The sequence below is a fragment of the Hyaena hyaena genome, unplaced genomic scaffold, assembly GCF_003009895.1.
Source record: "Hyaena hyaena isolate Hyena2069 unplaced genomic scaffold, ASM300989v1 scaffold_130, whole genome shotgun sequence".
NCBI lineage: Eukaryota > Metazoa > Chordata > Mammalia > Carnivora > Hyaenidae > Hyaena > Hyaena hyaena.
In genome coordinates, this window is record NW_024080762.1 from 117,517 (window position 1) to 189,010 (window position 71,494).

The 71,494-nt window shown below is 46.9% G+C and overlaps 1 protein-coding gene and 1 pseudogene across 3 annotated transcripts; one reads left to right on the forward strand and one right to left on the reverse strand.

The window, feature by feature from the left end:
• Nucleotides 1-6,074: 6,074 nt before the first annotated feature.
• On the reverse strand, nucleotides 6,075-33,281 carry CD276 (CD276 molecule). Of its 3 annotated transcripts, none has more exons than XM_039237879.1 (11): nucleotides 33,096-33,281; nucleotides 19,175-19,388; nucleotides 18,793-18,934; nucleotides 15,864-16,202; nucleotides 15,338-15,658; nucleotides 14,395-14,733; nucleotides 13,887-14,189; nucleotides 10,750-10,884; nucleotides 10,069-10,110; nucleotides 8,573-8,608; nucleotides 6,075-6,481 (listed from the first exon to the last, which is right to left on the reverse strand). In XM_039237879.1, exons 3-11 carry the CDS (start codon nucleotides 18,875-18,877, stop codon nucleotides 6,459-6,461), a joined length of 1,623 nt encoding a protein of 540 aa, XP_039093810.1. In that variant the 5' UTR covers nucleotides 18,878-18,934; nucleotides 19,175-19,388; nucleotides 33,096-33,281; the 3' UTR covers nucleotides 6,075-6,458. The 3 variants fall into 3 exon arrangements, with proteins under 3 accessions (XP_039093810.1, XP_039093811.1, XP_039093813.1); XM_039237880.1 differs by lacking the exon at nucleotides 33,096-33,281 and adding an exon at nucleotides 31,292-31,326; XM_039237882.1 differs by lacking the exon at nucleotides 19,175-19,388.
• Nucleotides 33,282-55,067: 21,786 nt separating this feature from the next.
• Nucleotides 55,068-55,832, forward strand: LOC120235485 (annotated as a pseudogene).
• Nucleotides 55,833-71,494: the final 15,662 nt, after the last annotated feature.

The following is a 71,494-nucleotide window of genomic DNA, read 5'->3' on the forward strand; positions in this document are numbered from 1 at the left end:
CCCCTGGGCCCCACGACACAGGGCCCCCTTTCTTCATGCACATAGGATCACAGATTCCCTCAAGCTTCTTTGCACCTGTATTTTCTGTGCTTCCTTTAGTGAGAAAACAAACGCCCTGCAGTCTGATACAGAGACCACTGAGAACGGTTGTGTCAGGTGCTTGGTCTCAAAGGTCTCTGCTCAGGATTGTCCACCTGAGCCCTATTTTGCATTACCTTGTGAGCTAGGCTAGAGCCTCTGGGTCACGCCCATCCAATATTTATCAATGATCTCAACCAGTTCCACCAAAACTTCTAAGGATGGAGCCAAGGCAGCAGTATTATTGAAAAATCTCCGAAGTGACTGTAATGTGCAGCCAGGGTTAAGAACTACCAGACTGATGGAATCCGGAGTTGTATCATGGTTGTATCAGTTGATCCGGAGTGCTCAGGATCAAGGAGGTGAGAGAATGGTCTATTATGAGCCGAAACATTATCAGGCCAGGGCATGGATCTCAAAGGACAGTGATGAAACATGGCCAGGGGAGAGCTATGGGGGTGGAGAAATCATACCGGCTAAGGGAGGTGAGGGGAGCAGAGGGTTTTGCTGTTCGGACACTGGGGAAAGGCTGGGAACAAAGGTCAGAGTCTCTGGGGGCTGGGATGGATCTACCCCACGAGATCCTGTGTTTCCTGTGTCCTAACCTGCACCACCTCATTAGTGGTGAAATAGTCACCATAACTACCTGGAGCAAGGGAAGCCAAATGGCAGGTGACAGAACTTCCTCAACACAAGTGCAAAAGATTTAACTCGCCCTGAGACATCCGCATCCAGTGAGGTGTTGATAAATGTCCCTCCATCCATTATGGTCGGGTTTTCTGGGTACAGGATGTAGGAGGCAGCCCCGCCCTAACACACACTCAGACCTCCACGCTACTCCCACTCCATTTAGCAGACACTCCAGAACTGGAGTCCCAGAGCCATGAAGACAGCTAGGTCCTGGGGAACGGAAGCAGTGGGCTGCCACAAGGCAGATGCTGAAGGGGAAGGCGGTTGGTCCAGAGTGGGCTGGGAAGGAAGAGACGACCACAGGCTCCCACGTACTCCTGAGTAGGGCTCCATCGCTGAGGTCCCTTTAAGCCCACCTGGGAATTCCCATCACCCTGCCTGCCCTATGTAGAATCCATTCTGCTGCAGGCCTAAGTGTTCTTTGCTTGCTCATTCTTGCTGCCAGAGGGACCAGTTTAAACAGGCTGTCAAAACAATCGGCAACTATACCAACATTTAAAATATACAGGCCTAGGACCCTGAGATCTCACCTCTGGGGGCTCCATATTACAGAACGTCAAGCACAAACTTGTAGTATTTGTATCCAAACAATAGGAACTGGCACAATATATTTTAGAACAGCAGTACGATGAGATACTATGTAGCCATTCAGAGAGAATGAGGGAGGTCTTTGCAAGAAGCTAGACACAAAATAGTGTGTACTGTAGGATTCCATTTACATGAGGTTCAAGGATAAGCAAAATCAACCCATGGTGAAAGCAGCCAGAATAATAGCTGCAGTTGGGGCCACTGAGTGGGAAAAGGCACGAGGGAACTTTCTAGATTCTGAAAGTGTTTTATATCTGGATCTGGGTAAATGTGTAAAATTCCAGGAAGCCATACATTGAGGACCAGCATCGTTTAAACACTAGATGCATGTTACACCTCAATATAAAAAGTAAAGAGAAAGAAGAACTAGAGTGGGGGGGGGGATGGTAATGAAAACAGAAAACACATTGTAGGACAATACAGATGGTGGTTTTCTAGAGGTGTTAGCCTAGGGAAAAGACTAGAAGGATAGCAAACGCTTAATAATGCTTCCCTCTAAACAGTGTGGAGGTTCCTCAAAAAAATTAACAGTAGAACACCCCTATGACCCAGCAATAGCACTGCTAGGAATTTACCCAAGGGATACAGGAGTGCTGATGCAAAGGAGCACATGTACCCCAATGTTCATAGCAGCACTCTCAACAATAGCCAAAACATGGAAAGAGCCTAAGTGTCCATCAACTGATGAATGGATCAAGATGTGGTTTATGTATATGATGGAATACTACATGGCAATGAGAAAGGATGAAATCTGGCCATGTGTAGCAACCTGGACGGAACTCGAGGGTGTTATGCTAAGTGAAATAAGTCAGGCAGAGGACAGATACCATATGTTTTCACTCATAAGTGGATCAGGAGAAACTTAAGAGAGGACCATAGGGGAGGGGAAGGGGGAAAACAGTTAAGGAGAAGGGTGAAGGCAAACCATAAGAGACTCTTAAATACTGAGAACAAACTGAGGGTTGATGGGGGTGGGGGAGAGGAGGAAACGGGGAATGGGCATGGAAGAGGGCACTTGTTGGGATGAGCACTGGGTGTTATATGGAAATCAACTTGACAATAAACTATAAATAAAAAATAAAAATAAAAAATAAATAATGCTTCCTTCTGAGTGGGGGGACTGGAGGTGAAGACAACCACTCTACACATTTCTGTTGTTAAATAAGGAAATTCAACCAAGTGCATCTGAAGATCTAACTGGCTTTCCTAGAGGATTCAGGCCATCTAATCAGTAGAGGGAAGCTCCCAGAAGCTTGTACAACATGGGAAGTTTTTACAGGAGGGTGGGGCAAGGAAGTTTTGGAGAAAAGGATGGTTCCAGGCAAGGCTGCTCTCTCTGGGCAGGGTAGGGCAGCGGGAAAAGTGAGGGGTCTTAGCATACAGATGACCTCATCTTCCTTTGGGGGACGGAGAGGGCCCACGTGGTAGATTCATTGACTACTAAGTCAACTACTAAGATGCAGAAAATCCCTACTAAGACTGTATTTCTGGGGGAGGTCCAAAGTGCAATTAGATTGTGTATTAAGTCCTGGTTTAAGGATTTGGCCTAAAAGTGATGCCATTTGGGGCCTGGGGAGTTTTGTTTTTGTTTGCTTGCTTATTTAACACAACACTATCCTCATTTATAACGTTTAATCGGCTGCCCTGCCTCATGATGTGGCACATTACTTCACGCTTTCCTTGGCTCCTGCTTCCCTAGGATCCCCCTGCCCTTGGAGGCCTGGGTTTCCACTACTTGGGGCAAATTTTGGCCTCATGTTTCCATTTAAGACTTGGGCTTTGCAGGAGGACCTTGGGACACTGCCCAGTTCAGAAGCTGCCAGGGTCTCTGCTCATTGGCCAACGTACTCAGCAACGGCCTCCTGGGACAGGCCAGGTCAGGTGCTCCCCCTGTACAGACCCTGGAAGGCATGATTCCTGCCTGTGAGCAGAAGCAGAGTGCTGTGAAAGAGGAAACAATCAGGTAGAGAAAGGCAGGATGACTCAGGGCCCCCCCAGCCATGCTACTTTCACCACCCACCAGGTCTCCTCCCTCTGAGTGATCAGAGCCACTAATTGGTCTTCATAGCCCCGCTTACAGATGCTCCTGGAGGTGTGTTCCGGTCACACCTCCAGCCAGGCAAGTGAACCCTTGCTCCGTCCCCTCTTTAATATGGATGTGACACCTGCAGGCTACAGCTTGTCGCACTGTGAGAATTATTTCTCCATTAAAATGCAGAAGTTGGAGCTTTGCCCAGGAAGGCAGCTAAAAATACTGCTCTCTGGGGGCACTTATCACAGGGGACTTAGTGGCCACCTTCCCCACCCCGCAGCCTCCAGGAACGCCCCACACCTGCAGGGTCCCTCCTGCAAGCACTTGATCCAGTGTCTGAGGGTTACCCTGCCCCTGTCAGAAACCAGCAGCATTGGTTACCATGCCTATTTCACAGATGAGCAAACTGAGGTCCCTGTGCCGCATCTACAAAACCACCCAGGGAGTGAGCGCCTCCAGCCCCAGCCCCAGGGAAGGAAAATAATCCCTCACATGCAACCAGCACTTTATAGCGGGCAGTGTCTTCTCACCCATTGTCTTGTCCAACTCTCAGATCCCGTGAAACAAGAGCTAGAATCGCCCCCACTTTGCAGGTGGAGTTTAGCCTAGTGAGGTGAGCAACACGCTCAAGGGTGCAGGAGGGAGTAAGGGGCAAAGGCAGAGCCCTGGTACAAGTCTTTGGGTTCTAAAACATTCCCCAAGAACCAGCAGTGGGACTTCAAGCAAGGAGACCTGTCTCACTGCTAGGGCCTTGGACTTCATCATAGGCGCTCTGGTTGGTAAAGAATGCCGAGTGCATTTCAGGGGAGGAGTCAGCACCCTGCTTCCTAGGTAAGGAAACTAAGGTTCAGAGGTATGAAGGTCTTTGTCACAAGTCAGTAGGGGGCCTGCGGCCAAAAGTTAAGTGTCCTGACCTCCAGCCCAGGCTCCTCCAGCCGCCCCAGGGGCCGTGGGGCTCTGGGAATGACTGGCTGGCCAGGGGCTAAGACCCTGTCACCCAGGGGCAGATGGGCACAGTATGCCTGGTAGGCTCCCACATCCCTGAACCTGGTTGCTGCCTCTCTTCTCAGTCTTTGGAGGTGGAAGATGGTGAAATCCTCAGGCCTATTTTTTCATGTAAGAAACGTAAGGTCTGGAGAAGCTAAATTCCCTGCTCAGGGTCACAGGGGAAAATGAGGTCCTGGACCTGGATCTCTGATTCAAGTCTGGTGCCCATTCCACGGGGCCAGCCAACGACAGCATGCAGAGCTCCTTCCCTGGCATCAGCTTCTTACTGGGTCTCAGCTTCCACATCTGTAAAATGGGCACACCAGAGGTGGCCCTAAACAAGCCCAAGAGCTGAGTCTTTGGAGATAAAGAAATTAGGTGGTGCTTCCAGAAGTGGGAGGAGCCCCATACACTGACGGAGATCTTCGTTTTCTGGACCACAAACTTCTTTACCAAGAAGGAAACCAAGGGCAGGGAGGGGCTGCGCAGTGGCAGAGATCCAGAGATTTAAGGAGAGCAAAAGGGAGGAGGTGCAGGCATCCCCACTCTGGCCTCAAATGTCCAGGAGGGAATCCTTCCTACCGAGTTCTGCTGCACAACCTGCTTCCACACCCTTCTCGGAGAAAACGCTTTCTACAAAGCCATTTATTTTTCCCAAAATACGCCCCCAGTTAACAAAATTCCTCAGAGTCCCACATTTAAATTAGACGTGCCACCTCTTCCATTCCTGGGGAAGGAAGAAATGTCACCGGGAGGACATCAGAAGTTTTCCGGAGGCTGGAGGCCAACGAAAGACAAGCCAAGAGAATGTCTTCCCAGCCCCAGAATAGCACCGTGGTGGGGTGGGGGTGGGGGGTGAGGGGCTCTGTCCCTGCAGCCCCCTTGCCTCGTCCCCAGGCTTCACTTATGCTTCTGCTCTGCGGGGTCCAGAGCGCCACGGGCCGCCGGCCAACCTGCCCATGCCTGGAAAGACTTTGGAACCCATCATTTCTACCCCTCTCTCCAGGTTTCTGCCCACACCCCTTGCTCTGGGTGAGGATTAGGGAGGGAGTGGGAGTGAGGTATACAGAGAGCTGTGGGCACAGAAAGGGGTACAGTAGAGAGCAAGGCAGGAGCCCCCTTACGTAGCAGGCAGTTGCAGATTTCCTGACAGCTCCCCAGCTGAAGGGCAAGCTCCTTAGAGGAGGGGCCTGTCCTCTCACGCTGGGTCCCAGGTCCCTAACACAGTGCTGACACCCCACGGATGCTCAATGACCATGGCTAGAATGGATGAACCAAAGGAAAGGAAGGGAAAGCAGAGGGACAGCTGACCCCCAGGGGGCCCACGCAGACACCCAGAGACCCAGTGTGACCAGCACATGTTTCCCATGGGGAGGGGGCTCACGGGGCACAGCCCAGGGCACCAGGGAAGAGACTGGGCTAAGGGAGGTCGGTACGTGTCCCAGCACGTGACCCAGCACATGCACCTGTGTGCCTCCAAAGGCCTGGGGGAAGGGCCCTGCCTTCACTCTGAGAGGGAGGGGAAAGGCCAACGCTGGGGCCAGAGGAGGAGCAGGCAGGAGGAGAGACGTCTCTGGACCCGAGGTGATGCTGAGGGTGCAGTGCCCCTGTCTGAGCAGATGGGCTTACAGGTGGGCAGAAGAAAAGGCTGAGAAATGATAACTAGCATATCGGGGCCACTGGAGAAACAAGGCCGGGGTGACTGTGTATCCTGTCTTTGGAGAAATAAGGCAGAGGATCCGTCTGAATATTGAGTCCTTTGGGGCATAAAGGCAGCCAGATGGTCCGTGCAGCATAGCCGTTGGAGAGATAAGGTGGTGGGGTGGTCTTTGTATCGTGTCCGTAAGAAATGACAGTACGATGATTTACGTATCATGTCATGGGAGAAATAAGGCAGCAGGATGACTTGGGAATCACGTCCATCGGAGAAGTAAGGCTGCGGGGTGGTCTCTCTGTCCTTTGGAGAACGAGCAGGACCTGCCAGAGTGGAGGCACCTGTCGGAGGCAGGGCTCACACTGAGGCTCCAGTGGGGCCAGAGGTGGGAGCCCCCAGGTGGAGGCGGCAGCTCCTTGGTGCTCGCGGTCAGGCTATTTCTTGTCCATCATCTACATTTCACGATGGAAAGAAAACACAGGGGAAAAGGCATTAAGTGCAGGATCTACTCTTGGGCATGCACGAGAGCCCCAGGCACATGGTCACACACTTCCAGGGGCAGGGTGTGTCTGCGAGTGGCCGCCACAGTCTGACCAGCGGCTCCCTGCGCTAAGCGCTGCCCTGGAGGCCCAGACAGATGCCAACACAGGAGCTGAGCCTCCGACAGACCTTGGTGTACCTGAGGGAGGCTGCCTAATCCTCACCAGTCCACCCGCTCCACACCCCTCCCATCCACTGTCCCCTCTCCCTGGCACCCTTGTCATCTACAACCTCCCCACTTCTATCCTCCGCCATCGTACCCTCTCCTCCACTAGAAAGAAGTCCTTCCCACCTCCCCCTCTGTGTAGAATTCCCCAAGGGCAGCGCTGTGTGGAACCTCCCTCCCTCCGGCTCTGGTCTCTACGTGGGGGGCACCCAGTGGACTCACACCCTTGGCTTTGCCCCACCCCTGACCTGAATGGAGAGCTTAGAAGGAGGACCAGGGCATGTGTGCCCCTACTGCTCCCTCTGCCATCCTTTGGGCTCTGTGTGTCCCAGGGAAGTAGCGTTCCCTTCTGGGTACTGCCTCTGTGCTCACCCAGCATGACCAGAGACTGGGGGGCCAGGCTGCCACGCTGTACCCCACACCCGGGCCACACTGCAGCTGTCTTCTGGAACAAAGCTGACATTTTCATCTCCATCTGCTCAATCCTTCTATGCCTCATTTGGTTCAGAACAACAGGGAGGCAGATAACTTATCTCCATCCTTCCATACCTCAACATAGGTCTCCATTACTGCCATGGAACATTCTACAGCATTTAAAAGACCTGCTTTGCAGAGCACTTCTGCATTTGTCACCTTACCTAATCCTCACAACCATCTTGTAAGTGGGGGCACATTCTACAGATGAGGATACTTACAGGAAGGTCAAAGGCAGAGACTAGACCCAAGGTTTCCCCTCCCAACCCAGGGGCCTCTTTCTTCTGCACAGGGCTGCCTTCCTAAACACCTCTTACTGCCTTTCGTAAAAGTCTGAGTCTACGGCCCTTGTGTGTCATGTATTTTGTGCAGGTTTCTGAGGGCCCCATTGCCCCCCTGCCTCTGGAAGTTTTCGGAAGACAGGGCCTATGTCCTTCCCTTCTCCTCTAAATGCAGAGGTGAGCCTCCAAGAGCTCAGTGAAAGTTTATTTCCTGACAGGGATGCCAAGGAAGCCGTAAAGAGGCTTAAGTTTCCTTAACCACTGGCAACCAACTTTGATTTTTAGGCGGAAGCCATTCACGTCTAACGGCAATACTGCATCAAGGAACGTTTTCTTCAAATGACACACACAACAGATACACGTGTGTCTCCAGACAAACACACTCAGATGTCGCTGTTGGTTACTCTCCATAAGGATGAATCTCAACCTTCTCACCAACCCCTTCTTAAAGTAACCGCTGATGTTGTCTAATATGAATAACTATGATTGTTAACATTTATTAACCACCTACCATGTAGCGGGAACATGGCTGCCGAGCTGAAAACCGTATTTCCTAGCCTCTCTTGTGCTAGGTAGGCGTCATGTGACTAGGTCTGATCGATGGATGTAAATAGGAGGTATTTCTAGTCAAGCCCTAGGAAGAAAATGTTCCTCCCTTTCCTCTTTCCCCTTCTGGGCGGGGGGGGGGGGGGGGGGGGGGGGGGGGGGGGCCTGCACAGAAGCTGGAGTAGCTGCCCAGGACCAGGGTAGAAGCTCTGAGCAGAAGGGAGCAGACACCAATAAATGGAACCTAGCTCCAGGACATCAGTGGCCTTAAGATCACCTATGCTTAGACTGTTACAGGAGAGAGACATAAATTCGCGTCGTTGTGAAGCCTCTGTCGTATCTGCATCGTATTAGAGCAGCTGAGACCTTGGTTCCTCTCCACCAGTGGGGAGTCAGGCTGCTCTCCCAGGGAGGGAGTCTCAGGTCACCAGTGAACAGGTGATCACCACCCCTCACCACCAGGGACCCTCCCCAGCCTCCTGCACACAGACGCGCGAACACACAGACCCATGATCTCAAGCACCACGTGTCTTTACCTTCTTTGCTTTCAGAGTGTTTCAGAGGCCGCAGGGCTGCAACAAAGGAAGGAGCACATGGTGATGGGGGGACCACAGGAAGGGGCGGGGGAAGGGGTCTGACAGAGGGAGCCGGGGAAGAAAGGAGGCCTGGATGGATTGGAAGAGGCTGGGAGGATGAGGGCAATGGCCCAGCACCAGGGAAGGGGCCTGAGGCTGCTGTCCCAAGTCCTGGCTCCGCTCTGTAGCCGGTCACTCCTGTCTCTGGGCCTCTGTTTTCTCCATCTATACAATGGGAACAGCTACCCGGCCCTCCTGTGAGCTAGAGACGGGGAAGGAGTTTGCTCTGCAAATAAGGGCCAAGTAAGGGGCTACAGGAGGAGGCTGCAGACATCCCCAGGTGGGCCTGGGGTCATGCAAATCTGACACTGGACAAATCTCTAGGCCACCCTCTTCTCCCCACCCCCTCCTTCTGTCAACTACCTCTGCCTCTGAGCAAGAAAAACGAGGCCTGATCCCAGGGCTGTCTCCACACCAAAGGCTGAGAATTAATTGGCATAATTTACGGCAGTCCCCAGGTGTCAGTCTCCTGCTCTTCCTTCCGTGGGGGTGGGGAGGGGACCAGTGTCAACTGGCACCCTCCCAAATGGGAACCTACCCCTCCCAGCCCAGGAGCCCCATAGGAGAGCACAGTGAGGCCTCGGGGGGCCACGAAACACTAGTGCCTCCGCACCTGCCCCAAGCTGGGCTCCAGGTTTGTGTCCCCAAAGCCCCATACCCTTTGTAAACCACCTGTGTATCTAATCACTTGAAAGAGCTTCAGAACAGCCCTCTGGTGCCATTGAGGCAGGGGCAGGATAACACTTTACAGGTGGGAAACTGAAGCCCAGAGCACCAAAGCACTTTGCCCGAAGTCACACAGCCTGTAACCAGAATGGGACGGTCTTCAACTGTTTGGCCACTAACATGACTCCAAGAGACCGTCGCAGGCACCAGGTGTGGTACTAGGCCCTTTATAAGGCCCTTTATTAACTCATCTCACTTAATTTAGCCCACAGGACCTATGAAGGGAGGCAGTTACTAGGAGGAAGCCAAGACTCAAAGATGAAGACATAGAGGCCCAGAAAAGCAAAGCAACTGGCTCAAGGCCACTGAGCCTACGAGCTGGAGCTGGAGCTTCAACCCAGGATGCCCTGTCTCCTGAGTCCTCACTCTGCAACTAGGAGGCCACCAGACCCCACGGTGCAGGCACAGGGCTACTGAGCATGGAGCTGGCCCTGGGAGAAAGGTAAGGTAGGCAGGAAAGATGAAGCCGCCCCCGAGAGGGAGTCCAGGGAAACCCAGATCGAGGCCTAATGCTAAGCAAATACCAGACTCACCCGGCTAGGGGGCCACGGTCCACGGGACACACTTCACTCAAACCTCAAGCGAATGTGGCTCCTCCAGATCCTAGCGTCCTCACCCCGTTCCTGTGTCCTTCCCGCAGCCAATGAGGCCAGCTCTGAGCTCAGACTCACCCGTTTTGGATCCTTCTCCATCCCCGTCCTGGTCCTCAGCACCTGGAAGACAAGGACTCGGTGAACAAAAAAACAAAAAACCCACTGCGATTACTGCACCTCCCCATGTGAGAGTGTGGGAGGGAGGGAGGTGGGCTGAGTCGGCCTGACCTGTGATCCGGATGGTGGACACAGGACGGAAGCCTGAGGCCAGCACAGAGCAGAGCCCACCACTCACCAAGCCAAGCACCTTCTTCTCACCCCTCCACCCGACCCCATTACTCACCCATCCACTCACTCACCAAGCCCGTCCACCACCAGCCTCCAACACAAGCACCACCCGTCTGTCCCTTCTCCTCCACATAGGCACCCTCCCTCCCAACGCCTGGCCAGCTCCCACCTCTCACCATCGACATTCAAGTCTGCCCCGGAAGCCTTTGCGTACCCACATACCACCTGCTGGCATCGACCCCACCTCCCCCCTCTGCTCACCAGTGTGGATTCCCGCACTGATAGGCAGGCTCGCATCTGTTGCCACACACAAGACATATCCAGCCTCAAGGTCACATGCACACAGTCAGACCCCATGGGCACACTCATGCTCATTCTGTCACTAGGAAGCGCCCCACATGTTGATGTCATAGACAAATCCACACACCCCAAGACAAGTGTGTGCGCGTGTGCACACCTTCTCTTGCTCACCTGCGTTCTCCTCCTCACAGCTCTGTTTGATCTTTCTCCAGCACACGAAGGCCAGGGCCACCAGCAGAGCGACAAGACAGACAGACAGCCCCACGGTCACCCACAGGGCCTCGGGAGGGAATGTCATGGGCTGCCCTGGGAGGGGTGGGGGGGAGAACGGGAAGAGACTGTCACGTCCAGCACCCATGGCCTGGAGGACAGCACACCATGGGCCACAAGGTATGAACAGGGAGCCCCCACCCTTGCTGGGCTCCAATGCTATGAAGAGAGCTCCCTTCAGTCCCCACACCCCTTCCCCCCACACTGGGACACATCCAAACCCTGACACGGCCATGGCTGGCGTCCACATGCCTCAACCTGGCAAGGTCAAAGAGTCTGAAGTTGATGATGCTCTAGAACCTTCACCTAGTGGCTCTCCACTGACATTTGAATAATGCTTCAGCCTTCTGGAGGGCCTCCATCACATGGCTGCCGCTTACCTTCCCCCAGCCTCTCTTTCCAACTCCACTCCAGGAACATAGCCATGCTGGTGTCCTGATCATTCTCTGCACACACAACTGGTTCCTTCCAGCCTCCACACCATTGCTGTCAGGTTCCCCTACCTTAAAAAGCGCTCCCAAACTCTCACGTAGTTTAAGATTCCCCTCCACAGGAGGCCCTCCCTGACTGTTCCAACCCCACCCGGCGATATCCACCATCCTACGGATCCGGCGTCGGCAAATCGTGGTCTGCGAGCCAGATATGGCCTGTGGTCTGTTTTTGTACAGGCTGCGGGCTAATAATAGTTTTCATATTTGCTAAGGGTTACCGAAAAAGAAACAGGAGGAGCAGAAGGGGAAGGAGAAACAGCCGCAGCAACAGAGATTGCACGTGGCCCACAAAAGCCGGAAATATTTACTATCCAGCCCTTTATCGAAAGTGGGGGGGGAGCCCCAGCGCGTAGATGGGGGTGGGAACTGAGGGCGCCTCAGCGAGGGTTCTGGGTTTACCCAAGAGGAGGAGACTTGCCAGGGGAATGTTGCCGGGACGCAGCAGAGGGAAGGGCCGGAGGCGCCCGCACCTGGATCAGCCCCAGAGGCTGTTTGAGCACGCTCACCATTGGCCCCGGGCCCTGGGCCCATGCTGTGTCCTGGACAGAAGCCCTGGGGACATCAAATCTAACAAAAGACAGAGCTGCTTTCCTCTGCTCTCTGGAGACCGTGAGGGCCCAGGGCATCAGCCGTCCAGGGGGGCCAGCTGGTTCTGCGGAAACCACTGTCGTTGCAGAGAGCTGTGCCAGGAGGCCCTTCAGCGCAGAGGCCCTGGCAGGGACACAGGCATGTGCAGCAGATGTTCCCTGCAGCCAGCACGGCTGGCAGAGCTGCCGCTCAGGACACTGCCCAGGGGAGGAGGAGAGGGCAGCAGCGGCCGTGAGGGGCCAGGAAGGCTAGTCCACGAAGCCCGTGAAGGAAACTTCCCCTCGGCATCCTCGGTGGGGCTCCTGCAGCAAAGGAGGGTGCCGAGCCACAGAAATACTGAGGAGGAGGGAGGACCTCTCTCCACGTTCACCCCCTGACTGGTGCCAGTGCCTGGAACACAGGTCAGACTTGCCCTCGTTCAAACAGTAAAGCACGGGGCTCAGACCTGGGTGTTGAGGCTCCGTTTCCAGTGCTTGCTCCGTAAAGGCCCCTCCACGCACAGCGCACTCAATGTCACTAACCTCCAGCAGGTGTGGGAGACCGGGCTGGAGGACTGACAGTCCGAATCCCAGAATGTTTCACAAGGCACAGAGCTGCCTGTAGTGAAATACAGGCCAAGGGCTCCAAAGTAGGCCAGACCCGCTCTTACAAAACCAGGAGGCTGGGTGGTGGGGAGGACAGAAAATTAGGCTGAGAGGCTAAAGGTTGGATCCTAGTGGTGGCTCATCTGCTCGCCACAAGGTGCTGGGACCAAGGGCCACAGCCCCCATGGGTGACTTGAGACGGGCCACACACCCTCTAAACATAAATGCAAACTATAGTGTTTATCAAAAAGGTGCAGGACCCTCAAGGTAGAGCCACTGCACCAGTCTGTAGACTTGGAAAGTTCTCTCTCTCCTCGCTGGGCTTTGGAATAAAAGCACTTTCAAGGTTACCTGCTAAAGTTTAACATAAAGGTGTTTTTTTCCCCTCCTAGGTGGGGTAAGCATTCTCCCTACAATTCCATTTACACCCATAGACCCTTTCTGCACAGTGTAGCAAATATCCAGTTCAGCCCAGTGTGCAAATTATCACGAAGTTCACCGATCCTTCAAGACCCTTTCAACTCCCGCCTGTCCCTGGAGACCTCTCCCGACCGCTCCCGCCCATTCTGACCCCTGCCTCCTTTCTCAGAAAGCTTCACTTATTTCTTATCCTTTCCGGAAACACCCGGCAGGTGGAAGTCATGGGCAGGGAAAAGAGGACAATAGGCAGACAGAACCTGCTGTCCCGACACCAGAGTACGGGGGGAGGCCCCCTCTTCACACCCCGAGACACAAGGAGCACCCACTGATGTGGGCACTGCAGGAAGGGAGGGTGTTGGGGCTCAGACCCCAAACAGACCCCGACGGATTGAGGGAATCGGCAAGTGGGCGGCATCAATCTGGTGTTTGACCACGCGGGGGCAGCAGAGATCCCCCCACGCGCAACTGCTGCCTGGGTAGAGAGCTCACGTCCACAAGAGCGGACGCCGGTGGGGTGAGGAGAGACCGGCTGTCTCTCGGGCCTCAGATTAGGCGCCCTTGGACACCGCAACACTTGCCATTGCGCTGCGGGGTTCCCGTAGAAAAGCACGGCCTCACCACGCCTTGTGTCTGCTCAGGACTCCCGCTCACACGTCCAGGTTCCAGGCCGCTACGGCCTCCCCCCGTATACGAAGCCCAAGTACCACCTAAGGCGCTCTTAGGACGGCGAATATTACACCTGGCTCTTATCAGCTCCTTAAAGCAAGTCCCTTAAGGACGTCTTGGTGAAGAGTCTGAGACATCTTGGTGAAATGTCTGAGAACGTTTTCTCAAAAGGCGTCTGACCACCCAAACCTACCTAAAACAGCAGCTCTCAGTCTAGAAAAAAAGGCAGCGGCTCCCTCCGTCCCCCGCCCCCCGTCCGCCCCCATCTGTTCACCTGCCCCCTACCTACCTGTGATGGTGACGGAGCCGTGAGCGTCCTGCTGCAGCACGGGGTTGCGCACCAGGCAGCTGTACGTGCCGTTGGCGCCCAGCACCACCCTCAGGACGCTGCGCACGTCGAACAAGCCCTGCTCGTTGGCCATCTGCGACGTGGTCACGTTCACGTTGCCGGCCAGGGGCGCACCCTGCCCGTCCTGCCAGAACACCTCGGCCTCCGGGTAGCCCCGGTAGCTGGAGCACGTGATGGTCACCGTGTCCCCAGGCCGCAGGTCCTTGTTGGGCTCCAGGGTCATGCTGGGCTTCGAGTAGGGAGCTGGAGAGGGGCAGAGGGCAGAGGGCAGAGGTCGAGGTAAGGCAAGGACGGGGGAGGGGGTCACAGGAGAGGAAAGGGCACCTGGAGGAACACGGGTCAGTAAAGGGGCTGGAGTTACGCATGGGCTCAGCGATGGCCCAAGAGGTGAGGGGCGGCGGGAAGGGAGGCGTGTCTCCAGGGGAGGGCGCCCCCTGCCGGCGCTCACCCGCCACCTGCAGGCTGACTGCCGCGCTGCCGAAGTCCCGGATGCTCACAAAGCAGGTGAAGCTGCCCTCGTCGGCCACGCGCACTCGCTGCAGCCTCAGGGACGCGTTGCCCTGAGCCAGCAGGTCGGGGAAGAGCGCCGTGCGGTTGGCATAGGCGCTGCCCTGGTCCCGGCCCTCGGCGAAGCTGTGCACCAGCTGCTTGGTGTCCGTCAGCTGCCAGATGAGGTTGAGCTGCGCCAGGCTGAAGCCGGGCTCGGGTGAGAAGGAGCAGCGCAGGGTGGCGTCGGTGCCCACCAGGGCCACCACGGGGTCTTCGGGGACCTGGACCTCCACGGCGCCTGGGGGCAAGGTTGGATAGGCCGTAAGGAAGGGTGAGGACAAGTCGGGCTACCAGCCCCCAGCCGCACAGACCTCCTCCTCTGTTAACTCCCAGTTCCTGTTCCATCTTCCCATTTTGTTTCCAGACCCAAAAGCAGACTGAGTTTCCAGATTCCCAGACGTGCAGTCACCCCAATCTTATGACAAGAACCACAGCAGCTTGCCCTTGGCCTGACAATGCGTGTCCCCGGGGGCCAGCCCTGGGGGCGCATCCAGCCCTAGCACAACCCTCCTCCCCTGCAATGGATCTGTTTGCCTCTCCTACCCTTACGCTCTCTGCTGTGATCCGAATGCTTCTCCATCCTTTCCAGAGGTTTCCGGAGCCCTGGAGTCAGGAAACCCGGAGGGCGGAGAAGGCCTGTGATCATTGTTCTCACCCCTACCACCAACGTGAGTTTCCCTGCCTCCCCACCCTGTTTATCTTTCCTGTTATCATCACAGGGAATGTCATCGTTCCGGGAGACGGAAGGTAGGGCGCGAGGTTCAAGTCCCGCAGCCCCTGCTGATTGGACCAAGACCTCCTTCCCTCACGGGAGATTGAAGCAAACAAACCAAACCAAAAACCTGTGGGGCTTCTATGCGGCGTGATGGTGACGGAGCCGCGAGCGTCCTGCTGCAGCACGGGGTTGCGCACCAGGCAGCTGTACGTGCCGTTGGCGCCCAGCACCACCCTCAGGACGCTGCGCACGTCGAACAAGCCCTGCTCGTTGGCCATCTGCGACGTGGTCACGTTCACGCTGCCGGCCAGGGGCGCACCCTGCCCGTCCTGCCAGAACACCTCGGCCTCCGGGTAGCCCCGGTAGCTGGAGCACGTGATGGTCACCGTGTCCCCAGGCCGCAGGTCCTTGTTGGGCTCCAGGGTCATGCTGGGCTTCGAGTAGGGAGCTGGAGAGGGGCAGAGGGCAGAGGGCAGAGGTCGAGGTAAGGCAAGGACGGGGGAGGGGGTCACAGGAGAGGAAAGGGCACCTGGAGGAACACGGGTCAGTAAAGGGGCTGGAGTTACGCATGGGCTCAGCGATGGCCCAAGAGGTGAGGGGCGGCGGGAAGGGAGGCGTGTCTCCAGGGGAGGGCGCCCCCTGCCGGCGCTCACCCGCCACCTGCAGGCTGACTGCCGCGCTGCCGAAGTCCCGGATGCTCACAAAGCAGGTGAAGCTGCCCTCGTCGGCCACGCGCACTCGCTGCAGCCTCAGGGACGCGTTGCCCTGAGCCAGCAGGTCGGGGAAGAGCGCCGTGCGGTTGGCATAGGCGCTGCCCTGGTCCCGGCCCTCGGCGAAGCTGTGCACCAGCTGCTTGGTGTCCGTCAGCTGCCAGATGAGGTTGAGCTGCGCCAGGCTGAAGCCGGGCTCGGGTGAGAAGGAGCAGCGCAGGGTGGCGTCGGTGCCCACCAGGGCCACCACGGGGTCTTCGGGGACCTGGACCTCCACGGCGCCTGGGGGCAAGGTTGGATAGGCCGTAAGGAAGGGTGAGGACAAGTCGGGCTACCAGCCCCCAGCCGCACAGACCTCCTCCTCTGTTAACTCCCAGTTCCTGTTCCATCTTCCCATTTTGTTTCCAGACCCAAAAGCAGACTGAGTTTCCAGATTCCCAGACGTGCAGTCACCCCAATCTTATGACAAGAACCACAGCAGCTTGCCCTTGGCCTGACAATGCGTGTCCCCGGGGGCCAGCCCTGGGGGCGGTGGGGTGGGGCAGTGAGGGAGGGCGTGGACACTGGGGGCCTCCCTAGCTCTCCTCCCCTTCCGGGTTAACCCCAGGCCGGTCCAACCCTCCTTTAAGGCTTGAGACCCAAAGTAAGTTTATTATCTGTGGTCCTCATTCAGTCAACAAGACTATATGGTAAGCACCTACCATTTGTCAAACATAATGGTTAGGAATGCAACAGAGAAAAAGGCCAAGGTCACACCCTTACAGAGCTTACCTTTTAATGGGAGAGAGGGTCAAAGTAAGACACAAAGTCTCATTATCGTGGGATTAGGAGTATGAAAGCCGCCAAAGGATTAGAGATGTTAGCTTTTCAAAAATTTGACAGGTACTTTACACCTGTCTGTGTTAGCCGCATTTTCTCATAAGTATGTATTTTCTTTATTAATCGGAAAGGAAAATGTATATCAGATGTTAATAGTGGTTTTCTCTGGATGAGAAAGGATAACAGGTAGTTTTTCATTGTTTTTTTTTTTTCCCCTAAAAAAACATGATTAGCTTCTATACATGAAAGAAAGAATGCCCATACCTTTCAAGGTGCTGGTGAGTCACACTCTCACTAAAAGGATATTAAGTTGAGATTTAAAGGAAATGAAAAAGAGCGTCACATACAAAAGGCCAGTGTCAGGGCGTCTGGGTGACTCAGTGGGTTGGGCATCCAACCCTTTAAGTCTGCTGAGGTCATGATCTTATGGTTTGTGGGTTCAAGCCCCAAGTCTGGCTCTGGGCTGGCAGGGTGGAGCCTGCTTGGGGTCTTCTGTTTCCCTCTCTTTCTGCCCTTCCCCTGCTCACAACCTGTCTGTCCCTCTTTCTCTCCCCCACAAAAATAAATAAACAAAACAAACAAACAAAAAAGAGCCATTGTAAGAGTGTTCCAGCTAGAGGGAACAGTGAGTGGGGAGGCCCTGAGGCAAGATTCAGCTCCCCACGAGAAAATATCCCCACACTCAGCTGTCCAGTGTGGCAGAGGAGTCTGGATGGAAGAGCTTTGGAAGACCGCGAAAGAATTTCGGCTTGCTACACGTAATGGGAAGTCACGGGGTGCCAGGGGAGGTGTTAATCTGACATAATCTGGCAAACAATGCTTACAACTCCCTCTGGCTCCTCTGTGCAGAATGGACTATTTCAGTGGTCCTTGTAAGAAGTGATATTGGCTTAGCTCCAGAGGGTGGCACTGGTGGTGGAGAGCATGGGACAGATTCAGGGTTTACCGATGGCGGAGAACCAACAGGGCCCGCCGGTGAACTGGAGGTGAGGGGGCATATGGGGACGAAACCCGAGGAATGGCCCAGATAAAGCCCTTTCTCTAGAGAAATCAGAGCAGCCGGGACTAGAGCGTGTTTCCACTTATGGCCAGCAGGTGGCACGAGACACTCAGCTTTGTCTTTCCCTTTGGTGGAAGAAGGCAGCCTCTCCCTCCGCCAGAGGCTAAGGATTTCAAATGTGAGGATGTTGTTATTAAAAGTAATGCCATTGTTGAATGCTGATTCCGTGCCAAGAGCTGAATGGGAAGATTTACATCATTTATTCAACATGGTAATTGAGCTGTGTGGCTGCACCAATCCGGACACTGGGGACAGACCCTGCTCTTTGAGCAGAGCAGGCAGTAAGCACGGAAACATATAACATGTCAGGTGGAGGAGAAGTCTGGTTAGAAGCATGCAGAAGCAAAGTCGAAGACAGGGAGAGATGATGTGCTATTTTATTTTATTTTTAATGTCTGTTTATTTTTGAGAGAGAGAGACACAGTGTGAGTGGGGGAGGTGCAGAGACTGAGAGAGAAAGACGCACAGAATCAGAAGCAGGCTCCAAGCTCTGAGCCATCAGCGAGAGCCCGATGCAGGGCTCGAACCCACGAACTGTGAGATCATGACCTGAGCTGAAGTCGGCCGCTTAGCTGACTGAGCCACCCAGGCGCCCCGATGATATGCTATTTTATACAAGGCAGCCAAGAAAGCTTTGCTGAGGAGGTGACATAGGAGCGAAGACCTGAACAAAATAAAGGATCAAGTCGTGCAAATGTCTGGGGACAGAAAGTTCCAGGCAGAGGGAACAGGACGTGCAGAGGCCCTCAGGAGGGAACACACACTGTGTGTGCAAGAAACACGTTAGTGCTCACATTACCAGTTTACAGAAGAGGAGACAGAGGCTGACAAATGCAAAGTAAGTCACCTGTTGAATCCCAGGGATGGAAAGGAGTGTGGCCAGGGCACAGGGGAGATTCGCCCAAACCCTCCCCAGACAGAGGCCTGGCAGGAGCCCTGGTGGGGGTGGGCGCCCTCCCCCCACCCTTCCAGTCCCCACACTGCTCCCCTCACCTGTGATGCAGAACCACAGCACTGCCAGGGCTGTGGCCAAACGCACACGGGCACCCACACCCGTGCTGGCCCCGCGACACAGCATCTTCCCGAGAGGCAGCAGCTGACAGCTGGGCTCTCCGTAGTGGAAGGCTGCCCCTGCCTGCAAGGAAGAAGAATCGAGGCCTTTGTCGTGGACGGTCCTCCCCAGGCCCTCCCTCACCTCACGCCCCCTCGCCCCCTTGACCAGCTCAGGGAAGGCTTCAATTGCCCACTGACAAGTCTTCCCTCCACACCCTACAAGGCTCCCCACTTGAGGGATTTTTTTTGAGAGATGCTGGCTAGAGGGCACTGAGTCACTGGGGAGGCTAGACTAGGGCACATGGAGGCAGCTGGGACCCACCCTTCCAGAACTAAGATGTTGATATGAACAGGAAGACAGGCAAGGTGGCAAGTAGGGGCAAGGCTGGCCGGCCCAGGGCAAGAATGTGCGCAGATCACTTTGGCTCCAGACAACAGCTGGTGGGGAGAGGAAGGGCTGAGGCTGGAGCTGGACGTAGAGATAAGCTGAGAGTTCTGAAGTTTATCCTGAAGGCCACTGGGAGCCACTGAAGGTTCTGGAACAGGAGAAAGGATATGGTCAGAGCTGTGCTTCAGAAAAATGACTCTGATAGCATCTGCAGCATAAATGAGAAGAGATCAAGCAGGTCTAGGTGAAAACAGCAGCACTGGAGGGTGTGGGGAGAGGGTCAGGAGCTGTCAGGCAGCCACACCTTTGAGTCCAGTGAGCGGGTGGGGCAGAACACGTGGCTGACACAGAACATGGAGGCGTTCGGTGTACGGTGTGTGAAGTTCGCCGTGTTTGTGCGGAAACTTCCAGGGGAGAGTTCTAGGAGGCAGCTGGTGTGAGAGCACGAGGCCCAAGAGAGAGGATATTTGCCAGTTGGACGCTTTCTATTGAGTGACCGAGACCAATCAGAAATGGAAGAGGCCAGGCCTGGGGTGGACCTCAGAGGCTGGGGTCAGGACTGAGTGAGAGGTATGTCTGTGGCCACAGACCCGAGCCAGGACCCCCCTCCCCCAGCCTCCCTGGGCCCAGGCCTGCTCCCAATCCTGGCTGCCCCTCAGCCCACCGCCCCGCTGTCTGACTTGGGCAGGCTGTACCTGTCCCACAGTTGCTGCCTCACTGTCCACGCCACGTGCCACTGAGCCACATAACCTGGGTGGATTTAGGCCATCCATCACTGTTCAACGGGAACACGACCGATTTCACATTCTCGCAACCACCCAGGGAGAGGGGCGAGTTGACTTGGCCCCATTTTGCAAGAGAAAAATAAATAAATAAATAAAGCCCATACACGTGAGGTGACATTGTTAGTGCGATAGAACTTGCCAGTTGGCACAGCCGAGGAGGTCTGGGTGCCCAGCCTTCGGCCACACCTCTCTGCCTCTCCCGAGGGGCAAGTCTCACAGCCATCAGCATCATTCCAGTCACAGGGACCCGGCGTCAGGCCTTTCAGTCCCAGCCAGGCTCTCCTCCCCCCAGCACACAGCAGGCAGCTGGGCTGAGGGAGTCCCTCGGCCAAACCGGGTGCATCCTGCCCCCCCACCCAGCTGTCCACCTCGGGGAAGCCCTGAGCAGCCACTTCCTTCCCAGACACTTCCGGTCCAAACCCAGCAGCCTCAAAGCCTCGCCGCCTGCTGAGTCAGCAGCCTTCTTGCTCATTCATAAAGGCACCCTTGGCGGGCACTGCATCCTGCCCACAAGGGCAACCACTGGCCACAGGAAAAGCTAGCAGGCGGCAGCCTCCCGCACTGCTCCCCACCCCCACCCCTAAGGAAGAACCAGGGCCTGGGGCCACCTCCTCTCCCCCTCCCTCTCCACTTATGCCTGCCACTCCTGCCCTGGCCCGTGGGGTCAGCGCTCCTCTGGCCCTCCCGTGACCTCCCTCACTGGCCCTGCTATCTCTGCTCTGCTCCCTGCCAACCTCACTGTCTACGACGTCTGCTTTCAGGACCTAAGACAGGAATCTGCTCACATCCTTGCCCGTGCTCAAGAACCTTCCATGGCTCCCCATTTACCCCTGAAATAAAGCCACTTTGCTCTGCCTGTCACTCCAGACCTTTCTCATGAAGCGTCCAGACAGTAAGCCAGGGTCTCTTGGGAATGCCTGCCATTCTGGGTAGGGGAGGTCAGAGAGCACCTCTCTCCTAGCCAGACCTATCAGAGCTCCCCAAGGGCCAAGCTGTCCTTCACTCCAGAGGGAGAATGGGAAGTTTTCCATGGGTGGGCAAGCCCACTTTGATTACCTTCTTAGATTGTGAACCCGGGAAAGTTCCCACCCTCAAGGCTTACCCTTGGGGAAAGCCTGACAGTCTAGAACCAAGGTGACCTGAGAATTCCACACCACAAAGAGGCTCCTACCCCCACAGCAGGGCCCTCAGGGACTGAAGGCAGGAAGGAGAAACGCATATCGGAGATAAGGTGCCACACAGGGGATGGGAGCTTGGCCTGGGAACAGAAAGCCAATCACTGCCCATTGGGAGAGATGGGCTGCCCCTGTCTCCCTAGCCTCATGGAGACGCACAGATCGCATGCTGCATTTGCACCACCCTGCCCACCTCCTCTACAAAGGGGAATTCTCATACCCTGGCAGGACTGGCCGGAGTCAGCAGCTACTCCTCCCTGTGAGTCACCAGCCAGCCTCCCTCCTCCTCTTCCTTCATCCCAGTCTCAGCCCAGTGTGGGAACTCTGAGGGGCCCTGACAGGAAAGAGCACAGAGTGCCTTGGCTTTCCTGGAGAAGCAGGACTGAGGGGCCCAGACCGCCCTCGGCCTGATGGTACAGCAAGTTCATCCAACCCCAGCAGAGGTGTGGCCACAGGGGAGTTCCCAAGAGATGACCCAAGGTGTGCCCCCTTTAAGCCAAAACCAAAAAACAAGACACCCCAAACCTAGAGATGCCCAAGAGGAACACTGCTGGGAGCCGCACTGGCCTCGCTGGGTGACGGTCACAGCGAGGAGATGGCAGCATTTGCACAGCTCCTGCCATGAGAAGCAAAACTGGTATCTCCTTCTGCTACTACTGGCTCATGCTAGAAATGAGCCTGCTGGTATTGACCAGGCCTCACAATATTCCAAATCAGAGTGATATTCCCTACACAGATTCCTCATAAGGAAAAGCATATTCCTGCCTTTTCAAAAGAGATTTTAGATGAAAGCATTGTGGATGACTGTCAAAAGGCTCTTTCTACGGGCCTTGCAGATCCAAGACTTAGATAATAACGGGGGTTAAGAACACAAGAGTTACAACTGAGTCTGGCCCTGAGACAAAGAGCCTAATTTAGAGTTAAGGACAGATATCCACCCCCACCCAATTGTTTCTGCTTGGAGCACCAGCCCCCCAAGGCATCTTGTGATCAGTATTCAGGGTGACTTATTCTGGCCTTGAATATGCTGATTGCACCCTGTGAAGGAACCTATTGAGGAATTTCTTCTTTTGTAATTATGGGAGCAAACATTGTGTTTCCTGAAAGACCTGTTATTCTTAATACTTCTCCTTAAAAGAACAAGCTATTGACCCCAGCTCACAAAGAAGTAACTTCACCCTTTTTATGATGAAAACATTGTCTTGGATGCTAAAGATACCTTCCTTCCCCATAGGATAAGCATCTAAATCACCTACCTCAATCACTATTGATAAAGGTTATGCAGGAGTCTTCTACAAATCTATGTTCTGGGAAATTCTTACATATCAAAGAAACTTGTCATCAGAAATCATTGTCTAAGGCAAATGCCACTTCTGTGCTGTCCCCCAAACACTTGACCATCCCACACTCTCTTAACCCCCTGCCTCCTCCCAGTCCCTGCAGGGGCCACTTGGACAATGCCTCCCACCAAGAGGGCAAGAAGAGTCAAACCAAATAACTAGTGTCAATCTGTGCTAACCAGCATAGCACAGAGGCAGGGCCTCTGAAAACAGCACTTTAGCACCTGGATCAAGCTATGCCTGAAGCACACATGGACTGCCCAGATACTTGAGTCCATCCTTTTTTCACTCAAGCTAGTTTCAGCAAAGTTTTTATTATCTGCAATTGAAGGACTCGTTAAATATACATTCATTTGTATATTCAGTAGTGCATTTAACTACTCACTGAGTACCTGGGAGGCAGACCTACCAGGTCTGGGGACAGAGAGAGGACTAAGCTGTGTCTGTCCTCAAGGAGCCTGCATTCCAATAGGGAAGTGCATGTAAATCACTGCACTTCCACATAGTATCTTATTTAAGATACTGTAAGAGCTACTAGAAAGCACCTCAGAGAAATAATAACTCAAAGGCGAGTCCTGAAAAATGATGAGCAGATCCCCAGGTAGACAGGCTCCTCCCCAGCCCCAAGAGACCTGTCCTCCTGGCGTTGCCTATGTGCCTCTCATCCAGATCCTTTTGAAATAGTAGAAAATGAGTCCAGAGTTTGGCATCCTGGTTCAGCTCTGTCACCGCTGTGCAGTCTTTAACAGAGGATTTCCCCCGTCTAAACTTCGCATTCCCATGTATGAAAGAAATGCTTGTCTGGAGGCACCTGGGTGGCTCAGTTGGCTGAGCTTCCAATTCTTGATTTCTGCTCAAGTCACAATCTCACGGTTCGTGGGATTGAGCCCCGTGTTGGGGTCTGCACTGAATGTGTACAGTCCCTGAGGTAGAGCCAATTAACTATCATGAAGTTCACATTGAAATGTACAAAATGATTGCAGCCGAAACCACCAGTTTCCCCCTTTACCTACTTTCCTTTTCTGTAGAATCTTTAACTAGGCACATGGCCGCTCAGCTAAAGACTACAGATCCCAGCCTGCCTTGCAGGGGAAAGGTGTGTCCGTGTGACCGTCTTCTGGCTAATAGGATACCAGAGGAACTGATGTGTGCAACGTGTGGGTCATACACTTCAAGAGAGGGAGCATACCCTCTCTTTTCTCCTCCCCTTTCCCACTAGCTGGAACACAGCTGTGGTCACCATCTGAGGCTGTGCTGCCAAGAGCAACACTCTGGGGACTTCAGAACAGCAAGACACAAGGCCCCCTTAGGGAGCGCAGTATCAGCCCTGGGCATACCGGGACTGTCACATGGGTGAGAAGAAGCATCTACTCTAGCGTCACTGTTATTTTGGGTCTTTCTTAACAGCATCTGAAGTGACTAATTTAAGGAGCCATCCCTCCCCTCCTTTCCCTCCTCCTCCCCCAGCTCTTCCCACCCCATGAAAATTGCCACTGTTCAGAGCAGCAAAAGGAAACCACATCTAAAATAGGTGTTTCAAAATATGAACTGGACACTCCATCATTTAAGTCACTTAATGATGCCTAGGCCTGGCTCAGGAGATATTTCAAGGGTACATGTGACCTGGCTTGGAGACCGTTTGTATGGGAGGGAGGGGCTGAAAGGGGCAAGGACGTCCCCAAGGCTTGAACAAATGGATACCTGTGTGCACCCATCATAAGATGGGGAGACCTGGAAATGAAGCACATTTGAGGAAGAGCAATGCGCATCGGGCTTGAGCTACAGAGCATCTGTGCCAAATGTCACATGGATGCCTCGACACACAGAGCTGGAACTCAGAACAGGACCGGGAGCTATCCATGCTCTGGTAGGGATGGGAGCCAAAGGTGGGATCATTGAAGAAGGTCTTGGAATGAGAACAAGTCCCCCAACAAATTCTGAAGAAACTGCAGAAGTTAATGGTCAGGTGTCAGAACAGGGAACTTCTCTCTGGCCACCCGCACAACCCATTTGCCCCCTCCAGTGATGGGCACCCACTACCTCACAAAGAAGTCCGCTGGCGTTGGGGCAGCTGTCACTGGTAGAAAGCTCAGCCCTATCCTGAGCCCAAATCTGTCTCCCACACGGTCCTCCTTTGACCTTGTAGAACAAGTCGGCCTCCTCCCTGCAAGTTTTAGATCTTTTCCCTTGATGAAGTCACACTGGACAGCCATGCAATATTATTCACCAATATAACCCAAAATAATAGACACAACATTGTGGCCAATGTCCGGAAGCCACGGACCCGCATTGCTGCTGATTCTCATCTCTGCCATCCTCTTCTGATGGATTAGGGGAAGGGGTGGAACTTTATGGGATGTTTCATGTGGGTTAGCATTACATTTCATCCAACTAAGCTGAGTCCATCACTCCAGCTGCCAAGATCTCTTCTTTCAAATTGCGGCAAAATGTATGGAACGTGAGGTTTACCATTTTGTCCACTTTAAGGGTACAATTCAGTGGTGTGAAGTACAGTCACAGTGCTGTGTCACCATGCCGTGATCTTTTGAAGTACTATTTTGACAGGTCCTGGTACACAGAAGGCGCTCGATAGTTTTTTGGTGGATGAAAAAAAGAAAAATGAATGTCAACCCCAAAAGATTGCTCTCTTCTCCTTGCTTTGTTTCTTGTGTCATCAAGCTCCTCAGGAAGAGGACAGGAAGAGGCAGACCCCAAAGCACTGGGTTCTGCCCCTGGATCAACATCCATCCGCTATTGCGGGCTTTGAGATTAGGAGTCTTCCTACCCAACTGCCCGTCACATGTCCTGTCTGCAAGGTGTCACTGCTTCTGGCAGACGACCGGTCAAATGCGGGGGAACCAGAAAAAAAAAGGCTCATTCTAAAGAAGATGGAGTTTTCTTTGAGTCCTCAATTAATAACTGGTTCTAGGATTTTGTCAGGGGTTAAGGACACGATCACCAATATGTTGTTCCCATAATCGGCCTTCTTCCCCATAAAACTGGCTCTCTGCTCGTCTCAAGTGTCCTGGCATTCACTTACCCATTCAGGCAACAAACATGAAGAAGTACTATGGGGATGGAGGGCCCAGCAGTTCCCTGGAGGGGTGGGGAGGCTCTGAGGAAGAGACATTTCAGAGATCTGGCTGCTTGAGCAAAGAATGGGCCCCCACAGCACACTCTGAGAAGACACAGGCTCTGAGGAGATGGGACATGGGAGGTGGTCAGGGATTGGTTAAGAATTGATTTTGTGGGGGCGCCTGGGTGGCTTAGTCAGTTAAGCGTCCGACTTTCGCTTGAGTCATGATCTCGCGGTTCGTGGGTTCGAGCCCCGCGTCAGGCTCTGTGCTGACTGCCAGCTCAGAGCCTGGAGCCTGTTTCAGTCTGTGACTCCCTCTCTCTCTGACCCTCCCCTGCTCGCGCTGTCTCTCTCTCTCCTAGAAATAAAAAAAAAAAATTAAAAAAAAAAAATAAAGAATTGATTTTGTGGGAAACTGTGGAAGGCTATGACCTCCACCCACTCTGCCTACTCCGGCTGTCCTGGAGTCTCCAGGACAGCTTCTCGGCTATCTTCTCTCCAAGTTCACTCAGCATCAGGACAGACAATCACAGGTGCCAGAAGACAAATCCATGTAAAGTAGATTATCGCCTCCCCACCTTGCCTGAATACCTTCTTCACAGCTTCTGCCACTTCCTTTTTTGACAAAGAAACAAAACAGATGCTGAGCAGACGAGTATCAGTCTTGATACTCTTAGTCACTTTCCTCTGCATCCTTTATTCTAGAGGGCTTCTGTCTTGTTCTACGCTGGCTCTGTCTGGTAACAGGGCTCCCCTGTCCTTTAGGGGACCCACTCATATGGTGCTGGTGGGATGGGCCTCCAGCCTTGGGCCTCAGTGGGTGACCAGAACTGACTCACTGGAGACCCCTCAGTGATTGGCTCTGGAACAGGCTTATAGCCAAACCACACCCGCGCAGACTTCCCAGAGCTGTCCTGCTGGAGCGAGTGTGGAAAAGACTCTGTAAAGGTCCAGATAGTAAATGTTTTAGGCTCTGCAGGCCATCTGATATCTGTCACAACTACTCAACTCTGCCATTGTACACGGAAGCAGTCATAGACAATGTATAAATGAATGAGCAGAGCTGTGTTCCAACAGAACTTTATTTACGGACACCCAGATTTGAATTGCATGTAATTTTCATGAATCACGTGATTTTTTTTCCTCAACCATGACAAATGTAAAAACCATTCTTAGCTGTGGGCTATACAAAAACGAGTGGCAGAAGATCTGGCCCAGGGGCCACACTTTGTAGGAACTGGATTATGGATCTACTGGCTCCAGTCTCAAAGATGCCCAGCTTGCAGCAAAAATGGGAAACCGTGAGGGAACTGGTACATTAATTATGGTGCATCTATGTCGGGGCATAGCATAGAGCTTTTGAAAAGAATGTGTACAAATATGGAGATAATTCCACGGCATACATCATGTCAATAAAGTATTCTGTCAACTGTATGATCTCATTTCCGTGTTAACAAATGGTCCCATGGTCCTCTCTCTGTGTCAGTATCACCTACATTTCAGTACAGATTCTTCCTTCTCCAGCCGTGAGCCTCCTGGGGTTAGCTCCTAGGCTTTCTCCTCAACTCTACTATTTTCTCCTAGATGACTTCCTCCACTCCCGTGGCTTTAAATACCATTTATATGTTGGCAACTCCCAGGTTTTCTTCCCCAAGTCCACACCTCTCTCATCTGAGCTCCAACTGTCCCCTCAACATCTCTGTGCCAGTGACTGACTCACAGACATCTCACTTTTAACCTGTCCCTCTTCAAACTGTTGATTTGCCCCCTCAACCCATTCTTCCCCAGCTCTTCCTGCATGGGAAAGGCACCACTCTCCACTCTCCGCTCAAGCCAGAAACCTGTGTTTCTCTCACCTCTGCAACCCACCACCAAGAACAACCATTCCTAACACCAAAATGTATCTTAGAGGTCGGCAAACTACAGCCCAAGCACCAGATTCAGCCCACTGGCTGCTTTTGTTCAGCTCGCCAGTTAAGAAAGGGTTTACTTTTTTACATGGTTGGAAATCAAAAGAAGAATATCTCATGAGCCACGGAAATTACACAAAATTCAAATTTCAGCGTCTGTAAATAAAGTTTCATTGGAACACAGCCACATTTCATTCACGTATTGTCTGTGGCTGCTTTTGCACTGCAAACAGCAGAACGGAGTAGTTGCAATAGTCACAAAGCCTAAGATATTTACTTTCTGGCCCTTTGTGGAAAAAAGTCAACCGACTTTCCTGACAGAGTTTCACTCCTGTTTCTCTCTACCTGTGCTCCTCTCTCTGGTCGGCCACGTCGTCATCATCTGTTGCCTGGATGACCACAAAAGCTTTTTCACTGGTCCCTCAACTTTCTCTCTCATCTCCCCACCCAGTTCTATATTCCAGCCTGGACTCTACACAGCACCCAGAATAACTGCTATAAAAACATAAATTGCATTAGGCCAACATGCTCTAGTCAGCTCCGCCATGGCCCACGGAGCCCCACCTGGTCTGGCTTGCTTACCTCCCTAGCCTCACCTCCTCCCATCTGCCCTTGCCACAGTGGCCTCTTCACCTTCCTATAACATGGGATCCTCTCCTCATGAGGTTTTGCAAACACCATTCCTTCTTCCTGCATGACATAGGTAACATCTCTTTATCCTGAGAGTCACCTTGGCAGAAAAGCCAGGAAGAGATCTGCCACTCCACGGAAATCCCTATTACTCACTGCACAGTTTTCTCTTCCTCATGTCATACTAGAAGTTCCCTGAGAAGAAACAGCATCTGCTCTACTGACTATTGTATCCTTCATTCTAGCAAAGTCCCGGCACATAATGAGGGCTCAATGCATTGTTGAATAACTGAAGGAGTGTGTGTGTGTGTGTGTGTGTGTGTTTAGATAGATAGAGAGAAAGAGATGGATGTTTGCATATGGGAAAAGGGTCTGGAAGTGTGAGAGTGAACCCAACTCCGGGACTTGGGAATGAGAGTAAGTGTCTACTTCCATTTCTTGGTTGATATACTTCGGTAACTTTGACAATGAGCACGTAATTCTTTTGCAATTAACAAAAAGAAAACAGCAACTTCAAAGATTTTTATAGATTTTAGACAGGGCTCCATCACTCACTTGCTAGGCTCCCTAGGGCAAACCCATGCCTCTCTGGGCCTTTATCTCCTTAGCCCTCAGAGAAAGGTCTCACCACCATCCTACACTACAAGCTTGGTCACATGTTGAGCTGCTATAGTCAGAAGAGACTTCATGGAAGAAGTGAGCCCTGGTGTTTAAAGGAGATGAGTCTGGAGTCAGAGATACAGGTTTAAATTCAGACTCACCACTTCCTAGTCATGAGACTTTCAGAAAACATCCTCTCTGAGGTTCAGTTTGCTCATTTATAAAATAAGGATTCGAAATTACCCTTAGGATGATTATAGGACAGCCTGGGAACTGCTTCCCCTGTGGACCTTCCCTTTTCCTGATAATCTGAGTCAGTTTGGGCCTTTTGTGTTGTTAAATGGCATCATAAGGCCACCTTGTCTGTCCCAGGATACAGTTTGGGCTTAGGAGCTGGCAGCCCTGGGTTCAAATTCTGACTTGAACGTTTTGCTAGACACATGACCAAGTATAAATGACTTAATCTCGCTGGGACTTGATTCCATAGCTCTAAAACAGGAGGAACAATCCCTACCCCACATGGGCTGCTATGAGAATAAAATAAGACAATATACAGAAAGGACTTGGGAAAGCACCTAGCAGCCACAAACAGCGCTAACAATTGTTATTCCTGTTGCTATTATTGCCATAGGCATAGGGATAAGGCCTCCTGCACCCCCTGCACTGAGCATCACCCCCTCCCCAGCCAGGAGCTCCTCTGTTGGGTTACACATCACGTCTCTGAGACCTTTACTCCTTCTGTGACCCCCTTTCCACCAAGAATCCCACCTGCACCCCAGCTCCAAGGCTGCAGACTCCCAATGTGGCTCCATCTCTATGTCTGGCTCATCCCTGGTGGTCCTCTCCTCCTTCCTCCTCCCAAACACAAGATCACAGCACCAAGCATCATGGACTCCACCCCCTAGTGCCCCTGCTGCTACCATCTCCCCCCCCCCCCCCGTACGGGGCACAAATTCCAGTGTCCCCTGAGGAAGGCCCAGTCCGGGGGAGCCCGTGCTGACGTTAGGGTAACCTGGGAGCCCTGCTTCTCAGAGATAGTATCTCTTCCTACTCCCAGGATCCCAATAAAAAATGCTTCTCATTCCCCATTCCTCATGGGCTTCCCTCTGATGCGCTCTCCCTATGCCTCAGGAAGGCCAGATGCCCAAAGGAATTAGGGGTGTGGAGGGGGCATCCATTCTCTGGACCACAAAGAGAATGAGAGGGAGGATGGGGGCGACGGGCAGGGGGCACCAGTCAGAACTGGAGAGGGGAGGAGGAACTTTGGGGGCATGAGTGTGCTGAGGACTAGGCCTCTGGAAAAGCAAGCACTCTCAGCAATGGCCCCAACTGGGATACTCAGGTCAGGCCAGTCCTCTCCCCAGCCTCTCGGATGAGTCCCTTCTGCCTTGCTATGGGGACCCTGAGCATGTCTTGCCAGCCTCCAGAAGGAGGGGTAAAGCCTCTTGCTGCCTCCAGAGTGGCAGAAAGAACCTGTTTGGGGACAGACAGCATTCTGGCTCCAGCATTTGCCAGCTGAGTATCCTTGGGCATGTGACTTCCCCTCTCTGGGCCTTGGCTTGCCCATCTATACAATAGAGCTAATGATACCCTACTCCGTAGGACTGATATGATTAAATGAGATGATATGTACTAAACACAGCACACTCTAGCACAACCTTCTCCCTCCCCCCACCCCCCACCCCCAACATGAAAACTCCATGTCCCTACCTGGAACTTCATACTGCAGAGGTAGCAAAGGAAATTTCTCAAGGATCACATCAACCAGTTCCCAACCCTCTTACTTCCCCCAGGCCCAGACTACGCCTTCCCTTTCTGCTAGCGGACCTCCCTGTCACTCCTGCCTTGGGGTGTGGAAAAAGGACAGCAATGACAAGTGGACACCCACCCAGAGGATAAGCTCATGGGGCAGTGACCTCATCCTGCCTGCCCTTCTTCCTCCTCCCTTGACCCCATGACTCAGGTCCACAGCCTCACACCCCACGTGGTCAAAATCTTGGAGGCTGCTTAGATTTGGATCATTTCCTTCCCATTTAAAACCCCACACGTCCAACCAAGAACCAGCCAGCGGCAGGCCCAAGGTTTGTTCTACAACACGGTCTAAGACTCTCCTTGGGTGCTGTGGAATCATGGCCCTATGGTCATCCTGACACTCTGACCCCAAACAGTACTGCCCAGCTCACTGTCAAGGCTAAACTCTGCTCCAAAGAATGAAGATTTAGGACCCCAGACAAGACAAGACTACAGGTTAAGGGTGGAGGGATTCCCCCAGGAAGGCTCCGAGGTCAACCTCACCAGAATAAGGACACAGCCTCCTCAGAAGGGACATTTATAGAAATGTCCCTTCCGCAAACATTCAAGCACCCAAAACCTGACTGTCAGGCATCAGAGCATCTCCGACATTCAGCCAATGTCGGGGCCTCCCATTGGGGGCCTGGTCAGACTGCAGAGGGCCAGGAACAGGATGGAGAAACAGGTCCCCAAATCCTGGCACCCCTTCCCACCGTCAGGCTTGCATTACCACAGGCTTCTCACCTCTAATAAGCCAAGCCCCCGATGGTCGGATTTCTTGCAGTACAGGAGTCTGGAGTAAACTGGAAAGCTCACTGAAGGCAAGCAGGAGGGAGAAACCACCAGTGATGTCATCAAAGAGAAGACAGAACTCCAAACATCAGTCATGGGGCCAATAAAAGCATTGCTGAGGCCACTTCGTGCAAAACTCGCTTCTTCGAGAGTCCCCTTGCCCTACAACCCCTTAGTGCAAAAACTGATGTTCACAGCCCTGACCCAAAGTCACAAAGAAAAATTTCACTGACGTCTGAAATGTTCTGATGTCAGACTATGATGTACATAATATGAGAAAGAATTCCACGCTCAATAGTTAAATATAAATGTTAGCGCTAAAGCCCAGGAACTCCAGATATCAGGGAAATGTACTCACCCAAAATATCCCCATCCCCAAATGAGCTGGAAATATGAGCCATCATTCATACCCTCCAGCCCCGGAGCCCTCCACCCCTCCCAGCCACTCAGATGGGCCCAACCCATCAGACAAGTCTCAACTACTCAACTAATTTCAAGTTTAGACTTTATTTCTCTCAGCCCCCAAAACGACAAGGAAGACTGCACAGCATCAGATTTCCTAGAGATTTCTGGGAGGCCAAAGGGAATGAGAGGAAGTGGAACCGAATGAAGAAGTCTCTTAAAGACAGAACAGCTTCATTACTTTCTAATACAGAAGCTAACTGCTAAAGACATGCCTGCAAGAAAAGGACCTGGGGCCTTAATTTAATGATGCAATTGGCCCATTACAATTATCCACATCCAATTGGAAGGTAAATAGTTTTTCTCAATTAAGGCAAACAAACCCCTTTTCCCGCTTCCCCCAATCTTTTCTGCTTTACTGTTTTGCCTAACGTTTTCTTTCTCTCCGCGATAGATCCATCCATATCTGAGTCATCCGTCACGCATTTCTCATTAGGGCAGGTCCGGTTTAGAAATAAATCCCCTTTTCTGGCAGTTCACTCTGCCTTAGGCCACCAAACCTGCCAACTCCCTCCCTAAACAGCAACTGAGGGCCTTGGGACACGGAGATTCAACCCCCTCTATTCTAGTGTGTCCCCACCACGGTCCCCGCCTTCCCGCCACCCAATTCCCCATCTCCTCTCCGTTCCGCCTCACCCACCATCTCCTGGACACTTCCCGAGCCCAAACTGCCCCATCCCTGCTCCCTCGTGTTCGCTTCCCACCCCCGACACAAATTCACCCCTTCACCCTGGTCAGATGTCCCTACCGATTCTCAGGATCTGTCCCCCCTCGCTCCCGCTGCTACCCGTGCGAGTCCTCCACTCCGTCCTTCCGGGCCAAGCAGAGTCGGGCCCCCCTCCCACCCTTCGCCTCCCCGGCAGCTCTCCCTCCTCAAGGATGGGACTGAGTGTTTTCGTCTACAGGGCCCTCGGCAGGGCCGGGAGACCCCGCTCCCCTCCTAGCTCCGGCTGGCTTCCTTGAGCTCTCCAGAATCACCACGGCGACAGATCGGTCCCCACGCCCCTGCACGCCCAGGGCCTCCGGTAATCACAAGCACCCACCAGCCTCCTCCAGGGCCTCCCGGGTGAGGGCAGGTCCCTCCGCGCCCCAGCCCGCTCGGCGGCGAGGTTGGGGCGGGCTTGGATTCTGGCGGCCCCCCGCGCCTCGGGGGCCCTGAGCCGGGCAGCGCCGCGGACCGGGGGAGACGGCCGGGCGCCGGGGGGCAGGGCACGCGGTCCGGCGGCCCCGCACCGCGCGGCCGCAGACAAAGGCCGCCCCCGCCCGCGCGAGCCCGCGCCACGCAAGCACTCACCGCGCCGCGCCGGCTCTCGGGACGCGGGGGGGACGCGGGGACGCGGCGGAGCGCCGTGGAGTCGCCGCCGCCGCCGCCGCCGCCGCTGCCGCGAGGCCGGGCCCGAGTTCGGGGTCGGGGGCGGCCCCGCGAGGCCGAGGGGCGGGGCGGGCTGGAGGAAGCCGCGGGCCCGGAAAGGCAGCCCGGGTGTGCCCGGCGGCGGGATTGGCCCCGCGGCGGCGGTCCGGGGCAGAGGCCTGAGCCCTGAGCCCGCCCGCTGGGCAGGGCATCGGCCAAGACCCCGCCCCAGACCCCAGTCCACGCCCTGGACTCGGGCCAGCGGACGCTGGTTGGATCGTGCCCATCCCCCGCCGGGTTCCCACACTCCCAAGATCCAACGTGTAGTGTCTGCGAGAGGGGACAGGTGACTGCCCACTGCCTACCCCCACCCTCCAGCCGGCTGGCGGCTGAGCCGGAGCCCGGAGCCCGCTGGCCGACCCCAGTCCCGCGTTCTCCCTCGGCCCCGGGTCGGTACTGCGGCGTGGAAAGGGTTAATTCGACTGCGAGGAATTAAGAGCTGCAGGGAGCTCTCTATAAATACAGTGTCGTGGGCGCCTGAGCCAACCACAGGGTAATTTCCGCTGGGCTGGTTTTCCTCTTTTCCTCCCACCCACAGCCACCCGACCAGCCCTGCCCCCAGCCCCAGGCCGGGCTCCAACAGGGGGAGCGGCTCTGAAGCCCGCACCCCCAACACTTCGTCTGGGCTCTGTCCTTACAGGACCCAGCTCAGCGGAAGACATGGGGGGTCAGGCCCTTGCCCTGGCACATCCTGTCCCTGCACCTGTTCCCTGACCTGTTCATCAGTTACAGACAGTAACACCTACAGTGTAGCCAGGCTTCTGTGGGCCAGAGTCTAGTCCACTAGCTTTCCTTGCTGGGTCTCTTTAGATCCTCACAACAGCCCCACCGGGAATATAATATTATCCCTGTTTTACAGATGAGAACCCTGAGGCTGGAGGAAAGGACTCTAACCTTGTGTTTTTGCCACAGGCCCACCACCAAGTGGTGGGCAAAGGGGGAGGGGGCTCAGGAAATATGAATGAACGCGTATTAGTCTCTGTGTGTCAGCCACTGTTTTAAGCTCTTTACCATTTTATCTCATTAACTCTTCACGACTCAGCAAGATGCATGCGAGGTGTGTGCCACCATTATTATCGTCATTGTTACAAATAAAGAAATTAAGACACAAACAGATTAATCACTTACTAGAGGATGATACTATTAAGTGGAGAAACAGGATTTGTCCCCTTAAGTGCTGAGTGCAAACTTAACTCTGTGTGTGTGTGTGTGTGTGTGTGTGTGTGGCAGTGGTGCATGGGTATGTGTGTTTGTGAGCAACTCTGTATTGGAGTCTGTGTGCACATGTATTTCTCAGTATAAATTTGATAGCTGGTGTGTCTTTGTAACTGCTTCTAGGGATGAGGGCAGAGGGCAAGGGGTTCAAGACCCGGCCATCTGGTCCAGGGTCCTTGGAGGTCATCAGCCACCCCACCAATCCATGCTGCTCCCCCTGCCCTGTCGGGGCCTGTCCAGCCTGGCCCTGGCCTCATAGGTTTCGGGATGAGCAGCCCCCACTAGGCCCCACAATTTGGGGAGAAACATCCAAGGAAGGGGTGTCCTTAGGCTGATAGCCAGGATGCCTGCCGCAAGACCCTGGAGGTGGCATTTGAACCAATCTAGAAGGTCCTCTCCTTCCCTCCACCGAGCATCAACCCAATGCCCTGTGCCCTGCAGGGGTGACACAGGTCCTGTCCCAGAGAACTTATAATTAGGCAGCGGACGTGTGACTCAGCCACAATGGACAGTGAAGGAATAGCACAGGGCAGTTTATACTGGTGTGGAGCAGAGGGGAGACTTTTATCATAATTGCTTGAGAGATCAGGTCAAGAGGGAAGGAAATGAGTATTGCCTCTCATTACTGGAAGCAGTGGCTCGAGAGGATGCTGATCCCCCTGAAAGGGTAAACAGCTAGGGCAGGGAATAGACAGAGTGTCTGCAGGACAGGCTCAGCTGAGACTTAGACACCTGGCCTTGACACAAACAGCTAGAGTGACCACCCCAGCATACAGCAATCTCCTCAGTGCAGAGAGAATGTTTATTCTATGCCTACTCAAAAATACATCATTTCCCAGACTCCCTTGCAGCTAGAAGTAGCCACGTGACCCATTGTAGCCAATGAGATGGGAGTGAAATTCACTGGTTGAGGCTTGGGGAAAAACTTGTTAAAGGAACAGTCTTCTACTCTGGAAAACAGTATGGTGGCTCCTCAAAAAGTTAAAAATAGAATCACTGGGGGATCCAACAATCTCACTTCTGGGTACAAACCCAAAAGAATTGAAAGCAAGGTCTCAAAGAGATATTTCCATAACCATGTCCATAGCAGCATTATTCACAAGAACCGAAAAGTAGAAACAACCCAAGTGAACATCAATAAATGAGTGGATAAGCAAAATGTGGCAATATGTATAATGGAATATTATTCACCCTTAAGAAGGAAGGAAATTCTGATACATACTACAATGTGGATGAACCTTGAGGGCATTATACTAAGCGAACTAAGCCAGTCACAAGAAGACAAGGGCATCTGGGTAGCTCAGTCAGCTAAGTGTCAGACTTTGGCTCCGGTCAAGATCTTACAATTCGTGGTTTGAGCCCCACGTTGGGCTCTGTGCTGACATCTCAGAGCCTGGAGCTTGCTTTGAATTCTGTGTCTCCCTCCCACCCCCTGCCCCCGGCCCCTCTCCTGCCTGTGCTCTCTCTCTTTCAAAAATAAGTAAGTAAACAAAAAAGACAAATACTGTATGATTCTACTTACATGAAGTACCTACTCAATGTAGTCAAATTCATAGGGACAGAGAGTAGAAGTGTGGTTGTCAGAAGCTGGGAGAGGAGGGGATGGGGAGTTGCTATTTAGTGGATACAGAGTTTCAGTTTTATAAGAGGAAAAGAGTTCTGGAGATAAGTTGCACAACAGTGTGAATGTACATTCCACTACTGAACTGTGCATTTAGAAATGGTTAAGATGGTAAGTTTTATCTCCTGTATATTTTACCGCAATTAAATATAGATTTTTAAAATTTATTTATTTTGAGAGAAAGCATGCATACACACCGGGGAGAAGCAGAGAGAGAGAGAGAGGAGAAAGAGAAGCCCAAGCAGGCTCTTCGCCGTCAACACAGAGCCTGACTTAGGGCTCCATCTCATGAACCATGAGATCATGACCAGAGCCTAAATCAAGAGTCGAACGTGTAACTAACCCCACTGAGCCACCCAGGTGCCCCCACAGTTAAATTTTTTAATGTTTATTTATTTATTTTTAAGAGAGAGCGAGCATGACTAGTGGAAGGGCGGAGAGAGAGAGGGAGACAGAGAATCCCAAGTACACTCCACGCTATTAGCACACAGCCCAATGTGGGGCTCGAACCCATGAGCCATGAGATCATAACATGAGCTTAAATCAAGAGTCAGACGCTGAACCAACAGTCACACACAGCGTCCTGACAATTAAATATTTTGAAAAATAATACAGGGGCTCCTGGGTGGCTCAGTCGGTTAAGCACCCGACTTCAGCTCAGGTCACAATCTCATGGTTTGTGAGTTCGAGCCCCGCGTCAGGCTCTGTGCTAACAGCTAGCTCAGAGCCTGAAGCCTGCTTCAGATTCTGTGTCTCCCTCTCCCTGCCCCTCCTCTGCTCATTCTCTCTCTCTCTTTCTCTCTCTCTCTCTCTCTCTCTCTCTCAATGAATAAATACACATTTAAAAATTTTTAGAAGAAAAAGAAAAATCGAGTCTTGGCAATCCTGGGGGGCTCAAGGCCCCCTTTGGGGATTTTTTTCAAAGCTCCCTGTGACACTCACCAGTATCTGGGCCTTGGCCTCCCCCTCCTCAGGCTGCACATTCCCTCCTGAGTTGTTTGCATTTTCAGGCCTCAAGTCCTTGATGTTTGGGCAAAGGCTACCACCCCACCCAGCCCCACCCACTCATTTAGGGCTGACAGGGCTGCCCTCCGGAGCCAGCCAGCCAGCCCAGGGAACCAGGTTTCCCCTAAATGACCGGATCGAGTGTACGGTTGAGTATGGTCACAGCGCTCCTGCTTTCTGCTCTATTATTCCTGGCGCTTGAGTGTTGCAGTAGATGTCACGTGTCTAGATCCAAATATTTCCAGCTGGAAGCATCTGGCCGCCAAAATAACGGGAGCAGCCTGGAAAAGGCGTGGAACTGATCCTTCAAGACCACCTTACCCACCCACACCCCCCGGCCAGCATACACCCTGCAAAATAACAACACGCCTTCTAACCAAGCTTGCGTCACCAGCTTGTGGCCCCACATGATCCCCTGTCCCCTCGTCTTTCCCGGTCACCGTCTCCAGTATTCGTCCTCCTCCCCAACCCTGGTGGAGCCACTCAGCCTCCTCCCCCTCTCCTCTCCCTTCTCCATCCCGGGCTTACAGCTTACAGCACTCGCATTACCAGGAATCCTTCTTGGAGCCCTCCCTGCTGGAGGATCAGGGTGGTTCTCCCAACAAGAGGGCTGGAATGGAGTTAAGATACAAAACAACAGAAGTAAAAGAGCACCATGGTGCCAGGAGGCCTTTTCCGTAACATTTGGGAATTGTTTCTTTTTCTGGTGCCTTCCAGTCACGTGCAAATCATCCAGCTATCAGCACTTGCACAATCCCGGGACTCAGTGCCTCCTTCAGGGTTGCATCACAGGGGCCACCTTTATGTCACCCTGGCCCTGCTCCTAGGGTTGGCCAATGACAGGCTCGGAGAAGAGAGCACAGAACAGAAGGAGTAAGAGTTCAGCTAAAAGGATAGATAAGACCAGGGCTCCTGGCTTAGAGAACAAGGGGCCTCGCAGGAGAAACTGGCCATGGAGGCCTTCCCAGGGCAGACAGTGGACAAACTGCCTGAAATCCAGAAATCCCGATCTCAATCCAGGTGCTTGATCTTAAATACTAGTATTGCTGTTTTCAGTGACGGGGGCCCAGGACGGTCATTTGGTTTTAGTTGGACTTGAGACTGTGCCTGGGCATCTTCAGGACATCTGACCAGAGTCCCAGGCCTGGGAAGGACACAGGGAACGCTTAGCTGCCCCAACAGTGAGAACGTTTTATTCAGTCCTGCCAAGTGGGGCATTCTTCATCTGCCAGTTCTTTTTCTTTTTCTTTTTGAGAGAGAGAGAGAGAGAGAGCAGGGGAGGGGCAGAGAGAGAAAGGGAGAGCGAGAATCCCAAGCAGGCTCTGCGCTGTCAGCAGGGCTCACACTCACGAACCACGAGGTCATGACCTGAGCCCAAACCAAGAGTGGGACGCTCAACCGACGGAGCCACCCAGGCACCCCATCTGCCAGTTCTTCATGCCATTCCCTCATTCCTGAGCAGGACTGTCAAGCCCAGCCCCTTTCTCTTGCTGGCTTCCCCCAGCCCACTCTCCCTCTATCTGGAGATACGTGGTGTGTGATGGAAATGGCCCCTCTTGGGCCCTGCCTCGGCTGTGGCTGGGTGGCCACTCAGGTCACTGATCCTGGGGAGAAGCCCAGTCTGAGGTAAGCAGGCTGCACGAGCCGCAGCGTCCTCAGTCAGCCCTCAGGCAGTGTCCCTCCCACCCAGCTTCTGCCACCAGAAGCGGGCTCTCTCCCCACTGGCCCAGTCCCCAAGGACACTTACTCCATCAGATGTAGGGATTTTTTTCTTACTGGCTTCACTGCGTTTTCCGCTTTTGTGGTTAGCAGTTGTTAATGAATACAATCTTGCGATTGTTTTCTTAAAACGGGAGTTTCAGCACAATAACGTATTTGGCATCTCTTCTTTCCTTGTTTCCCACGATGAGATCATCACAAATATAACTTCTAAAGCAATCTCCACAACCAGCCTTTCCGAGGAAACCCGACACCTCCAGACAAACCCGTCGTCGTGATGGGCCTTGGCTTTCCAAACGGGGTCCTGAGCCGCAGCAATGACTCTATCCACTCAGGGAGACGCACGGCCCCCTCTGAGGAACGACCCCCGCCGTCCCTGGGGTGTCTCCATTCACCCTAGAAATTCCCTGGTCAGCCCTTCACCATTCTGTGGGGGTCCGCATGGCCGTCAAGATGTGGTCTCACTCTATCATCCTCCACACCCTCCATGCTTCTGTAAATACTCGTGCTGCTCAGCTCCCTCAGTTTCCCTCAGGAAGAGGGAGTCTATCAGAGGCATGCCTCTCAAGCTGGACAAATCCACGGAACTTCCCTCTTTCCTCCAAGAAGCACGTGCCCAATTCAACTCTGGTGGGTTTTGACATGGGCTGCCCGGTGTTCTCTGCTTGCCCCGTGTAATGTCAATGAGAGCCCCCCGGGGCAGGACCCCAGCTCATTCTCCTCCAGGCTTCTCAGCCGGGCTCCCCTCCCCCACCCCCATCCCGTCTAATGTTGTAGTTGAAAGACAGCTTGAACTCCGAGTGAATGCCTTAACCCAGGCTAGGCGGAGTGGGGCGCAGACAGGGCAGTAGACTGGAACCAGGACCCTGGGGCCCCCCTCCCGGCCCTGCCAAGGGCTGTGACCAGGCCAGATGGGTTAGCTGTTCTTGGTTTCTGCCCCATTTTCCTCTGAGAGACTCTTGCCCAGTCACCGATTGTTTCCCACTGAGAGCCCCTGAAGGATTTCCCCCTGGAGCCTGAAGCCAGCAGGACTAACGAAACAGGCTAGCACTTGGACAAGCCATCTGCAGTCAGGAAGGGACTCTCCCCACCGTGGTTGACAGCCGCACTCGCTATGCCAAGCCCCTCCTGGTCATACGTCGAAATGCAACTGAAGAGGGCATCCATCCTCACTCCACCCTGGGTCTTCAAGGATGCTCCTCGATGCCAGCCTTGGGGTTGGAGAAGGAAGTGGGAGGGTTGGGAGGGGGGCGCAGTGTGGGCTGGGGCTGCGGAGGTCAGGGAAGGGTACCAGGAGATGGGCTTCTAGGCGACCTCGAAGAAGGGGAAGAATTTCACAAGTGAATAACACCAGGGTCTGCCACCACGCACCAGGGTCTGGCACTGGTCTAAGACATGGCACAGGAAAGACCCTGATCTGATTACCGTGTGGGTGCGCCTCATGGATCTGGGACCAGGAAAGGGGTCAGGAGGTGGAGGCAGAAGGGAAAAGCCGCCCTTGAGGACGGCAGAGCTAGAAGAGGAGAAAGAACACCTGGGCCCACGTGCGCTGCCTGCCCCTAGTGCTGTGGGCGAGAGCGGGCGCTCCCGCGGAGGCCGGCCCCTCACGTGTCCTCCCACCTACTTGAGGACACTAGTCTCTGTCTCTCTTGCATCATCTCTTTTCACTCTCTCCCCTGATTTATTCACTCTCTTTCTTGAGGCACTTTCTACTTCTAGAATATTCCCCTTGCTTGCTTTTCTTCTCCCTTCACTGGCTGCTCCTTCTAATACCCTGGGCTGGGTCGTTCTCTTCCCCTTGACGCCTTCATGATGGCGAACACCAGGGCTTAGTCCCCAGAACTCTTTTCTTCCGTCTCTATGCTTACTCCCTTCATTGTCTCATCTTCCAATGACTTTAAATATTATCAATGCGGTGGTAACTCTCAAATTTAGATCTCTAGCTTGGAATGCGTCCTTGAATGCTGTGTATCTGACTGCCTCTTCAACATCTCCACTTGTCTCCACTCAGACTTATAGTTTCTACCCACCCTTCTCCCCCCATTATGGAAATAAAATAAAATAAAATAAAAAACCCAAAACCCTTTTCTCCTGCAGCCTTCCCCGTCTCAGGTAATGACAACTCCATTCTTCTAGTAGCTCAGGCCAAAATTCTGGCAGTCATCCTTGATTTCTCTCTTGCTTGCAAATCCCACATGGTAATCCTACTACATCTACTTTCGAAATATATTCAGAGCCAGATGAACCCTTTCCATCTCCACCGCTACCACCCTGGTTCAAGCCACCTTTGTCATGTGCATGTTTTGCAATTGCGTCCTAATCGGTCTCTTTGCTCCCTTTTCTGTCTATAGTTTACTTCCTACATAACAGCTACAGTGTTCCTTTCAAATATGGGTAAACTTTCATTCCTCCCAGATTTCCCCAAGCTATAAGCTTACAAAGCCCTGCATGACCCGACCTCCTGCTATTCATATGATCTCATCTGCCACTTTCTCCTTGCTTCCTCTTCATGCTCCCTTCCTTGTTGTTCTTTGAATACACCAGGAATATTTGCCTCAGGACCTCTGCATTGGCTATTCCCCCTGACTGGGATGCTCTTCTCCAGGTATCCATATAGCTCATTACTTTTTCCCAGATGTCTGTTGAGATGTTACCTTATCGTGGTAGGCTTCCCTGCCCAGCCTACATAAAGTGGTATGCAAACTAGTCCCTATCCCCAGTCACCTTCAACTCTTTTATTCTGCTTGATTCGCCCCCCCCCCCCCGCTTAAAACCTATTAACCTTCTGACTACATTACTCACTTATGCATTTATTTTCTGTATCCGTCCATAGAATATATAATTTCCATAAGAATCAGGACTTTCTTTTGTTCATGATATATTCCACCTAGAATACGGCCTGGCACATAGTAGGTGTTCAATGAAAGTTTGTTGAATAAGCGGGCAGGTGAATGGAAGGACCAGTAGTTGAAGAGTGCACAGATGAAATAAGGCTGCAGGGCTGTTTTCAAGATATGAGAGACCTGAGCTTATGTGCTCATGGTAAGGTACCAAGAAAGAAAGAAGACAAGTTGCACAGGGGAGAAGGGGTATGATATATGGTACCTAAAGATCTCCGAGAAGGCAGAAAAGGACAGGATTCAGACCCTGGGGAGGTGGGGTGCGGAGCCACCCCTTCCTTGGGCTCAAGGGAAGGAGGCAATAATGGAGTAATAAGCCTGAGAGATGGGAAATCAATGGTGGGCCTCACTTTTCTCCCATAGAACATTTGCTGAGGGCCTGAGTGGCACAGGAAGCCGGGGGCAGTGGTGGTGGCTGTGAGGAAGGTGTGGAATAACAAACTGAAATTTCCCACAGGCTCACAGTTCTAGAGGAGGTCCTGCTAGAGGCAGGGAGAGGATGTCAAATATACAGCTCTATCTTATGATATTTGTCCAGTTTTGAAGCTGTGTTGGTTGGGAGGCTAAAGAGCTAAGTTCCAACCTCTGAAAGGCATAAAGGAATTTCCCACAGTGTCTTATAGCCAAAGAGGTAGAAACTAACCAAACTACAACCCTGCCACAATCCAGTTTATTTTCTAATCATATTGTGACTATCCCTTTATCTTATCTGTCTAATAAAGAAAAGGTAAAGTCTATTGGGAGAAAATATCATCATCTTCAGCCTTAGTTCATGTATATACAATCTCCAGTGGACAATACAGAATTATAAGTCATGTGAAAAGGCAGGAAAATGTGATCACACAATCTCAGGTGAGAAAATAATAATAGAAGAAGACCTACAGATGACTCAGATTTTGTGGTTAGCAGACAAGAAATTTTATTTTATTTTGTTTTATTTTATCGATAAGACATTTTAAACAACTATTATAAATATGTCAAAGAGAAAAGTGGAAAGCGTGAAAAAATTGTTAAAAAAGAAAACTTTCAACAGAGAATTGTAACCTATAAAAATATCAAATGGACTTTCTGAAACTACAAAATACAATATCTGTGATTACAAATATGGGTTTAAGAGCAATAGACAGGTGTAGTGAACTCAAATATCAATATAAATTACCCAAACTGAAGCCCACAGAGAAAAAAGAATGAAAAGAACAGAGCACAAGAGACATGTGGGGCACAATCAAAAGCTCAAACATATGTACAATTGGAGTCTCAGAAGAGAGAAGAGAGAGAATGAACCAGAGGTAAAATTCAGGCATCGCCTGGGTGGCTGAGTTGGTTGAGTTTCCAACTCCTGATTTTGGCTCAGGTCATGATCCTAGGGTTGTGGGATTGAGCCCATGTCAGGCTCTGCACCGAGTGTGGAGCCTGCTTAAGGTTCTCTTTTCCTCTTTCTCTGCCCTTCTCCTCTGCTCACGCTCTCTCTCTTACTAAACAAAGTTTAAAAAAAAAAAAAGAAGTAAAATTGGAAGAGAGAATGACCAATGACTTTTAAAAATTGATAAAAGATAGCAATGTAAAGATTCAAGACCCTTGTTGAAACCCAAGTAGAATAAATATCAAAAAAGCCACATCTAAGCACTTAATGGTCAAATAGCTGAAAACCAAAGCAAAGTAGCAACTCTTGAAAGCATGAAGAATGAAGACACATTACTTTCAAAGGAGCCAAAGTTAGATTTGGTAATTTTGAACCAAACTATAGAAACTAGAAGGAAACAGAATGACAACTTTAAAGTGCTAAAAGAAAAAACACACAGAAACCACAAAAGACCCCAAATAGCCAAAGCAATCCTAAAAAATAAAAACAAAACTGAGGATATCATGATTCGAGACTTGAAGCTTTAATACAAAGCTGTAGTCATCAAGACAGTATGGTACTGGCGCGCGCGCACACACACACACACACACACACACACACAACCAGACACATAGATTAATGGAACAGAATAGAAAACCCAGGACCCACAATTAAATGGCAAAATAATATTTGATAGAGCAGGAAAGACTATCCAATGAAAAAAAGACAATCTCTTCAACAAATGGTGTTGAGAAAACTGGACAGTGACACACAGAGGAATGAAGCTGGATCACTTTCTCACACCATACACAAAAATAAATTCAAAATAGATGAAAGACCTAAATGTGAGACAGGAAACCATCAAAATCATGGAGAACACAGGGAGCAATCTCTTTGACCTCAGCCAGAGAAACTTCTTACCAGACATGTTGCTGAAGGCAAGGGAAACAAAAGCAAAAATGAACTATTGGGACTTCATCAAGATAAAAAGCTTCTGCACAGCGAAGGAAACAATCAACAAAACTAAAAGGTAGCATATAGAAGAGGAGAGGTTATGTGCAAACAACATATCTGATAAAGGGGTAGTATCCAAAATCTATAAAGAACTTATCAAACTTGGGGTGCCTGGGTGGCTCAGACTGTCAGCACAGAGCTGGACGTGGGGCTCAAACCCATGAACCATGAGATAATAACCTGAGCAGAAGTTGGTTGCTTAACAGACTGAGCCACCCAAGGACCCCACTCATGTGGAATTTAAGAAACAAAACAGATGAACATATGGGAAATGGAGGGGAAAGAAGAGGGGGAAACAAGCCATAAGAAATTCTTAATGATACAGAACAAACAAGGGTTAATGCAAGGCAATGGGTGGAGGATGGGCTAGATGGGTGATGGGTACTAAGGAGGACACTCGTTGTGATGAGCACTGGGTGTTGTATGTAAGTGATGAATAACTGAATTCTAGTCCTGAAACCAATATTGCACTGTGTGTTAACTAACTATAGTTTAAATTAAAATGAAAAATTTTTAAAGGAAAAAATATGCAAACATATAATCTATCTTCAGCAAAAATATTCTTCAAAATATGAAAACAAAACAATGACATTTTCAGATCAAAAGAAAAAAACCCCAAAACTGTAGCCAACATAACGTACTAGTGGTAAAAGCACAGTCAAATCAATGGAATCAAACAGAGTCCAAAAATAAACCCACAGATATAGAGTCAAATGATTTTTGATAAAAATGTCAAAGTGATTCAGTTGGGAAAGAAAAATATCCTCCAAAAACGAGCTGGAACAAGTGAATATCCACGTGAGAAATAAAAGACCTCCACCCTCCATCACTCTGTGCAAAAAAACAATTTGAGATGAATCATAAACTGAAACATAAGGACTAAGATAATAGCTACTAAAAGTGCTACAGGAGTATCTTTGTGACTTCTGAGAAAGCAAAGATTTCTTAGGAAGGCTCCAGAAAGTATAAACCATAAAAGAAAAGATTGATAAATTGGATTTCATCAAAATTTAAAACTTCCTTTTTTTTTTAAGATTTTATTTTTTTAAAGTAATCTCTAACACCTAACATGGGGCTCGAACTCATGACCCGGAGATCAAGAGTCGCATGCTCTTCTGACTGAGCCAGCCAGGAGCCCTAACATTTAAAACTTCTGTTCATCAGAAAGCACCATCAAGAACAAAACAGTCAAGCTACAGACTGAGAGTAAATATTCACAACACATATATACGATGAAAGGCTTGTATCCACAACATATAAAGAACTCTTGCCATTCAATAATAAAAGTACCAACAACACAGTTTTTTTCAATGGGCAAAAAGCAGACATTTCACAAAAGATGGTATACCAATGACCAACAGGTGAATGATAAAAGTGCTGGAAAGCATTAGTCATCAGGGAAATGCTAATTAAAACAGCAATTAGATGTACTGTCTGATAAGTACATCCCTGATATAATGGCTAAAATGAAAAGTATTAACAGAGATGAAAATTCATCATCATGAACCATCTCAACTCCTTTCTTATAGGATGAATGTATTTTTGCTCGATATTTGCATATTTAACTAATACAAATGATACTAATAGATGTAACCAATATTCTGCCACTACATAAAATGAAGTGCAATCTCTCCAACATCTGCTCACAGATTCCTTGTCACCCGGTGACCAGCTCCCAAGCTACTGCCACATATTTTAGATTGTGTTGTGGCAGGACCCCCCTTTCTATATCAGTTAGGATAGGCTAAATTAGGCTTGGTGACAGACAACCATAAAATCTCAATGGCTTGAAACCACAAAGAAGTATTTCGGGGTCACTCCAAGTCAACAGGGGTCTCCACGTATCACAGCCACTCAAAGACGCAGGCTAATGGAGTGACTACCATCTCTAACCTTACTTGTCATCAGGCCAAAGGAAAAGAAAATATGGTAAACTGCCCAATGATTCTTAAGTCTCTGCTTAGAAGCGATACTTGTTGCTTCCGCTGAAATTTCATCTACTGATCAAGCTATATGGCCACACCTAACTTTAAGGAGGTTGGAAAATGTAACCCTACCATGCATCTAGGAGGAAAACCAGAAATATTTGATGAACAAATAAGGTCACAGGATGATCATATACTTTCTTCTACTATATCCCTCTTATACTTTACACATTTAGATTTCTAAAGCATATTGAGTTCACTTTTTAAAAGAGTTACGTAGAACTAATTTATTTTAATCCTTAATATAAACCACTATTCTCAATATTATCAACCATAAAATTCATTATTTCTCCCCTGACTTATGATTCCATCTTCATCAATTTCAAATTCATGACATCTATTTTTGTTCCATTGACCTACTTGTTTGTTTCAATTCTGGTTCTACGTTATTTTTAGTACTATGGCTCTGTAGACTGTGTTAATATGTATTAGGAAAAATCCTTGCCCTTCTTCTAAGTTGTCTTAATTATCTGTGAATTCCTAGTCTTCCCTATAAATTTCAGAATCAATGTTATGTGTCTAATTTATTTTTTAATGTTTATTTTTGAGAGAGAGAGAGAGAGACAGCAGGGGAGGGGAAGAGAAAGACAAGGAAACACAGAATTTGAAGTAGGCTCCAGGCCCTGAGCTGTCAGCACAGAGTCCCACGTAAGGGTCGAATTCATGAACCTTGAGATCATGACCTTACTGACGTCAGTCATCTAACCGCCTGAGCCACCCAGGTGCCCCTCTAATTTATTTTTGATAGAAATTCTATTATATTTATTATTATTATTATTAATTACCAATTAGAAGGAAACTTTACCTCTCTGTGGTATTAACATTTCTCATTCTTTAACATGATATATCTCTCCACATATTCCAGTCTTCATTTGTGAAGCTTATTAGAGTTTTAAAGTTTTTCTTGTGCATTCTTTGATAAGTAAATTTCTATATATATTATATAGTTTTTTAATTGCCAGTGTGAACGGCATATGAGTTTATATTAAATTTTCTGGTAATAGATGATATAGAAGAATGCTACTGATTTTTTGAAAAGATTTCTTAAGTTTTCTTTAAGTAATCTCTACACCCGATGTGGGGCTTAAACTAATGACCCTGAGATCAAGAGTCACACGCTCCACTGACTAAGCCAGCCAGGCACCCCTGAGTGTTATTGATTTAAAACTTTTGTTAATATTGCTTATTAATCTAAAAATTTGTGTGGTGTCCTATTGCATTTTCTTTTTTAAAGTTTTTTAACATTTATTTATTTTTGAGAGAGAGAGACAAAGCACAAGTTGGGGAGGGACAGAGAGAGAGGGAGACACAGAATCTGAAACAAGATTCAGGCTCTGAGCTGTCAGCCCAGAGCCTGATGCTCAAACTCACAAAATGCAAGATCATGACCTGAGCCGAAGTCTGAAGCTTAACCGCCTGAGCCACCCGGGCGCTCCATTCTTCTTCACTTGCAATAACTTGGAAGGTAGGTCTTATAACCTAATAAGCTTTTAAACCTGGAGGGAAGGAAGACAGTAGTGAGCATTAGTTTCTGTTGACTGCACTGGAAACACAAGCAGAAAGTCATTGGCACATTTCCAACCAGGAAAGGAGGAGATTGAGAGGAACCAGAAAATTAGGTTCTTGTACAGTTGGAAGTGATAACTGTTTCTCAACCCTCACAAGTAAAAGGGAAAAATGATAAGAGCTTGGAAGTTCAAGACTGATTAAAATCTCAGCCTCTTGATGGATCATGTCAAGTTTGCAGCTGTTTTATAGATTGATAAACACCTTTGAATGGATAAAGTCCCAGAGTGAGGATTCAAGTAAAGGTGAGGTATCAGTAATTCCTTTTTTTTTCCTGATAATTTTGTTTATTAGGTCTTCTGGTAATAAGAATCAAAGTAAGTTTTGAGAGGGCATTAATATCAAACTCCAAAATAGAGGTTCTTCATGTACCTTTATAAAATCAGTATTTTTATGGGTTAGTGACCCAGCATAGCAAACCCTAAATATTTAATAGGATAAAATGATCTCCAATGAGTCATGACCTCCAGCAAATCTTTTAAAAACATTTTTTTAACATCTATTTATTTTGAGAGAGTGAGAGAGAGAGCGAGTGAGCAGGAGAGGGATAGAGGGAGACACAGAATCCAAAGCAGGCTCCAGGCATAGAGCCTGATGAGGGGCTCGAACTCACGAACTGTGAGATTGTGACCTGTGCTGAAGTCAGACACTTAGCTGACTGAGCTGCCCAAGTGCCCCACCTACAACAAATCTTAATTCTCTTATTCAATATGTTTGGGGAGCTCTATCACTTAAGACTTTACACACACACACACTGACACTCTCAATTTTAGGAGAATCACAAGAGAATTTCTGCTGCTTTTACTAAATATTTACTAAATATGTAACATTAGTAACATATAAAAACTAGATATCATACTATATACTATATATACTATATATTATTACTATATATACTATATATTATATGCTATATACTGTATATACTATATACTATATATACATACTATACATGTAATTCCTTTCAGTTTGACAAAATGGCTCTAAGAGACTAGATGTGCAATTCTTCCACAACAGCCTGATAAACTCAATACCTTACCCGCAATTATGTAAAAAGGAAAGGGTGGGGAATAGGGTGAGAAAGGAACCTTAGCAAATCCAAGAACTACATCTAGAAAATGGCTGTTGATGAGCTCTGTCACCCAGAACTAATTAGATTAAAATAAATAAGAAGGGGGGCGCCTGGGTGGCTTAGTCAGTTAAGCGTCCGACTTTCACTTAGGTCATGATCTCGCGGTTCGTGGGTTCGAGCCCCGCGTCGGGCTCTGTGCTGACTGCCAGCTCAGAGCCTGGAGCCTATTTCAGAGTCTGTATCTCCCTCTCTTTCTGACCCTCCCCTGCTCACGCTGTCTCTCTCTCTCTCCTAGAAATAAATAAAAAAATATTTAAAAAAAATAATAAAATAAAATAAATAAGAAGGTTACTAAGGTTTTAGGAAGCATTGCATGGCCAAGGAAATTATGAGCATAAACGTTATGACCCTTTAAGCCTTAAAATGATGCCAAGGCCCCCAGCCATCGGTGGGCAGGAAATGTACTAATATCTATCTCAGATAAGGCCAAAGAGGATGATGGAAAAAAAAGAATCTTCCAGAAAGGACAGCCAATGGTTATGGAGAACAAAGGACAAGGAAGCTACTCCCAGAGCAGGGAATCAGGGCTGAAGCAAGGAACATATGTATTCCTGGGATACAGAGTGTGGATGGCTGGGTGGAGTGTGAAAGAAACCAGAATATGCACCCCAAAATATGCCACCTGGGCATAAGGATTGTTTTGAGCTGAAGACAATCGAGAAAAAGCAGATACAAGAAAATCTCTCTGTCCTCCTATTTCCTTAAAAGAAGGACATAAATTTCCCCTCTCTACAAGCAAAGATGAAAGTTAATCACCAGAGGTAACTTTAGACCCTGTCAGTCTGGAGTCACCAGAGAAATCTGCATACAAACTTTACAAACTAGCACTGTCTACCCTTAGTTTCCTTCCGACATTTGTCACCCTTGTAAGCCTAAAAATGTGTGGGGTTTTTTGGGTGCCGTCATTTCTCTACAAACGTATTGTTCTTTGCTGAAGATGTTATATAAACCTGCATTGTAAACCACCTCTTTGAGTTATTTTCCTGAGTTTCTTCCATGTATATAGGAAACACAAGTGTTAATAGCCTTTTGTTTATTTTTCTCTTGTTAATCTGGCTTTTGTTGTAGGGGTCCCTCAGAGGGTAGAACGAAAAAAATTCCTTCCCTCCAGATGTTTAGACAACTGCCTTAGGGAGGGAGGGAGTGTAGTTTTTATGTGTGAAAAAACACCCAAATTGAGTATTTTTTGACCAGAAGCACAGACCAGGGTTGTGTTATTAGTTGAGTTCACTAAATGTTTCCAGTTCTCTTCCTTCTAGGCGCATAGTAGGCTTGTACTTTACCATAGCTTTTTTTTTTTTTTTTTTTTTTTGAGTTTGTAGCACTTTTAATGCACAAAAGCAAAAGGTGATGGGTTGGCAGGGGTGGGAGGGGGGAGGAACCTGCCTTCATTAAACATACAGAGCTCAAGTACAGATAGATACATAGCCCAAGTGGGAAAGAAGTTACGGTTCCCAGGGACAGAGAGCCAAGAGCAGGAAGGGCCGTTCTTTGTCAGCTAAGGGAGTGAGGATCCTGTTTTCTGGGGATGAAAGGAGAGGAATGAAAGCTTCTAACATGCAGCAGACACCTGGCCTCAACTTAGAAGGCAGAGCAAGCCAAGCAGGCCTCCAAGCAGGTAGAGGGAAGCCGGGCAGTACCCAGGGATGGCGCAGCCTATCCGCAGCGGGGCCAGGCAGGGCAGCTGGGGAGAGAACACCAGCACTTTCCACAGTGGTCAACACGCATTCTCATCATACGGTTTACCATACCCTTAAAGTTCAATATGGCCATGTAACTAGCTACGGCAATGAAAGGCGAGTAGGAATAATGTGTGTCATTGCTGAATGGAAGCTCCAGAGTCAATATACAATTCAATATGTTTTCTTTTCCTCTGGGATAATGATTGGCAATATCTAAGATTATAACTGATCCATCATCCTGGGTCTATGAGTGGCTGAGGACTAGAACTTCTCTGACAACTAACCAGCACAAGAAATAAACATTTCTTCTCCTAAGCCAACAGAGTTCTGGATTGTTTTTTAGAACAGCATAATACAGTATATCTTGGCTAATATAATAGGCAATTTGCAGAAGGGGAAATCCAAATTGTTAACATGAAAATGGAAAGAGATGCTCAAGAAATACACATTAAAGCAGCAATGATATACTACTTCATGTCCATCAGATGGGCAAAAATTAAATAGTGAAATAGCAAGTGTTGTTGAAATATATGGGGAAATAGAAATTCCTACCAAGGGCTTGTGGGAGTAGAGAGTTGGAGGTAACCTAGGTATCCAACACCAGAGAATAAATAAATGAATGGAGTGGAGGATTATAATGGAATAACAGGCTGAATTCTAAAACATTAATTTGATGTTCACAAGATATCATAGTACATATTTAAAACACAACATTGATCGAAAAAAGACAACATACCTATTAGTACCATTTATATCAGTTAAAAATGCAAACATGGAGTAAAAATACGTTCATCCTATAAGAAAGGAGCTGAGATACTTCATGTGATGAAAATAAATAATAATAAAAACAATGATGGTGGAACAATGTACTGATGTTTAATAATCATTATAGGTTGAGAATTAATACAACCTAATGCACCCGAGGTCCACAAAAGCAAAGATCTGTTAATGAAGATGGGCGGATGTCATTTATCTGACGGAGAAAGCAGAGCAGAGAAATCCATATCCTAAACAAACAAAAACAACAGAAATCTGAAACATAAGCTAGAGATGAGTTTTCTCAGAGCCTCAAGGAGTTGGCAAGGGCAGGAAGCACATGCGGACCGTGGAGTTACTAATTAAAGGTCTGCCCTTCATCATCTGAGCTCCTCTCTCTATTTAGAGAGGCTGGCTGCAGCATTTGGCCCCAGGATAGACCCATCATTACCACTCTCTAATCAAATCGGAGAACCTGCCTAGTCAATTCTTGAGACCAGAGAATCAAATTAGGTCTGAGATAATTCTGTACATTCACAATATGCATGGAGGAAAAGAAGAAAGAAAATATGGGGATGCAGCCCACCCATGATTGAAACGAAATACTCACCTCTAGAATAAAGCCTTCCAAGGGGCACCTCGGTGGCTCGGTTAGTTAAGTATCTGACTTCGGCTCAGGTCATGATCTCATGGTTCGTAGGTTCGAGCCCCATGTTGGGCTCTGTGCTGACAGCTCAGAGCCTGGAGCCTGTTTCAGATTCTGTATCTCCCTCTCTCTCTGACCCTCCCCTGCTTACGCTGTCTCTCTCTCTCTCTCTCTCTCTCTCAGAAATAAATAAAACAATAAGAATTTTTTTTTTTTTTTTTTTTAGAATAAAGCCTTCCATTTGTTTTAACAACTGTGGGAGCTTATCTGACTGTTCTCAACCTAGAGCCTTCCATCAATCCTGCAGTTAAGGAGTGAGCCCAGTTGTGGAAATGGATCATCAGTTGTTAATAAAATAAATATGAGCTATGTATCCACTTAGTCCTGCCTTTAAAAAATGTAAGTGGACAATTAAGAATCACTAGACATTAAGAAAACCAACCGCATGGAAGAGAAGAACTAAGATGAACAAGCAGGACATGCAACCCTGGAGGAAAGAAAGTTAATTCAAGAGACAGAGGACATAAAAAAAGTTTCTTAAAGTGAATTAGTGTCCTTGTCGTTAATCAAAAGCAAACTGCATCCATTAAGAATATGCTCTTATGGGGGTGCATAGGTGACTCAGTCGGCCAAGCATCTGATTCTTGATTTCAGCCCAGGTCATGATTGCACGGTCATAAAATCAAGCCCTGCGGTGGGCTCTGTGTGCTGAGCATAGAACCTGCTTGGGATTCTCTCTCTCTCCCTCCCTCTGCCCCTCCCTTACTCACACTCTCGCTCTCTTTCAAAATAAATAAATAAACATTTTTTAAAAAAGAATATGCTCCTGTGAAAAGGTATCAATAGAAGAACAAAAGGAAATCTTGACATTTATAAAGCTAATCGCCAAATAAAATTTAAAATTAAATATTAGAGGTCAATAATGTAATTGGGCATGACTGAAGACCATTTCAAGGTGTGAATGATAAAGTCAAGGTCTTCTCTCAGAATGAAGATCATAAAAATAGAGATGCAGAATATTAGGGAAAAAAGAGATATGGAAGGTAGATCTAGAACAATGCTATCTAATAGAACTTTTTGTGATGATAAAATTGTTCATTCTGTGCTGTCCAATATGGAAGCCATCAGTCACATGTGATTGTTGACAAGATGAAATGTGTCCGATGCCACTAAAGAACTGAAATTTAAGTTTATTTAGCTTTAATCAACTAAAGTTTAAATTTAAATAGTCATGAGGTGCTTGGATGGCTCACTTGATTAAGCATCCGACTTTGGCTCAGGTCACAAACTCACGGTTCATGAGTTCAAGCCCCGCATTGGACTCTGTGCTGCTGACAGCTCTTAGCCTGCAGCCTGCTTTAGATTCTGTGTCTTTCTCTCTCTCTCTGCCCCTCCCCTGCTCACACTCTGTCTCTGTCTCTCTCTCTAAATTAAATAAACATTAAAAAAAATTTTTTAATTGGTGCCTGGGTAGCTCAGTCGGTTAAGCCTCCGACTTCAGCTCAGGTCATGATCTCAGTTTGTGAGTTCGAGCCCTACATGGGGCTCTGTGCTGACAGCTCGGAGCCTGGAGCCTGCTTCAGATTCTGTGTCTCCCTCTTTCTCAGTCCCTCCCCTGCTCATTCTCTTTCTCTCTCTCCCCAAAATAAATAAACATTAAAAAATTTAAATTTAAATAGTCACACGTGGCTCGTGGCTACCATATTGGACAGCACAAATAGAGAAGATCCACCTAATGCTTCTTGGGAATTCAGGAGAGACAGAAAAATAAATTATGTCAATAAAAAATAGAAAAACTCTTACAACTGAACAAAAACCAACAGCCCACTTCAAAAATGGGCAAAAGACTTGAATAGAACTTTCTTCAAAAAAGATAAACAAATGGCCAATAAGCACAGGAAAAGACTTTCAATATCACTAGCCATTAGGGAAATGTAAATCAAAATACAATGAGATACTTCTTCACAATCATTAAGATGGCTACAATTAAAAACAAATAAACAAATAAGCCCAGAAAATAATTAGTGTTGGTGAAGATGTGGAGAAATTGGAACGCTTTTGCATCGCTGATAGGAATTCAAAATGGTACACCTGTTGTAGAAAATGGTTTGTCGGTTTCTCAAAAGTTAAATATAAAAATACCTCTTCTAGGTACATACCCAAAAGAATTGAAAGCAAGGACTGAAATAAATTTTTGCACATTAGTCTTCATAACAGCATCACTGACAATAGCCAAAAGGCAGAAATAATCCAAATATTCATATACAGATGAATGGAATAACAAAATGTGGTATATACATATAGTAGAACATTATTCAGTCTTAAAAAAGAATGAAATTCTGATACAACATGTATGAACCTTGAAAACATACTATGTGAAATAAACCAGACACAAAAGGACAAATATTGTATTCTCCCACTTATATGCAGTACCTAGAATAGGCAAATTCCTAGAGGCAGAAAGTAGCTTAGAGGTTAACACCAGCTTGGGGTAGGAAGGAATGAGAAGTTGTTGTTTAATGGGCACTATGAAAATCAATAAAAGGGAAACCACTAAAATGGAATCAGGAGGCTAGTAGGGGGAGCCCTCATGTCTTACCATCTGTCATCAATTGCAAATCCAAGAGGAAGGGATGGACCTTGCATCTCCATACTGTTTTACTATCCAGGTAGAAGGAAAAAAATGCTACCCTCCTCTCCCCTAGCAACAGCCCAGCCAATGAGAGACAATCACGACCCAGCAAATGAGAAGCTACCGTACTTCCAAATCCTAGTTTATTTCATTGGACTTTTTGTTTATAACACCCCTCCCAACTTCCCTCTTTCCTCCGTAAAAGAGCAGTTTCTCTCCTTTGTTCTCCAGACTTGCCTTCGGTTTTTGCTGTAGCTTGCTGGTCCCGGATTGCAGTTCTCTGCTCTTCCTGAATAAACCCATTTTTGCTGGTAAAATGAACTGGCAGTTTTATTTTTAAGGTTAACTAGCAGTACACAGTTTATGTTCAGGGTGATGAAAAATTCCAGAAATAGATAGTGGTGATGGTTGTACAACATTGAATATTCTTATGCCACTGAATTGCATCCTTAAAAATGATTAAAATGGAAAATTTTACATGATGCATATTTTACCACAATAAAACATTTTAATAGAAAAACCACAAATAGATAAAGAAAGGGGTTAAAATGAAAGCTAAAGAAGGTGGAAGTCACAGAAGGAGGAGGAGCTCGGGGCCCTGCTGAGAGCCAGGCGGCGGCAGCACCTGGCACAGGTGGCCATGGGGACGTCTTACTTCTGTGACTACTGCAACCGCTCCTTCCAGGACTAGCTCCACACCTGCAAGAAACACCTGAATGGGGGGCGCCTGGGTGGCTTAGTCGGTTAAGCGTCCGACTTTCGCTTAGGTCATGATCTCGCGGTTCGTGGGTTCGAGCCCCGCGTCGGGATCTGTGCTGACTGCCGGCTCAGAGCCTGGAGCCTATTTCGGAGTCTGTGATTCTCTCTCTCTCTGACCCTACCCTGCTCACGCTGTCTCTCTCTCTCTCTCCTAGAAATAAATAAAACATTTAAAAAAAAAAGAAAGAAAAAGAAACACCTGAATGGGCTGCAGCGCCTCAAGGCCAAGAAGGTCCGGGATGACCTGTTCCAAGATGCATCTTCCATCTTGTCAGATGAACAGGACAAGCGGCCCTGCAGGAAGTTTCCGCTGCCAGACCAGTGTGACTTTGGCTCCAAATGCAGATTTCCCCACATGTCACAGATAGACCTGCAGGAGCAGAGTATCCAGGTGGAGAAGGAGAGGCAGGCCAGGAAGTGGCCACTAAATGTCCTCAAGCTCCCTGAGGGCCATCTGGAAGACTGGTTGGAAAAGAGAGCCAATCAGCTGAGTTCAGCCATAAGCAGCAAGGACGAACTTGTGAGAACCACCATCTTCTGCTATCCCAGAAGCTACCCACCAGTCCAAGAGCTGTCTCCATTCCTGTGGGCACCCCCACTGGGGGGGGGGGGGATGTCCCTGAAGCCTAGTGTCCCGTGGGGCTGAGCACTCCCTCCCCACCTGCCCCCCTCTTGTCGGCTTCTGGGTTAGTTACAATAAAGAGAAGGGACACCAAGGCCCCCTCTGCAGCACCCCATGGAGCCTTTGAAACCATTGTCTCCCTACTGGGTGTAGCCCTGGTCCTAGCTCTGTTCCAGGCAGCTCCACTCCCCCCTTTCTCATGGGATATCTTGAGAAGACAGGTGAGAAAACTTTCTTCTGGATGCTTATGAAGAAAGCCTGTCAAAAAAAAAGAAAGAAAGAAAGAAAGAGGGAGGGAGAGAGAGAGAGGAAGGAAGGAAAGAAGAAAGGAAGGAAGGAAGGTAAGGGTAATAAGAAATTAATAGATCCAATTTCTCATGAATGAACTTAAAAGTGTGGATAAGATTTTCCCTAGTAAATACATATAGAACCAAAACTGGCTCAAGAAGAACAGAAAAACTGGACAAATAGATAACAGTGAAAAAGAAGTCAAAGAGCTACCTTCCCTTCATTTGCCCTGCTTTCCCCTCCAAATCTCAGGCCCATAGGTTTTTATATGCAAGTACCTTAGAATTATCTGAGTACATTTTAAAATACATTCATAAATTCCCTAGCTTCCCAGACTCAATGAACTAGGGTCTCTGAAGTTTGTCCTGGCAATCTATTTTTTTCCATTAAGATTTTGTTTTCAAATGTTATGTACAATGGCTGTGTAGATAAGAAATCCAACAATAAAGACATACATAAAATAAAAACAAAATGTCCCCACTTCCCTCCCACTCCTTTTCAGTTAATAAATCTTATCAATTTGTGTATAATATTTCATATTTTTTCTTGTATTGGTACAAAAATAAATGGAATCTATACTTAAAAACATAGTCCCAGGTCACAAGACCAATGTTCGGATGAATTTAAACTAGCCCAAAGCATGGAAAAACCTGGAATGTGAGCCAATCATCCTTTAAAGTTACTGTAGCCCTGAACCCAAAACCAAAGAAAAAGAACAACTATCTCATTTATGAAGACAGATGGAAAATTAGAAATAAGATACTAGTAAAGATGGTTGATTAAGCCACACACATCTGTCTACTCTCCCTCCTAAAACTCCATTAACGTGATAGAGAGAATAAAATAACCTAATACAGCAAAGAGAATGAGAATGGACCATCAACAAGCAAGACACCTTCTAAGATTTCTGGAACAGTAAGTAGAGAGAAGCTATTGATGGACGAGGCACAGAGTGAGCCTATTATCCAGAATAAGTGAAGAAAGGGGCCTTTAGCTGAAGGAGGAGCTAGAATGCCGAGCAGAGCCCAAGAGTTGGTAGGGAAGGACAGAAGACAGACAAGGAGAGCTAAAAGAAAGCTAAGTGGAAGTCTTTCTAGAAACAACTTCCCAAGAGACCATACTTGGACCACCCCTCATTGCTATGAGCCCTTAGGTAGTGCTTACCAGAGAGGGTCAACCACAGACAACAAAGGTTGCTAGGTGGGTAACAATCTCAGAATAAGGTCTTCTCCTTTAAAAAAGCAAAAGTTTATTTTATTTATTTTGAGAGAGAGAGAGAGAGGGAGAGAGAATGTGCACAGGGAAGGGGCAGAGAGAGAACCCAAGCAGGCTCTGCACTGTTGACACAGAGCCACAGATGGGGCTCAAACTCATGAGCTATGAGATGATGACCTGAGCCAAAATCAAGAGTCCAGATGCTTAACCAACTGAACCACCCAGGTGCCCCAAGGTCTTCTCCTGTTGAGGTATCTCTTCCTTTCCCTCCCTCCAATTCTAAAAGTCAGCTCCAAGCCCTGTCTTGGCATAATAACAAACCTCTGGAACCTCTGATCAGCTTTTCCCTTCAGAGAGATACTGAATGGAGAAACAGATCTAGACTTACACAGGAAACTCATACCAGCTACACAGAAATACCAACATGGTTTTTCTCTCTTAAATATAGAAAAGCAAATATAGATCACCGCACACACAAATAGAAAAAAAGATCAGGATTTTGAAAATCTGGCCTAAAAGGAATAAGGAATTCAGAGAGCAGAAAACCTTTAAAAGCTACCTATTCAGAGAGATTTTTAAAAGATAATATATCCATAAAAGAATTACAGATTGCTATGATAAAATAACAATCACAGAATAAGAAATTGTTCTTAGAATTTTAAATATAATTGCTGAAGTTAGAAATATAATAGAAGAATTTGTAAATAAAGAAAATATCTTAGAACACAGAACAAAAAGCAAAAGCCATGGGAAATATGAAAGAGGTAAGACAGAGAATTGATCCAGAAAGTCAAACATTCAAGGGAGGAAAAAAACCATGAAGGGTGAGAATGTATCCCAATTAGTGAACAGACAGTAGTTTTCCTTTTTTTTAATAGTTTATTGTCCAGTTGGTTTCCATATAACACCCAGTGCTCATCTCCACACGTGCCCTCCTCCATGCCCGTCACCCGCCTTCCCCTCACCCCACCCATTAGTCCTCAGTTTGTTCTCAGCATTTAAGAGCCTCTCATGGTTTGCCTCCCTCCCTCTCCCCCACTATTTTTCCCCCCTTCTTCTCCCCCACGGTCCTCCGTTAAGTTCCTCCTAATCCTCCTATACGTGCAAACATATGGTAGCTATCCTTCTCTGTCTGATTTATTTCGCTCAGCATAACACCCTCAAGATCCATCCAAATTGCTACACATGGCCAGATTTCATTCTTTCTCATTGCCATGCAGTATTCCATTGTATAGATAAACCACATCTTCTTGATCCATTCGTCCGTTGATGGACACTTAGGCTCTTTCCATGTTTTGGCTATTGTTGAGAGTGCTGCTATGAACATTGGGGTGCATGTGCCCCTATGCATCAGCATCAGACAGTAGTTTTCTAATTGAAAGATTCCAGCAAGTATTAAACAGAATAAAAGGAAAAGACCCACACCTCAACATACCTTATAAATTTTAGAACACAAAAAATGGGAATAGTTTCCAAAACTTTCAAATAAAAACCCTTTTATTGAAGTATCGTTAGCATACATGTTATGTCCATTTCAAGTACACTATATAATGATTCAATAATTCTACACATTACTCAGTGTTCATCATGGTAAGTGTAGTCACTTTCTGTCACCAAACAATATTATTATCATCTTATTGACTATATTCTCTGTGCTGTATTTTCATCTCTGTGACTTATTTATTTTGTAACAGGAAGTTTGTACCTCTTAATCCCCGTTTTGTACTGAACCCATCCCCCCACTCACCCCTTTAACAATTTGTTCTCTGTACTTAGGAGTCTGGGGTTTTTTTGTTTTTGTTTTTTTGTCCCTTTGTTCCTTTGTTCTGTTTCTTAATTTCATATATGAATGAAACCATATGGTATTTGTCTTTCTCTGTCTGGCTTATTTCACTTAGCATAATATTCTTTAGGTCTATCCATGTTGCAAATGGTAAGATCTCATTCTTTTTTATGGCTGAGTAATACTCCATTGTACATATATACCACATCTGCTTTACCCATTCATCTGTTGATGGACACTTGATCTGCTTTCATATCTTGGCTATTGTAAATAATGCTGCAATTATGTGGGAGTGCATATACCCCTTTCAAATTACTATTTTAGTTTTCTTTGGAAAAATACTCAGTAATGGAATTATTGAATCATATGGTATTTTTATTTTTCACTTTTTGAGGAAACTTCATACTGTTTTCCACAGTTGTTGCACCAATGTCCATTCTTAACAAGAGTGTACAAGGTTTCCTTTTTCTCCACATCCTCACCAACTCACTTGCCAATTCTTGGCTTTGTTTTTGAATTCTAACCATACTGACAGGTAAGGTGATATTTCATTGTGGTTTTGATTTGCATTTCCCCTGATGATTAGTCATGTTGAGCATCTTTGCATTTGTCTGTTGGCCATCTGTATGCCTTCTTTGGAAAAGTGTCTATTCAGGCCCTCTGCCCATTTTTAGTCAGATTATTATTATTATTATTATTATTTTGGTGTTGAGTTGTATAAGTTCTTTATATATTTTGGATACTAACCTCTTTCACATATATCATTTGCAAATATCTTCTCCCATTCAGTAGGCTGCTTTTTTGTTTTGTTGATCTTTTCCTTTGCTGTGAAAAGCTTTTTATTTTAGTGTAGTCCTAATAGTTTAATTTTGCTTTTTTTCCCTTGCCTGAAGAGACATATCTAGCAAAATAAAATGTTCCTATGGCCGATGTCAGAGAAATTACTACTTACATTTTCTTCTAGGAATTTTATGGTTTCCAGTTTCATATGTAAGTCCTTAACCCATTTTGAGTTTATTTTGTGTATGGTGCAAAAAAGTGGTGCAGTTTCATTCTTTTGCAAGTAGTTGTCCAGGTTCCTTTCACCATTTATTAAAGAGACTGTCTTTTTCCCATTGCATACTCTTGTCTCCTTTGTCTTAGATGAATTGACCATAAAAGAATGAATATATTTCTGGGTCCTCTATTCTGTTCCATGGATACCTATGTGTTTATTTTTGGGCCAGTACCATACTGTTTTGATTACTATACTTTGTAGTATATCTTAAAACCTGGAATATGATACCTTCAGCTTTGTTCTTCATTCTCAAGATTACTTCTTTTTATTTGTTTTATTTCTGTGAGAAATACTGCTGGTATTTTAATAGGGATCACATGAAATCTGTAGATTGCTTTGTGTAATATGGACATTTTTGATAATAAAATTTTGACGATACTAATTCTTCCAATACGTGAGCATGGAATGTTTTTCTGTTTGTGTCATCTTTAATTTCTTTTATCAGTGTTTTATAGTTTTCAAGTTTTTCACCCCTTTGGTTAAATTTATTTCTAGGCATTTTATTCTCCTTGGTGCAGTTGTGAATGAAATTATTTGTTTATTTGTTTATTTATTTAAGAGAGAGAATGGGAGCAGGGGAGAGGGAATAGGGAGAGAGAGAGAATCCCAAGCAGGCTCCACGCTCAGCATGGATCCCACAATCCTAGGATCATGACCCAAGCCAAAATCAAGAGTCAGATGCTCAACCAACTAAGTCACCAGGTGCCCCAGGATTTTTTTCTAAGTTTTTCTTTCTGCTACTTCATTATTAGTGTATAGAGGTACAACAGATTTCCGTGTATTAATTTTTTATCCTGTGACTTTTTTAAATCAGTTCTAATAGTTTTTTGATGGAGTCTTTAGGGGTTTCTATAAATAGTATCTATATTTAGTATAGTATCTATGTATAGTATCATGTCATCTGCAAAGAGTGGGAGTTTTAACTCTTCCTTACCAATTTGAATGTCTTTTATTTCTTTTTCTTATCTGATTGCTGCGGCTAGGACTTCTAGTACTATGTTGAATAAAGGTGATCAGAATGGACATCCTTGTCTTTTTTCTGACCTTGGAGAAAAAACTCAGTTTTTCATCATTGGGTATGATGTAAGCTGGGGGTTTTTCATATATGGCCTTTAACAGGTTGCAGTATGTTATCTCAAAACCTAATTTGTTGAGAGTTTTTATTATGAATGAACATTATACTTTGCCAAATGCTTTTTCTGCATCTATTGAATTGATCATGAAATGATCAAGTGTTTATTTCTGTCCTTTCTGTTCTTAATATGATGTATCATATGGATTGATTTGTGAATATTGAATCACCCTTATATCTCTGGAATAAATCCACTTGGCTATGGCAAATGATTTTTTAAATGTGTTGTTGAATTCAGTTTGCTAAAATTTTGTTGAGGAATTTTGCATCTATGTTCATCAGAGATATTGGTCTGCAGTTATCTTTTTCTGTAGTGTCTTTGTCTGGTTTGGGTATCAGGGTAATGCTGGTAAGTAAGCTTCATAGAACAAATTTGGACCACAACTTCTACCCACCTACAAGAGGCTCACTTCAGTTCTAAAGGCAGTTTAGGACCACTGCTTTCTTTCCTCTTCTATTTTTTGGGAATAGTTTGAGAAGACTAGGTATTATCTCTTCTTTAAATGTTTGGTAGAATTCACCTGTGAATCCATCTGGTCCTGGACTTTTGTTGGGAGTTTTTAAAAATTACTGATTCAATTTCATTACTAGGAATTAATCTGCTCAAATTTTCTATTTCTTCCTGATTCACATTTGGTAGTTTATTTGTTTCTAGGTATTTATCCATTTCTTCTAAGTTGGCCAATTTGTTGGTACATAACTTTTCATAATATTCTCATAATCTTTTGTATTTCCATGGTATCAGTTGTTATTTATCTTTCTTCATTTCTGATGTTATTTATTTGAATCCATTATATTTTTTCTTCTTTCTTTCTTCCTTTCTTTCTTTCTGTGTTTATTTATTTTTGAAGGAGAAAGAGTATGAGTGGGGAAGGGGAGGATAAAGAGAGAGACACAGAATCTGAAGCAGGCTCCAGGCTCTGAGCTGTCAGCACAGAGCCCTACTCAGGGCTCAAACCCACGAGTTGTAAGATCATGACCTGAGTCAAAGTCAGAGGCTTAACTGACTGACCCTATGAATTCTCTATTTTTTTCTCCTTGATGGGTCTGGTTAAAGACTTTGTCAGTTTTGTTGATCTTTTCAAAGAATCAGCTCCTGGTTGTTTCCTTTTTTTAGCTTCTATTGCATTTATCTTTCTCTAATCTTTATTGTTTCCTCCCTTCTATTGGCTTTGAGTTTTATTTGTTCTTCATTTTCTTGCTCCTTAAGGAATAAGGTTAGGTTGTTTATTTGAGATTTTTCTTTTTTCTTGAAGCACACTTGTGTTGCTATGAATGTCCCTCTTAGAACTGCTTTTACTGCATCCCAAAGATTTTGGACCATTGTGTTTTTAATTTTCATTTGTCTCATGTATTTTTTAATTTCCTCTTTGATTTTTTTGTATGACCCATTCATTGTTTAGTAACATGTTATTTAGCCTGAATCTATTTGTATTCTTTCTAGATTTTTAAATTGTGATTGATTTCTGATTCTGTATATTGTGATCAGAAAAGATGCATGATATGACTTCAGTCTTCTTGAGTTTACTGACATTTATTTATTTGTTTATTTATTTACTTTTGTGTGTGTGGCCTAACATGTGATCTACTCTGGAGAATGTTCCATGTGCCCTTGAAAAGAATATGTGTTCCTTTGGTTTTAGAAAGGAATGATTTACACATATCTGTTAGGTTCATCTTGTCTATCCATTGTTGTAAGGAGGGTGTTAAAGTTCCTACTATTATTGTATTACTTATTGTGTCGTTAACTTCTTCCTTTATGTCTTTTAATAGTTGCTTTATGTATTTGGGTACTTCCATGTTGGGTGCATAGATATTTACAATTGTTATATCCTGTTGGATTATTACCTTAGCATTATAGACTGTCTTTGTTTGTTTCTTACTATAGTTTTTGCTTAAAGTCTATTTTATATGATATAAGTAATACTATCCCAGCTTTCTTTTTGCTTCTATTTGTATGTTAAATGTTTGTCCATCCCTTCACTTTTTTTTTTTAATGTTTTATTTATTTCTAGGAGAGAGAGAGAGACAATGTGAGCAGGGGAGGGTCAGAGAGAGAGGGAGTCACAGACCGAAACAGGCTCCAGGCTCTGAGCTGGCAGTCAGCACAGAGCCCGACGCGGGGCTCAAACCCACGAACCGCGAGATCATGACCTAGGCGAAAGTCGGACGCTTAACTGACTAAGCCACCCAGGCGCCCCCATCCCTTCACTTTGAATATGAATGCCTCTAGGTCTGAAGTGAGCCTCTTGTAGGCAGCATAGGTCTTGTATTTTATCCATTCAGTCACCCTATGTTTTTTGATTGGAGCATTTAGTCCATTTACATTTAAAGAAATTATTGATAGATATATACTTATTGCCATTTTGTTATTTGTTTTACAGTTCTTTTTGTAGTTCTCTGTTCCTTTCTTCTTCTGTTGTTCTCTTCCATTGTCATTTGATGGCTTTCTATATTGTTATGCTTGTATTCCTTTCCTTTTGTGTGTGGGTATCTGTTACAGGTTTTTGATTCATATATTAGGTTCATGTATAATAGCTTATGCATATAACCATCTAGCTGATAGTCACTTAAGTTTGAACATATTCTAAAAGCACTAAATTTTTACTCCCCCCATCACATTTTATCTATCTGTCATATTTTACATATTTTGTTTTGTGAATCCCTTGACTGATTTTTGTCAATGCATTTGATTTTACTGCTTTTGTGTTTTAACCTCCATACTGTTTTGTGTTTGTTTGTTTTTTGTATTAAAAATTTTTGATTTTAGAGAGAGAGAGTGTGTGTGTGAGCAGGGGAGAGGGGCCGAGAAAGATAGGGAGAATCTCAAGCAGGCTCCATTCTCAGTGCAGAGCCCAACATGGGACTTGATTCCATGACCCTGGGATCATAACCTTAGCTGAAATCAAGAGTTGGACTCTCAACTGACTGAGTGACCCAGGCACCCTTCAGTACTGGTTTTGTAAGTGATTAATCTATTACTTTTATTATATGTTTGCATTTACCTGTGACATTTTTCCTTTCTTAATTCCCTAACTTCTAGTTATGGCCTTCCCCCCAGCCCCCAAAGAATTCCCCTAATGTTTCTTATAAGACTAGTTTAGTAGTGGGGCACCTGGGTGGCTCAGTTAGTTAGGCCTCTGACTTCAGTTCAGGTCATGATCTCGCAGTTCAGGAGTTTGAGCCCTGTGTTGAACTCTGTGCTGATAGCTCAGAGCCTGGAGCCTGCCTCAGATTCTGTGTCTCTCTGTCCCTCCCCCACCTGTGCTGTCTCTCTCTCTCTCAGAAATAAACATTAAAAACAAAAAAAAAATTTTAAAAGACTAGTTTAGTAGTGATAAACTCTTTTAACTTTTGTTTGTCTTGGTAACTCTTTAACTCTCCTATTCTAAATGATAATCTTGCCAGATAGAATATTCTGCTTTTCTTTCTTTCCTTCTCTCTCTCTCTCTCTCTCTCTCTTTTGTAGGTTTTTCCTTTCAGCACTTTGAATATATCATGCCACTCCTTTCTGGCCTGAAAAAGATCAGCTGGTAGCCTCTTATGGGGTCTTCCTTGTATGTATGTAACTGTTTTCTTTTCCTGCTTTTAAAATTCTCTTTTTTCACTACTTTTTGCCATTTCAATTATTTTATGTCTTGATGTGGACCTCTTTGGGTTAATTTTGTTGGGAGCTCTCTATACTTCCTGGATTTGGATGTCTGTTTCTTTTCCCAGATTAGAGAATTTTTCAGCTGTTATTTCTTCAAACAAATTTTATGCCCCCTTCTCTCTTTCTTCTCCCTTTGGTATCCCTATAATGCGAATGTTATTGTGCTTGATAATGTTGCTGAGTTCTCTTAACCTATTCTCACTTTTTATTTTTTTTAAAAGCCACTTACATTGGTTCAAGTTGATAGTGAACTTTGTATCAATAACATTACACTCTAAAAGAAAATGGAGTGACATTTCAATAATTCTGAGGGAAAATTATTTTCAAGTTAGAACCCTTACTCATTCATACCCGGAACTATCAGTCAAGTATGAGAACAAAATAAAGACATTTTAGATATGCAAAGACTAAGAACATTAACCTCCTATTTAGTTTTTAGGAACAGAATCTTGAGGAGATAATGAAGTAGAATGTAGGTAAAAACCATGGAAGAGGAAGATGTTGGAGTCTTGATGTATTCTCTAAAAATACAACTAATAGCAGCTTTAATAAATGTGTTTTTTCACATAACAAAGTTTGGTGGAGGGATTTAATGGCTTGTTTAGCAGCTCGGGAGTGTCATGAGGTTCTAGGCACCTTCTTTTTCTGGTTCTACCAACTCTAACCTTTGATCTTCATCTTCCCTGTGACAAGATGGCAACAGTAACTCCAAACATCACATCTCCATTCCCATGGAGAAAAAGGAAGGAGCAAATGTAAAAACCAAATCCATTCCCTTTAAAAACATTTTCCTGAGGATCCACTCAGAAATTTTCATCTATATCTCATTAGGTAGAATTAGGTGGATCATATGGCCAGCCACTCCTAGCTGAAAAAGAACCTAAGGACAAAAGCATTTTTTAGGTGTGCTTAGAAAAGAATATTTAAGGCGTATTTCCTCCCTTTCCTGGAGTAAAAAAAAGTGAGTTTCTCATAGTAGTAAAAAAGGAGAAAAAATATTGGGCAGGCAGCCAACAATGTTTACCACATCAAACATAATGGGGGCTCTACAAAACAAAAAGTGGCTTAAGCATTAAGGAAAAAGAAAGTCCAGATGTAGTGATTCCAGAATCAGTTGATTCATTAACTCTATAATACCAACTGGAGGCTAGATTCTTTTCATATCTCTGTTCTGCCATTTCTTAGTGTTGGCTTCAGCCTCAAGCTAACAGCAAGATGGCTGCCACAATTTCAGTGTAAAATCTATATATGGCATGTCCAGAGGAAGAAAAAGGACTGTGTTTTCTGTATTTTTTTCCCTTATAGAAACAAGAAAATCTTTCCCAGAAGCCGCTTTGCTAATTTATCCTCATGTCTCATTAGCCAGAATTGAGTCACACTTCTGAGCCAATCACTAGTAAAGTGAATGGGATCATCACTGTTGACCTAGACTAATCATTTCAGTGGAATGTGAATTGAGGAATCAACCAGTGTTCACTACAGTACTTCCTATTGTGCTCACCAGGGGAAAGAAGTCTTACTAAGACCACATTGTTACAGATCTAGAAGCCAGTCATTTCATATTAGAATAACATACCAGAAGGATCCAACAAGAATGTCTTTCAGAGGAAGAACAGAATAGATTTCAAGGAAAAATAGTGGGAAAGAAGCTGGAAGAGCTTAGTGGTATGGTCATATTAGTTTTCTCAACAGCAGAGAAAGGTAATTAGAAATTCTAGGGAAGAATATGTACAAAAAAGTCATCACCCAAACAGGAAGCAAAAAAAAAAAAAAAAAAAGACAATCCATTTGACCTGGTCTCTTTCAAGTATCACAGGCTTATATCAGTGATCTTGTAAAGAAGGAAATGTAAGTTGATCACACAGCACAGGATTGCAATCACTGAAAGAAGGGAAACAAACCTGTGAGTCCTAAAATTGCCCCAGCTCAGGGCACCTGTGTGGCTCAGTCAGTTAAGCGTCTGACTTTAGCTCAGGTCATGATCTCATAGTTTGTGAGTTCAAGCCCTACATCAGGCTCTGCACTGTCAGTGGGATTCTTTGGGATTCTTTTTCTTTCTCAAAATAAGTAATTTTTAAAAATTTTATTTGTATTATTTTATTTTACTTATTTGTGTTTTTGTCTTTGGTGCAAAAAGTTGATTCTATTAAAGCATGGAGACAGGACCCGTGGGTGGAAAGAGCTGCCAAAAATTCATTTTTAAAAATTAAAAAAAATTAAAATTTCCCCAGTTTGCTTTCTTGAGGCTGTTCTATGACTCCAATGCAAGGAGGAAGAACTCAAACAGAATCAGTCTAGCTAAGTTGAGGAGACAGAGATTGGAATTTGAAGGGACAGAGGTAGCTTGAATTTGTGAAGCGGTATCCTAGAAGGGAGGGAGTTTACACAGAAAGCTCTGGAGATCTGCACAGGGATTCTAGAGACTAATTTTTGACTGAATGATGATCTGAACATGTTTGGGGTGAAACTCCAGGAGGCTGGGGAAGGGACCCCTAGAAAGCAGTAGGCCAAACAATTCCTGGAGCTCACACACAGCTGGGACTGTTTTTTGTTCCTAACAGTGAAGAGACTTTGTGTTATATGGGACATCCTAAGAAGAGGAGCCCCCAATACAGGGCCAAACTAAACCCAGAGAAATGGTTGTTCTGATAGCATAACAACATGGAAAAGCAAAACTCAAAATGATCAGATGAATCCACAATAACTTAACTGGATGCCAAAACAAAGCCCAACAGTCTTTAAACAAATACAGCAAGATGCAACCTAAAATGAGGTAAATTTTACCATGTAGAGCCTGCATAAAAAACCACCAGGCATGTATGTAAGCAAGGAAAATAGGGCACATAGCTAAGTGAAGAACATCAATAGAAACAGACCCAGAAGCAACAGAGAGTAGCTATTTTACATACACTCAAAATGGAAAGGAAAATATAAAAATAATGAGGAGACAAATTAAAGAAATAAAAAGACCCACATGGAATTTTTAAAGATAAAAAACACAATGATCTGAAGTGAAATTTATATAGGATTGGATTAAGAGCATATTAAACCCTGCAGTGGAAGAAAGAGACCAGTGAATGTACAGACATGGCAAACTAAAACTATCCAAAATGAAGCACACAGAGAACACACACCAAACCCCCTCCCCCCAAAATTAGCAGAACTTAGTGATCCTATGAGACACTTTTAAGTGACTTAAAATAGGTATTGTCTGACTTGCAGAAGAGGAGGACAGAAACATATTAGAAGAAATAATGGCTAAAAGTTTATCAAATTCAATGAAATTCAATGAAAGCTATAAACCTACAGATCCAAGATCAACCAACTCCAAGTAGATGAAACAGAAAGCAAAAAACATCAAAATATACTATAATCAAATTTCTCGAAACCCAGTGATAAACAGAAAAATTTAATAGCTGCCAGAAAGAAAAAAAAAAAAAAGACACGTGTTCAAAGGAACAAAAGTAAGAACTACAATAGACCTCTCACCAGAAACTATGCAAACCAGAATGTATGCAATGGCATCTTTGAAGAATTGGGGAAAAAATCTGTCAGCTCAGAATTCTTTTTTTAAAATGTTTATTCACACAAACAGATGTTTTAATGTTTATTCGCACAAGGGGCAGAGAGAGGGAGACACAGAATCCAAAGCAGGCTCCAGGCTGAGATGTTAGCACAGAGCCTGACACGGGACTCGAACTCATGGACAGCAAGATCATGACCTGAGCCGAAGTCAGATGCTTAACCGACTGAGCCATCCAGATGCTTGGGATTCTATATAATAGATATTCTATATAATAGATTATAAAATAATCTATTTTACTACTATTTGTTTTCTATTTGACCCATGTTTTCCTTGTTAAGTTTTTATCTTTCTTACCTTCTTTTATAGATTAATCGAATATATTTTAAGATTCCATTTTATTTTCACCATACTTATTAATTCTATCACTTTCAGTTTTTACGGGTTGCTCTACTAAATCTTTAATTGGTCACAGTTTTTCTCCAAACAATATTATATCACTTCATGCACAAAGGGTAAGAAACTTAAAACACGGGGTGCCTGGGTGGCTCAGTTGGTTAGCATCCGACTTTGGCTCAGGTCATGACCTTGCAGTTCGTGAGTTCAAGAGCCACATCAGGCTCTGTGCTGACAGCTCAGAGCCTGGAGGTGCTTCAGATTCTGTATCTCCTTCTCTCTCTGTCCCTCCCCCACTCATGCCCTGCCTCTCTCTCTCTCAAAAATAAATAATAAAACATTAAAAAAAAAAGAAACTTAAAACAATATACTCTCCTTTCCTCACTCATGCCCTTCATATATTGTCATATGTTTTACTTCTACATAATAAACTTCATAATACATTGCTATTTTTTTAAGCAATCAATTATCTTTTAAAATATTTTAAAATGTGAGGAATCGGGTGCCTCATTTGGTTAAGCCTCCAACTTCAGGTCAGGTCTTGTTCTCACAGTTCATAAGTTTGAGACCGGCATCAGGTTCTACCCTGACAGCTCAGAGCCTGGAGTCTGCTTCAGATTCTGTGTCTCTGTCTCTCTCTGCCCTTCCACTGCTTTCTCTCTCAAAAATAAATAAACATTAAAAAATTTTAAATAATTTAAAATGAGGAAAAGTCTTTTATATTTATCTACATATTTATTATTTCCAAAGGGTTTTCTCTATCTCATTTTTTTTTTCTATCTTAATACTTAGAATAAATTTCAAGTAGTTGAGGCATTGTGGTTTGGGGAAGGCTAGACATACAAATCAATGAAACAAAAGAAAGTCCAGAGATAGACCATACATACAGAGACAAATGATTCATTACAAAGGTGCCAAGGTAATTCAAGGGGTAGGATAGTATTCTCAACAAATGGCACTAAAAAATAAATGATCTTGATCTTTACTTCATACTATATAGAAAAATTAACTCTGAATGGATTATAGGCATAAATGTGAAAGCTAAAACTTAAGATTTCCAGAGTAAAATATAGGAGAAAATCTCTGACTTGGGATAGGCAAAGATTTCTTAGTTAGGGCACACAAGCATAAATGTTAAGGGGCGCCTGGGTGGCTCAGTCGGTTAAGCGGCTGACTTTGGCTCAGGTCGAGATCTCGCGGTTCATGAGTTCAAGCCGCGCATTGGGCTCTGTGCTGACAGCTCAGAGCCTGGAACCTGCCTAGGATTCTGTGTCTTCTACTCTCTCTGACCTTCCCCTGCTTATGCTCTGTTTCTCTCTGTCTCAATAAAAAAACAAAACATTAAAAAATTTTAAAAAACTAACGTTAAAAGAAAATGTTGATAAATAGATTTGATCAAAATCAAAACTTCTGCTCTTCAAAAGACACTACTATGGAAATGAAAAAGCAGGGCACAGAATGGAAGAAAATATTTGTAAAACATATCTGGTATTTATATTTAGAATATATTAAAAATTTACAACTCAATAGTAAGATACACAGCCCAAATAAAATTGGGCAAAAGATGTTCATAGACATTTCACCAAAGAAGATACATGGATTATCAGTAGTTCATAAAAAGATATCATTAATCATTAGAAAAGTGCAAATTAAAATCACAATAGTATGCCACATACCTGTTAGAATGACTGAAATTAAAAAAGCTGGCCTTGCCAAAGGTTAGTGTGGGAGAACTAGAAGCCTCAAATACTGCCAGGAATGTAATGGCATAACCCGCTTTGGAAAACAGTTTGCAGTTTCTTAAAAGGTAATCATCTGCTACCATATGATTCAGTCATTCCACACCTAGGTATTTATCCCGGAGAAATGAAAGCATATGTCCGTACAAAGTCTTGTACAAGAGTGCTCATGCAGCGTTATTTGTGACAGGCATTACCTAGAAACAAGCCAAAGAGCCATCAACAGGTGAATGGATAAAACAATTGTGACATATCTGTGCAATGAAATACTCCTCACAGTAAAACAGAATAAACTATTGACACACACAGCATGAATGAATCTGAAAGAAGCTGTCAACAATAATACATATTCTATGATTCCATTTATATAAAACTCTAGAAGAAGCAAACTTACAGTGACAGAGAGCAGATCCGTGATTGCTGGGGGGTAACTGGGGAGTTGTGGGAGGAGGGACTATAAAGGAGCAAATGGAAACTTCTGGGAGTGATGAACGGTGATGATATCACAGGCATATAAATATGTCAAAACTTATCAAACTGCACCCCTTAAATATGCACAGTTCATTGTCTATTAATTATACCTCAATAAAACTGTTTATGATACTTATTGACTCTCTCCTTTGGGATATTAACTATGCCAGATCACAACATAATGCTCTTCCTTGAGGAGTTCATAGTGGAGAGGGAACATTGCCCTTCCTTCCTTCCTTCCTTTCCTTCCTTTCTTTCCTTATTTCTTTCTTCCCTCCTTCCCTCCCTCTGTCCCTTCTCTCTCTCTCTCTCTCTCTCTCTTTCTTTCATCAGCTTCACCCTCTGTCTGCAGACTAGCTTTCTGCAAATCGCAGGACTCCTGGCCACTGACCTCAGTTCTCGAATTTTATAGCTTATAACCCTGAGCAAA

What these genes read in the sequence shown, in the direction of transcription:
- CD276 (XM_039237882.1), bottom strand. Translation starts at nt 18,877, where the DNA reads ATGCTGTGTCGCGGGGCCAGCACGGGTGTGGGTGCCCGTGTGCGTTTG. An exon ending in CGGCTCCGTCACCATCACAG is followed by an intron (nt 10,885 to 13,886) that starts GTAGGTAGGGGG and finishes CACCCCTCCCAG; the next exon opens with GGCAGCCCATGACATTCCCT. An exon ending in ACACTCTGAAAGCAAAGAAG is followed by an intron (nt 6,482 to 8,572) that starts GTAAAGACACGT and finishes CGTGAAATGTAG; the next exon opens with ATGATGGACAAGAAATAGCC.